Here is a 69,722-nt window from a genome sequence, read left to right as displayed (position 1 = left end):
CAATAAATCAACATAACACCACTGGTGAAAAGTAACAGTGACTTCAGCTAACTTTCTAAAACTACGTTGTCCAGCTACGAAGTTCTCTCCTTATCTTTCTTCAATTCCTCTCTTCTCTCGGTCTCCTTGGTAACAGCCTTGGAGAGAGCTCCTTATCAGCTTCTTGCTTCTCAGCTTCTCCTCGCTCCTTTAGCTGACAGGCCCGCCGTTAGCCCTTTCCGCAGTAATTCATCCATGAGGGGCAGAAAACAAGTAGAACAGAATAGGATTAAAAAGTCTGGTGATTAATTAGACTTGGTTTAAGTCTGACACACCTTGAGATGACACCAAAATTAATCATCCTAGAGTGCAGCCTACAGCCCACTACCCGCATTTCTGCATTCAGGAAACATAGTTTCTTCCTTTTACACTGTCTTTAATGAAAAGCTGAAAGATTCAAGAGGAATTACTAAATCCTCCAACGAGTCCATGAAGTTTCCTCTCAATGATCTCTTTAGTACTACTGCAGTCTACTATTCAAGTATACAGGGACAACTACCACAATACTCTCATTAAAAATGCGTGCTTTGTTAAAATAACCATCACCAAAACCCCAATCAGTCATAGTAAGGCAGATAAGACAGAATCAGTACTGATACTGAAAATCTATTAGAGAAGCCGAGAAAGGCAGAATCCAAAAACTTCAGGTGTGCGTATAATATACTCATGTAGTTGGAAAAAACTAATTCACGTTTATTAGAACAAGTTTTGTTTTAAAATCTCATTTTTTCTACTTTGCATAGCTTTACCTCAGCAGTCCACAAATTATTTTTGCTGTATTAAACTAGTGAAACAAGGATATTTAATCTAGATTTTAAGTTCCAGAAGGAAGTATTATGCAGCTGTTATAAATGGAAAGTTAAGTTAGGTTCCTAATTTATCAGTAAAATACCTAATTGCAGAATGAGATCAGCAAGAAATTCTATTACTTTGGAAGAGCAGGGTGATATGTTAGAGAACTCTACCTTTCCAGACACTGGAGAAGGAGGACTAGCACAGGGGCTGGAATAGCTACTGCTCTCTGCAGGCTTCACTGAGGACTGAGCTGGTTTGTCAGCTGAGGATCGTCTGGAGAGCAAAATGTCTTTTTCTTTGTACTTCTTTGGCTGGCGGAGTGCAGGAGAAGCAGATTTCACTGAAACCCTAAAAAGGACATACCTTGAGTTTCACAAGCAGTCACTGAACATTTTACATCGACCTGTCAGCTACTGCATGACCACACGTATTACAGCAACTACAAAATCTATTAAACCCTAACTAAAAATCTCATACTGATCATGCATTGCTTTTTAATGCTACTGTTAAACCTCTTCTGCTACTTCTCAAGCATCACAATTCACGGACAATATTCCTGACAGCTCTCTCAAACAGCAGGCCCAGGTATGAAACACTTCTTTATGGGATTACAAAGCAGCACACAACAGTATAACACCTTTCAACTGTATTTCCATGGTTTCCACCTCCTATGACTAGCAGAAATTTAAGTGAAGCTTGTATACATCAATTGCAACCTACAGTGAGAGGAAGACCTCAACATCTTACTTTTCAGCATGAGAGGAGGCAGACAATTCAGTTTCTGTTGAGCTTTTTCTGCTGTTGGTTGACTTCCATGTAGATGTCAAAGGAAGCTCTTCACAAGTCACAGGTCTTGGTCTCTGGCCAATTCCTGAAGGCTGCTGCAGACCTGCAGACTGTTCTTCAGCACTCAGAACAGCTGTAATTGCTCTTACAGTTGTTTCATCAGCCTGAGACCACGGCTTAGAAGGAGCTCGCATACGACGCAGGAACAAGCTGTGCCACTTCTGCCTGAGTTGCAGCAGCATACCAGCAGCCTGCAGTGAATTCCAGTTCTGTTAAATACTGATGAAAATTAGATCACACAGGTAAGAGGACCCTGTCTTTTTCACAGCAGGCAGCACCTGGCATTCTAATATAAACAGGGCCCACAATGAAAGGCAAGACTAAGGTCTTGGGGAAGGGGAATAATCCATATTTAAACTAAGATGCTGACTTACTTTCTTTTCCTTGGGTGCAAGGTAATTTTTGAAACATTTCATTTAGCTCTGTACTAAACTTAGCTTTGTACTGTAAACCCACAGACTTTTTTTTTCCTTTTTATCTTCTGAGAAAACCCAATCCTTTCATGCTTTATGCCCTTCCTCTCAAATCAGTCTCTACTCATGCACTCTTCAGTCATACTTGAGGGAAAAGAGCTCTAAGTGACATTTTTCTTACAGAGACACCTGCTCAAGTGTGATGACTAAGTTCAGAAGACTGTAGTCTAATTCCCATGTTATCAGAAGTGCTTCCATTGAAATCAGTTTTTAAAAATTACTCTTTTGGACACATCTAGGAGAGACAGTGTTATTATTAGAGCTGGTAAAGCTGTATGTTTCATGACCCATAAACTACCTCCTACCATCACCACAGCTCCTCAATGACATAAAGACTTCTATTTCAAAGAGGTTTTGAAATTTCTCCTTCCAAAATCTGACAGCAACTTTCTTTCAGCAACTCCAGCTTCAAGTGCTCCTTTTTTGATCTGATTTTGGTTATTCTCTCAGAGAAAGAAGAGCACAATATGCCAATGTGGCTGTTCTCTCAGCTCTTGTTCAGATTTTGGCTATCCCAGCTCATGCTATGGCCTGATGGAGCACCATGCAGGCAGGACAGGAGGCCAGAAGGAGCAGAAGGGCCCTTACGCAGCCACTGTCACCTGCAGCTTGCTGTCCCTTGCAGCCATTATCTTTTGTCTGGCAGAATCTCTTCAGAATCTGCTGACCTGTGGAAAGGGACAAATCTGCCAAGCTCAGACATTTAAAACAGCGCACTGCCCAGAAAGTTTGTGAAGCAGATCCAACAGCACCTGGACTGCAGAGGCTTTCCTGCTCCCTTGTGTGAGAGACAGGACACCCACACCAAGAGGGAGGAAGAGGGGTGAGCACTCTCACTGTTGACTTAGGTGACTAATTGTTTTCTTTCTTTTTGCTCACAGGTAAAAGAACAGAAAGGTATGGGTGGTAGGTGATGAAGCATTGCAGCCCGGATGTTGAATACACGAATTCACGTGACAGACAACTCTGTGCCAAAGGGGATTGAAGCCCTTCAATTCCTGACGAGCTCGTCAAGTAAAGGTTAAATCACAGAGTACATGGTTTGAGAGACCCAAATGGACCATGACGTTCTTGGAGAAAATTCTGGGCTACTCAAATGTTACAAACACCTTTTCACATCTTTTTACAATTCTTCTACATGAAGCAAGCCCAGGAGTAATTTCTTTCTTACTTCAGGGTCCAGTTTGAGATGGAGCCATTCATCCAGCTTCAGCAGTGGCAGATCAGCAGCTGTTTTGTCCTCCATCTCACTGTCACTGCTATCATTAGATACCCATCCCCCTGAATTAAAGACAAAAGGTGCATTAGCATCTCTATATTATTTCTGCTTACACACAAAAACCTGCATACTACTGTGTTACCAGCAATAATATTTTTCCTTCTAAAATTGACTTTTAAATGTAACCATTTGTAAAACTACCTCTTCTTTTCTGCAAATACACTGGAAAGTCTTTGCTCCAGATAGCAGCAATCAAGTAGCCAGACCTGCTGAAAGTCCTGCTATGTAAAAACCTGTACTGATATGATGTGACTCAACTCATGTACCTTCCCCAGTATTCACAGGCCACTATCCAACTTTTGCCTAAAGCTGTTTGCAAAACCTCACGTGGCTCTATTTCCTAGTAAAGCAGCAGATTTAAAGACCTAGTAAGGAAATATATATATACAGATATGGCTATTAATTAGGATTCCTGATTTTTCTAAAATGCAATTCAATCAGCATGAAACTAGTATGATCATTAGACATTGTGGCTGCATTCTTTCCTTATGAACTATACTGCAGTTTCTGATACCCTGGAACTGTGTCATTTATGCACTTGAATATGTAAGGAATCCCAAAACGGAGAGATTTCTTATAGGACCGACAAACTCTTCCTGAATAACTACAGGAATTATAACAGCGCTGTTTCCAGAATCAGCCAATATATGTATTAAATATTACTGAAAAGTAAGCTTTCCATGTCACACACTGATGGACACCAACGGAAACATTCCAAATCCAGACTCCGGTGTACCTCGAAAGGATGAAGATGCCTGCAAGGCATTACTTGGCAGTCTGGCTGGTCCACAGAAGAGGGACACGGTGACAGGTGTCACAACAGAGCAGCACCTGATGTTTGCTGTCCTGTGAGCTGCCGTCATTTCATCGTATATAAGCCAGTCTGTAGGGAGGGCCTGGATGGCTGCAGCTTGTCCATTTGCTGGGGCAATCTGTGCAAGAGCAGGTAAGACCAGGCTATTATACCCTCTACCTGTAATGAATGTAAATTTGAACGTATCTCTCATTTTATCCACAGACATTGTGCATGCCTCAACCTGGCAGTGTTCACGGCCAGGCTGGGGGGGCTCTGAGCAACCTGGACTAGTGGAAGGTGTCCCTGCCCGTGGCAGGGGTTGGAATGAGATGAGCTTTATGGTCCCTTCCAACCCAAACAATTCTATGATTCTGTATTTTGAGAAATAAATACATGTATAATTAGATACATATAAAAATATACATGCAATTAAAAAAGCGTGAGAGAATTCAACCAGATTCACAAATTATCCTATCATGAAAAAACAAAATATTTTGCTTTAAAAAGAAATGTTAAAAAAAAAGTTTCAGAGAAAAACTTGCTTTTAAGAGTAGGGATCATTATATCTTTAAAACAATTTTATAACTGGGGCGGTTTGTTTACCATTTTGCCTTGTTCCATCTAGAGAAAGGACTAATTGAAACAATGGAAAAATGAAACAACTCCAATTCTCTCAGCTGAGTAGAACAGTATTTTCTAAAGCTGTAGTGTTAAATGCCCATAGTGCTTTTAACGTACTGACAACTAGGAAAAGACATTTCTAAAACATGGGAGAGATTTTAGTGCCGTGTTTTTTGAACTATGAATTCCAAGTGATTTTACCTTTTTACACTGAGACTGGCCAAGAACAGAGGTAGGATGAAATCGCACTTTCTTCTCCTTTGGTTCAGTCAACAGCAGGCTTTCTCTGTCTACATGCACCAGATTGGGATACATCCCAGCCACTAAGGCAGCTTTAATCACAGCCCAGTTCTCAGAGTTAGCATTAACATCTCTAATATCAGCTCCTCCTCTGGCTCTCACAAAACCTGACAAATGAAAAAGACAAAACAGCACCACGTTAGCTTCTCTTTGGTTTTCAAAAGGAGTTAGAAACTAAAGGTGAAATAAACAACTTATTTGTTTCATTTTTCACCACTGCCAACCTTAACAGCAGCAAGAAGAAACCATTACACTGAAATCCTTCCTGATAAGGGGTTTCATACTAACACAGAATATCGCTATTTTCTACAATTTAAAGACATTTCCTCTGGGAATAATTTATTAAAACACGAAATGCAGTGGCATGTGGAGATGAGGGTGCTTTCAGTTAGATCAGCCACACTTCCTCATCTACACCATACCCTGCATGAATGTGTACATGGAGGTGTATTTCAAATTAAGTAAGGAAAATTACACCAGTGAACATGACTTTTGTTACAATTTCTAAATGCTTGACTTTAAAACAAGGTTAAAATTGTTTCCAACTTCTTTACCTGAGGCTCTAAGCTGGCCAAGCAACTGTGTTCTCATTCCTGCAATGATTTCCATTGTGGCTTGGGATACGAAGTTCTTTTCACAGAAGGCTCTCTCCCAGCCGTCACTGCGGGCCTTCTGCCATGCCTGACAACGTTTTTACATTTGCCTATTAATTTGAAGGGCTTAAACTAAAACTGCATTTTTTAAAAAAGATTACATTTATGTCAATAAAATGCAAAACCCACTCCAAAAGTTAATGTATCAAACCAGATACTTTTTTCTGTTCAAGAATTAGATTCTCTTTACGTGTTCACTAGAATGATGACTATGTCAAGTTAAAACAAGAAATAAAGATCATTACATTAAGATCGTGATTTGAAGCTCAGTGTAGTAGGATATAAAGAGGCACATGGTTAGAACATTTAGAATTTTATAAGGTTTGAAAATATCAACAAAACATACTACAAAAAGGGTTCCCTCACAAATTTATGAGTCCAATACCCAGGAAAGCCACTAGGCAAAAAGAAAGTCTTCTCCGAGGACTTAAGCACAGTCCACCACTCTACATCCAAGTGGCTTGGTACATTTGCATTGCTTGGCTGGTGTGCTGTGATCAGAACTCTCTGAAATGAAATTCTACCTGGAAAGCCCTGAGCAGGGCCATGTGGTCACTGAACGTCCCGGCAGCAAAACGCTTCCTGCACAGCACGGCTGCTCGCTTTTGGGAGGCCAGCGTGGGCAGCACAAAAGGGTCTTGGCAGGCAAGAGCACAGGCAATGGTCAGAACGGGGTCCAGGCACTTCAGAACTACAGCATACAACACCATTTTACCGAGGTGTGGCTCTACAGGCAATTCAGTGAGGTGATAACCAAGCTCAGTGAGATCTTCCCAAGGGTCCATGGCATCTATGGTCTGTTTATAAACAAACAAACAAACAAAGGAGAGGGGGACGGGTAGGGTGGACAAAATCACTTTACAGAGAAAGCAGAAAGGATGTGAATACTGGACATTAACTAGACTTGTTTCCAAACACTAAAAAAGCAAGTGAAACTATTAACAGAGACAAGACTTCAAAGCACTCTCTTCCCTTGACATGGAAAACCACATCCCCACACACAAAATGAAAACAGACAATAAACAAAAACTCAGAATATCCTTAGGTAATTAAAAATGGCTTCAGTACAAACTGAAGTCAGTAAGACAGACTGCTACACCACAAATTTGGGATCAAACACAATTACCATCTAAACCTATTCCTTCTCTGACCTTAAGCATATGCACAGCATTTCTCACAGTTACAGCAGGCGGCGGATCAGGAGCTTTCATAAGAAAGTCTACAACTGGACAATTAATTGGAGTCAGACGTTTTGTGAACAAACAAATCTCCTGCAAGGTAAAAGGCAGAACAAAAAAGATTACCAAGATTTGGAAACAACCCCAAACCCATGATTTGTTGCAATTAATAGTATGGTTTGAGGACATTGTATTTTTTAAAGTTACAGTTTCTAACTGAACATGCACCTGAAGCGGCATTCTTAGAAGTTCTGGAGACTGAAATTCCAACATATTCTGAAATCGCAGCCTGCTGAAGAGACGAAAGCAGACTCCAGGCTGACAGCGCCCAGCCCTTGAAAATAAAATATGGGAAGTGGTGAAAATGAGGATTTCTTTCTAAAAACAAAACCTAAAGCCAACAAACAGACACAGAAACTCAGAATGGAAAAGAAGAAGCAGTTCTATGAAGACAGTGTTGTCAGTCACATGCAAAGTGAGAGTTTTCCAATCGTGAGTTATCTTTGAGAGTGTGGCAATTTTTTATGGTAATTTTAACCCAACACTGAGAAATCTGGAGAAAGAAAAACAAGGCTTATCTAATGTAAAGTGCTGTGGGGTTTTTGCTAACTTAAGACCAGTCCAAATCTCAATCATCCTTTGTTGTAAGGAATCAGTTGCAAACTTTATTTCTTCCTCTCACATCCCCCAAACAGAAGTGATGCTTGGAGTAAAAGGCAGAATAAAGATTAAATAACTTGTGAGTGAATGAGAGACAGCCAGTTCTCTCATTCATATACATCTATGTGCAAATGTGCAGCTTAATGCCAGTATGACTGATTAAACAGGCATTTGTTGCTACATAAACTTCTGAGCCCTCACCCACAGTGTTGGGAAGAATATAATCATGGCCTGTTAAGTCATGGATAGCTTGGAGAAAGTGAAACAGGCAGTCCTCTGCCCACAGACAAGATGTGAAAACACCCCACTGGACACTGTGACTGCTGGTGCTACATGGAAGAAAGAGGAAGGAGAACAAATTAATGGGGGGAAAACAACCCAGACCTTTGGGAAATGCCTGAGCATCACTCTTCTACAACTTGGGAAATTATTCCAAGGAAATACATACTGACCCTACACACTGGACTAGGCTAGAAACAGTTACTACATTGTGTGCTTTATTCGAAACACAGATTGTGGATATCTGCAAAATGGAAACCAGTATGAGGCATTTATTACCTGCCTTTTCTCTGGACAGCACTGGCTTTTGAAATCCAGCCCATTTTTAGCACTGGAACACGACTCTGCACATCAAAAGACTTCTAGAAAAACAAAGAAAGGAATATAAACTGAAAAGTCAATAGGGTACATGAAATAAAAGTTACTAGTTATTTAGATTACCAACAGAAGTTTCCTAAAAAGAATGAAACACTAATAGAGATACAGTAGCTTCTGCAACAAAGGTACCTTCTCAGTTTCAAGTGAATTTATGATGGTATCTCCTTTGTAGTACCTTAATGCTCCACAGTTTGTGAAAGTCACCATTTTCTAGTCAATAGGTAATTGCAAGTCAGTAAAAGCTATGTCAAATCTGTGTTCTGAGATATCACAAAGCAGGTAAAAATACATTATTATACCAAATAAAGTTTTCCTTTTTATCTCACTTGGAAATTACCTACTTGTTTTCTTAAGACTGATGTACAATTACAAAAAAAACACTTTATGAGAACCTCAGAAATTTGGTGTGCATATCACCTATGAAATCCAATTTCATTTTCAAAGCTGTACACTAGGTCTTAAATTGCCTCATTGTGTGTTCTCACTTTTCTTGAACAAGTAATTAGGAATGGGCACTGAACACAGCAAAAAAAACTGCTTAAAAACTTCATGGATTATTTTTGGACTTGATACAATAGTAGGACAAAAGGAACTCCCAGTGCTCTCTAAGTCTCAGGAAGGTGGTGGTCTAAACTGAGGACTTGTTTTAAAAATCCAGCAGAAATACTAAATTGCAAAAGAGAAAGATCCATTAATACATCAACCTAGATTAGCTTTTACAAGGTTTTTTTAGACAGCTAGCTATTTACAGTATTTGTCTTCAAACAAATGGATGTTGAAACTTTTCAGCGAGGACTGTTGACTGACAGGCAGTAGCTCTCAGCTAGTAAAAGCTTTTTTTCATTTTCATGTAAAGTAAAAAGGAAAAAAAAACCAAGTTCCCCAAAGTTTACGCACTGTGTGTTTTAGAATTGCACTAGGAAAATTTAAAGCAATCCTACCTCTTTCACCTTGCCTGAGTCAATGACAAACACCACATCATTGACTGTTATGCTGGTTTCTGCAATATTAGTAGAAAGAATCTGCAAAGCAAAAAAACCAAAACCACCAAAACTAGAGTCACTGTAAAAGCAAAGGCAAAACAGATCATTGTAGCATCGGACAAAGTCCTCTAATACTTGCAATTTTGCGGATGCCAAAAGGTGGAGTTTCAAGCACTTTCTTCTGATCCAAAGTCTGCACACTTGAATGAAGCATGAAAACTTGGTATCTAATGCAAGACAAAAGGAACATTCTAAGGCTCCTTAAAAGAATCAATGAAAAGCCACAGCAACTAAAGGTTTTACCTGTGAGCATTAGCAGCAAATCTCTTGTCATCCAAAAGAATGCGGTCCCTGAGGCTCACTATCTCATCATACCCAGGAAGAAATATTAAAATTGCTCTTAAAAAAGGAAGTGGGTTTGCAAAGTTAAACAGAAAATTCAAATACATGTCGACTAGCACTCAGAAGGTTTTAACGTTTGGGGATTGCTGAAAGAAGAGCACGATTCATCAGAAGCCAAAGCCACAACAGCTGGTTGGGTATTTACCTACCTGCATCACAACTATGACAGATGCTGTGACGTAAGTGCATTATCAGATCCAGATCCACTTTTTCATCATCAAAACTGTGATGATAAGCTGCCAGTAGTTCTCTGTCCTCTGCACTAAGGTCACTACCACTATTTTGGACCAGGGAACTTTCATCCAGATTTCCAAATGCAAATGAAGCGCTGTAACAGAAAAATACACCAGAGTCAAGGCTGCCCCTTCGGGTTTGCATTGAGCCATCAGCTCAAACTTAGATCAGGACCAACACGACTATTGGTCTTGAATTCTAATGCTGAAGTGTAGCAGAAGGGAACCACCATACTATTGCTGTTCACTGATTTCAATGTTAACCCAACAAAGGATGCCCCTTCATTTATTAGTGCTAACTTTAGGTTTCTTCAACTTCATTGAAACAGAACCATAAGCAAATGAAAGTGTAAAGATACTTCTCGTTCATCTGTTCAAGGAAAAATATTTAAGAGATACGTATTCTCCAAAAATTTCTCCCTAGCAGAAACTGCACTAAGAGAAATTATAATAAATATAATCTTTACAAAACACTACCTCAACTATGATAACTGTCAGTTAATCAGAAAAGCATTCTTGAATGGCCTAGTGTACACATTACTTCTGTCAATTTTCTTTAACATGCCTATTGCGTATAAAAAATATACAGATAAAAACACATGACAGATTTGTTTGCAAAGTAAGCATGAGAAAAGAAAATGGCACATAGCATACAATTAGCAAGTTGTGCAAACATAAACAATACGATACTGAGTACAAACTTGTTTGGTTTTGAAATTCTTATTCTTAAAAAAATAGGTATTGCTATTCAGTCCAGATTTTACAGCATGAAAAGCTAAAACCTGTTCTGATTCAAAGAACACAAACCTCAAATTCCCCATCACTATCATATACAACTCCTTCTGCAAAATAGCTACAGCTTACCTGTAGGATTCCAACAGATCAACAACCTCTGTCTGTCCAAAGTGCCTAGCCCAGTCCACAGCCATCCTGAAAGAGTTGCACAAGTCGTTTCATTAGATTTTTCACTTCAAAAGATGAAGATGAAGAGCACATCAGGTGAGGCAATTGACACCAGACTTTTGTACCCATTTCTCTCAGTTATCTCTCAGTTATCTCTCAGTTATTGCTGGATCTTCGACTTCCCATTTGAAATAGGTGTTAACAGCTATCTGACTTTTAGGTAACTACAGTTCTTTACCACAGAAGAATGTCCTTGTACACAGGAGCACCGGCAAACATGCACAAGGAAATGAGGAGGAAGGAGGTGCCATTCCTTTAAAAAGCCCACAACAACGTGCAGAGATCAGACCTGCCTGTTTGCAGTACCCTTGAAGTCATCTCCAAAAGTCACACCCCAGGCTTAACATTTGGCTATTTCAGGTCTTTCAGAAGCTGTCCTCCTCACAATGCACTTCACTGTTTTACACCTTTAAACTGCATTTCTTCCCAAGTTTTTCAAATGTTAGTACCAGATATCAGACCCCTGGAATCCTAATTCTTATCATTCCATACTACAGTTACAAACTGTACTTCCCTGCTTAGATGAAGACATACTCCATGACCACAGAACTTGAGTTTCTACAGATTCACAAATATTTTTACATGCTACAACATATTTAGAAACGTAACAGAAAGATCTTCTGATATAGATAACTCCATGAAAATACGAACTGCCAAACATTTTGGTCCAATTCAGTAGATTACAGTTGTTCTGCTAAGCAGTGTCTTAAATAAGACCTACTGAAACAAAGTTTATAGCTCATAATCAAGACCATGTAATTAAGAATTCAATTTAGAATTTACAGAAAACAATGTGATTAACAGGAGTTAGAAACTGTTTAGGCTGTCAAAATCTACAGTTCTTACAGCAGTGTGATAAGTTAGTAAATTAATTTAGATGTTAAAGAATTTTCTTTCTTTCTCCTGTATTGACAAATAAATCTATCTTTTGGTTTCTCTGTTTTTACCAGCCATTAGATGATTTGCAGTGGATACTTGCTCCCATGCTGATCAACTGTTCTACTTGACTCAAAAAGCCTCTCCCTGAAGAAATCATCAGAGCAGTCGCACCAGTTTCACTGTGCCTATAATCAACTGAGAAGTAAAACAAAAAAATCCAGCAAACCCCATAGAAATCTTATTTCTTCATCTAAATATAGTACAAATATTGCTTTCAAATTCCAGCCCAAAGAGAATTTGTTTCCTCACTTTATCTCTGCAGTCACTTCATGTCAATTCCACACTCTTTTAGAAACACACTTCTGTCAATACTTGAAAACAACATCATCAACTAACTAAACAACTCATTAATTCTGCTAGCCCTATCCATTTTTTCAGTAGGCATCAGAATGTAAAGGTAACAACATTTGAAACTGGAGATAAAAGCAGCCATAAAAATCAAAGTAAATTTGAGGTTGCTTTTTTCTCATGTAATAGCACATGAAACTTACCACTGACATTTTCAGTTAAAATAAGATTTAACACCTGAGCAAACGAATCAGTATCTTTATGCAACCAGATGTCAGAAAGACAGGAATCCATTTCTTTTACTATCCACGGTTCAAGGCAATTCACATCTTTTTCAGTCTGAAGATAAAAAACAATACTGAAAGATTAATCTCTTCCAAGAGTTGTCTTCATTCTCATACATTACCCACAAAGAATTTGAATGGTAATTTTTCCCAGCAGCAACCAGAAATCCAGCACTCAGGTATCAATGCATTGATTTTGTCAGATGCAAGTACTAACACAATGGCAGTCGAGCCATTTGATCTGAGGAAAAGCTGTGTACAACCACCCTAACTGAAGAGCACGCTTCAGCTACAGCAGTTCACCCCAATCAAGTAATCTTTAAAATAGGTTAATATCCCCAAAGACTCTACAGAACTACCTGTAGAAAACAGATTTTAAATGGCTAGTAATACAACACAAATATAAATGTCTCTTCCAACTAAAGAAAAAACTTACCACTTGATTAAATACTGTGTCACCACCATCATCCAACCATTTGTACTCCTCATTTGCCCTTGGAACCGATTTTTGTCTCCGAGATGTCCTTTTGTTACTGTTGCCTTGAGCTGAACACCACTCAGCAAGAGTGTACTTCTGTTTCTCTTCTAGAATGCAAAATATTCCCCAAGAAAGTTTGAGTCATCTTTATTATCCATTGTTTTCTACTAAAAAAGACAGTTCCAGCAGGTCCAAGTTTTACCTATTCAACCTCTCTTATTTAATCTAGAATGCTACTACCAGTCCAACATAAATGACATGTTTAAGGGTACCCAAAGTGCACACTGCAAACAAGGGCTATAAGAACGAGGTAAAACCCACCACTTTGGTGTTTCACCCCCCAAGCCTCCATTATTTCAAACTACTGCATTCAAAGGGTCTTCCTTAAGTAATCACCTTCCACACAATCTCAGCCCAGATCTTTTTCCAGAAATGGAATGCTGAAGACAAGCGAGACAGTCCCTGCACGTAACAACTTATTTTTCTACACAAGTGGAAGAAACATTCGAAAACACCAGTGTCTTAACTGAACTTTTCTGCCCCCAGTGATCAGAGATGAGCACTGTGATAAATATCCAGTTAGGACTGTATGTTATAGCTTTGGGGTTTGCATTTTTTTTTTTTTTAATTTCTTTAAATAATCACTGGGATCATTACTTTCAGGTGCCAGGAAAACTTCTGAAGCAGTATCTACTTAATCAACTGAAAACCAATGATGTTTAGCTCAAGAGTGTTAACACAAAAAATACATCCATGCCTGAAGAAAGCAGTGAAAAATGTTACTGAAGGGAACAACTTGTCCATTTAGTGCAAGACTGTACAAAATCCTGCCTGCTTTAATAGCTGCACTTTAATTTGCACCCAAAGGTACAGAGCATCCTATGCTTCTTTAGTATTCATGTGGGCACAGCCCCCAGTTCTCTATAACTCTACAGCGTAATAATTAGAAAACAGATGACATTTATCAACTGAAAGAAAAAAGAATGCAACCACCAAAGGATTAATGATCTGGATGACATAATAAGGGGGAAACTTTCTTAAATCTGAGATGACATCAAGCTAGGGAAAATTGGAGGCTTGCTGTGGGATAAGAGTCACAATTGGTGCTGACAGATGAAGCTGTTGCTTGAAAAAAATCAAGTGACATAAAGTAGGGATAAGCACATTTGGTGGTAGACATACAGGATGTGAGCTGGATGAAAAACTTTATGAGATTTATCGTGGTTCTCAAGTTAAACTTGAATTAACAGAATTGTGCTGTTGCAGAGCGGGACTTCTGCTTTTGCCTTCCAGTCTCTTTTCAGTGACGCTTTAAGCTGGTGTCTAGTTCTGTGTGCTGTCATCCATTCAGTTGGTGGATCATTTAGAGAAAGACAAGAGCAGCTTATGATGATTGGAGATACAAAACATGGGGTTCTTTACTCAAAAGAAGGTGGAACATCTCATTCTGGGCTTTAAATATGTAAAGACTGTTTTTCTTACCCACTCTAATGGCAGAAATCAGTGTGTTAACTTCCTTTTTGAAGTAGCAATTCAAATTGTATCTGGGAAAATTGAAATTAGGAAACTTGCAGAAGAGAACAGTGAAGTGCTAGGACAGAGCCCACGTGGAGGTTGTGGCATTCTTAAAAAGTAGCTTAGACACCTATGCATGAGGGATGACACTTTTTTGAGTCTGGTATGTTTTCTACACTGGTAGGACTTCCTTGCCTGTCTTCCTCTGTTTAAGAGTTTGTCTGCTGAGTTACACAATTTGTCTCTTGTGCTGATAATCAGGCAAACGTGCAAGATCCCATATAGTGCCGTAGAGACTTCCATTATACAGAGCTCAGTGGTCACAGAGTAAATATCTGTGAAAAATGCGTATTTTATAATTGGCTCTTGGCAAATATTGAATTGAATGCTATATGTATTATGGAGGGTTATTTTGTAATACTGTATTAATCTTTTCTAAGTAGTGTGTTAAATATAGTCTTAGGTTACAACATAATGGTAAAATAGAAACTCTGCGATGTAAGATATTTTTTACTAGCTCAAGAAAGGGATAAGATAATCAAGAAGCTCTTCGCACAGAGATAACAGCAACAGGACACCTAACGAGTTACTGCCTCCTTATGGGAAAAGATAAACATTCTTCCACCTTCTTTCCATCTTTATGGAGCCACCAGGATTAAGGGGAAGGAGTTGACAAAACCCAGAAAAATTCCTAATCTGCAAGGAATTTCTGCATCATGTATGAGATATATGAATATGCAACAGGCTGTTGCTTTTAAGGGCTATTCCTTTGTTCACAAGGCATGTTTTTGGCAGTTTAGTGTCCAAAAAGATCTGGACATCCGTAGTTCTTTGCTTTTTATTTTTTATTTTTTATTTTTTATTTTTTATTTTTATTTTTTAATTTTAATTTAATTTAATTAATTTAATTTAATTTAATTTTTAATATTTTATTTTATTGTCTCGTAGTGTCCTAATCCTCATTGTCCAAATTTTTATTACTCTAATTTTATTACTATTTATTTATAACTATTTTATTGCTAATAAACTTTTAAGATTTTAAAAAACAAGTGATTGGTGTTTTTCACAATATCCCCTTGTAGGACTGCAGTCTGGTCTAGAGAACCTTTTTCCCCCACTTCTTTCAACGTTATTGTTATAAATAAAATTGGCTTTCGTAGGTGGGGTTATAAATTGTTAATGATGTCATGTTGTTATGAATTGTTAATGAATGTAATGAATTGTTAGGCCTAATTAATGCAGTAAGTTCTGAAGTTAAATGTACTGTAGCATGAGCATGTGCCCGCTAGAGGAGGGTGGTAAGAACTTTCCAGAAGGTTACCTCACGGCCTGATGACAGCAGCCCGGACTGTAATCGGACAACGAGCCAGCCAGCGACATCGAAGCATCCCAGAATGACTGGCCAGGAACGCACCGCAAATTGGACCAACCGGTGACCGGAAAAAGGCCAATCTATGAAAGGATCAAGAGCGCACCAATCCGGCAGCTTTAAGAGACTTTAAAACCCCCGGGTGCTGAGCGCCTGGGTCTTTCTGCGGAGCCAGTGTCCAAGGAAGCAGCCTGTGCTGCCTACAGGCTGACACTTGTATCTCTGACTTGCTGCGTAGGCCACAGGCTTACCCTGGGCTCCCGTCTTCACTTGCTTTGATTTTTAATAAACAGGCCGGAGCTTTTTAAAAGATCCTAGCCTCATTTTGCCTGTTTTTAACATTTATGTTTACGCTTTGGTTTAATCCCTTCATAAATGGGGACAAACATAGAAAAAGTCCCATAAAACAATCAAAAACTGGCCTGGCCAGGGCGGAGCCGATGAGGCGACCGGCGGGTGGCCGGGGAGGGGGAAAGGGGCCTGGCTCGCGGCAGGACCGCCCGGCCCGGCCTGGCCGAGACGGGGGCCAGGGCCCTCCACCTCCTCACCCATCGCAAGAGACAGTTCCCGGGTTTTTTTGTCTTTAACATGCGTGTTTCACAGAGCCGTGTCCAGCTTCTCAGTGGTTCAACAGACTGTCACTTACAAAAAAGCTTTGCATCACTTCCCTGAATTTCCTCCCATTCCCAACCAGGACGCCCGTCCAAGTCCACTGCCTTCACAGTCCCATATTCAGAAAACATTTGTTAACTGATTGTTATGAATAATTGATGTAGTTATTGACTTTCACTATTATTGGCTTTAGTAAATTCTTCTGATATAGTACAGTTAAAAATGGGACCACACTCCCGGTACTAAAAGTGATTTCAGCATTTATTATAATAAAAAGGCCTAAAGCAAGGGGGCCCGCAGGCCGAGCAGGAGGGTTCCCGTTGAGGATGCCGCGGTGCTGGCACTGGGTCTTCTTGAACAGCCACGTCCTCAATGTTCCAGGTGGAGCGAATTCAGTGGGTCAGATGCCCCTTTTTATCCTGTTTCTTGTCCCTTTGGATTTGTTTCTTTTTGGATCCTTCATTTGCATGAAAGTTTAAGGGGCTTCATTGGCCCATTACAGTTCTGTCCAGGCTGGCTGGTTTCACTTGGGGGGTGGTGCACTTTACTCAGGTGTGTGAAAAATGCATATTATGTGATTGTCTTTTCACAAATATCAAAATGAATACTATACATGTTATGTTGGAAAGTTATGTTAATTAACTTATTAATTTTGTATTAATTTTTGTAGTGCTGTATTAATCCTTTTAAGTAGTGTGGTAAATATAGTTTTAGGCTCTAAGATAATATTAAAATAGAAACGATGCGATGTAAGATACTTTTTTTAACTAGCTCAAGGAATGGATAAGATCATCAAGAAATTCTTTGCACAGAAATAACAGCAACAAGACACCAAAATTTCAAAAGAAGAATTATTGCCTCCTTATCAGGAAGAACCAGACTTCTTCCAGACTTCTTGGAGCCAAAACACTGATTTACAAGATGAGGGGGGAAGTTGACAATAACCAGAAAATACCCTTTGTTTGGAAAGAATTTGTGAATAATGTATGAGATAGATAAATATGCAACAGGCATATTGGGTTTGAAGGGTTAATCCTTTGTTAGCGAGGTATGCTTTTGTGGCTTAGTGCCCAAGAGCATACGGATGTCTGTTATTCTTTGCTTTTTATTGTCTTTTGTTGTCCTAACTTTGATTCTCCAAATTCTTACTGTCCTGTTTTTATTACTATTCTTTACTATTAAACTTCTAAAATTTTAACACAAGTGACTGGCGTTTTTCACAGGTGTAATACAGTATGCTGAGTACCGAGTTTCTTATAAATACCCTTTTAACCCCTTTTACCATAACCAAACTAACAGCACCTGCTTAACAATTATCAACTATTTTACAACCCTTTCTAACCTATTGTTAACAATTCCCCCCTCTAACTATTTGATCAGGCTTCTAGCCTGCATCAACCTTTTAAAGTTCCACTTCGACTTTTCTCAGTTGCTTGTGGAAAATGAGATGTTCAAGCATATCTCTGGCATTCTGATCACTCTGTTCTTTTATTACGGTTACTTTTTCACCATTTTTCCCTTCCACGTTACCTTGCAGCATGATGCTGCTTTGGACAATGCTGGTTACTATCTGGACTAGACATGGAATTACACATGGTAGAAATATTACACTTGCTAGTGCACACACCACAAAGAAGACCAATTTCTTCCACAATTTGCCATTCCAGGTGAACGAGTTGTCCCACTAATCAGATTCTCCAAACAAGCGTTCCAACACAGGTTAGTTTTCTAATATTTTGAGTAACATTTTTAATTACATGACTGTGGTCATCGATCTCTAGGCAGCATTCTGAAGTATTAAATTTTCCACAGATCCCTCCTTCCTCTGCGAGGAGGTAGTCTACTGCCAATCCAATCTGGTAAATTACTGATCGTGTTTGCTGTTGCTGCTGTTTAAGAGATCCATGGTCAGAGTTTGATTTGACATTATTTCAAGCACTGCTTGTAAATGGATTCGACTGAGCACTCACACTGGGCTGTTCCACTCGCTGATCACCACATGTCGCTGTCGAGGTGGTCGCGACACAAAGCAGAGACCACACGCAGTCTCAGATGGCAACTCTTTATTATCGACAGTGGCTGACCTTTTATATACTTTCTAATTGTTTATACTTCTTCTGCCCCAACTATTGGCATCAATAAATCAACATAACACCACTGGTGAAAAGTAACAGTGACTTCAGCTAACTTTCTAAAACTACGTTGTCCAGCTACGAAGTTCTCTCCTTATCTTTCCTCAATTCCTCTCTTCTCTCGGTCTCCTTGGTAACAGCCTTGGAGAGAGCTCCTTATCAGCTTCTTGCTTCTCAGCTTCTCCTCGCTCCTTTAGCTGACAGGCCCGCCGTTAGCCCCTTCCGCAGTAATTCATCCATGAGGGGCAGAAAACAAGTAGAACAGAATAGGATTAAAAAGTCTGGTGATTAATTAGACTTGGTTTAAGTCTGACACACCTTGAGATGACACCAAAATTAATCATCCTAGAGTGCAGCCTACAGCCCACTACCCGCATTTCTGCATTCAGGAAACATAGTTTCTTTCTTTTACACTGTCTTAATTGAAAATCTGAAAGATTCAAGAGGAATTACTAAATCCTCCAACGAGTCCATGAAGTTTCCTCTCAATGATCTCTTTAGTGCTACTGCAGTCTACTATTCAAGTATACAGGGACAACTACCACAATACTCTCATTAAAAATGTGTGCTTTGTTAAAATAACCATTACAAAAACCCTAATCAGTCATAGTAAGGCAGAATCCAAAAACTTCAAAGTGTGCGTATAATATACTCATGTAGTTGGAAAAAACGAATACACGTTTATTAGAACAAGTTTTGTTTTAAAATCTCATTTTTTCTACTTTGCATAGCTTTACCTCAGCAGTCCACAAATTATTTTTGCTGTATTAAACTAGTGAAACAAGGATATTTCGTCTAGATTTTAAGTTCCAGAAGGAAGTATTATGCAGCTGTTATAAATGGAAAGTTAAGTTAGGTTCCTAATTTATCAGTAAAATACCTAATTGCAGAATGAGATCAGCAAGAAATTCTATTACTTTGGAAGAGCAGGGTGATATGTTAGAGAACTCTACCTTTCCAGACACTGGAGAAGGAGGACTAGCACAGGGGCTGGAACAGCTACTGCTCTCTGCAGGCTTCACTGAGGACTGAGCTGGTTTGTCAGCTGAGGATCGTCTGGAGAGCAAAATGTCTTTTTCTTTGTACTTCTTTGGCTGGCGGGGTGCAGGAGAAGCAGATTTCACTGAAACCCTAAAAAGGACATACCTTGAGTTCAGCAACGACTCCAGGACGAAGGCTGGGAAGAGCGTGATTCCCAACAGGATCAGATATGCCCCAGGTCTTCCCACAGCTTTCTCCACTACTCCTCACTCCTAAATTGAGAAACTCTAGTTTCCAGGGTGAGCAAATGACAGAGGACAGGAGGGAGAGTTGAATGATCCTGTGCTAGCAGATCTTTCTGTGTCTACAACATGTTATCAAGGCAGCATGAAAACTGCAGGGATCCCATGTCTTGTGAGCTTAGGAGAAGACTGAAGGCAGAAGGATTTCATCCCCGTCATTCATGTGCTTGTGTCTTTGCTGAAACGGGAACTGATGTGCTCCCTAGGGAGATTAATTTATCCAGAATGTAATTTCCTACTAGAATACTGTTTCACTGAAATATTTTGATGAAAACAAAACCTATGTTGCAGAAATTTTCTGGAGCACAGAACACATGTACCTATCGCAGTCATAAGTAGCTTGCAGCAAAAGGTTTTGAGGTTACCTCCTAGTCACAGTCTACAAAAAGACCATTTATCTTGACATGTGCCCCCACTTTTTTTGACCAAAGTGGTATTTTGTTAACAGAAATACAGCTTCAAATAACATACTTTGGCAAAAAAATAGTGGGACTATTCAATATCTTTGTTTACATGTATATACAAGAAATGAGGAAATGAACTTCTAACTTTCTGTATCCAAAATGTGGATCCTTATGTAAGATCCAGGAATAGGAACCTGTCTGATTAGGAGAGCAGTTTAGGATATTTTTGGAAAAAGGGGCAAATCTGTTCTCATTTCTACTAATCATCATCATCACAAAAAAGTACACTTTTCAGAACAGTTTTACAAGGTGGTTGAGCATTTATAAAGGTGAAAAATTATTAGGAAGCTTCTCAAAAGAGGCATTAATATTCTATCTAAACATTAATATTCTCTCTAAAGTATTTTAATCCTAGATTGAAAAAAAAATATTTTGAATATACTGTTGTAAGAGTTTTCAAACAGCTCTACTTGCTAAGAATTCCACAGCAAAGGCTGCACAAGACTTATATTTCTAGATGGAGCTTTAAATCATAGATCTGTGATGAGAAGTGGATCTAAACAAACTAATGTGAAGAAGGTAATACACTGACTTCAGACACAAGATTTTGATGAGAATTTAACTAGCAATTTCCTAGCTAAACCATTACTCTGTTGGCAGCAGATGCAGTTTGCTGTACACAGTGATGTTTTCTATAACATTAATTTGAACTCACATTATATGTCTGTTACTTAAAATCTTTTTACAGTGAAGGTCAGCTTTATCTGAAGCAGCAGTGGCAGCAATTAGAATACCTAACTCTCCCATCTATCTTACAGCAACATCAACAATATGTGTTTTGTAAGTTGCATTATAGACAATAAATTATGTTTTTAATTTCAATTCCCTAAAAAAAAAATAAAAAAAAAAAAAAAGAAAGGAAAAGTAGGTTTACATAGGAAATTACTTCTATTTAGCCCTTATATTACCTGGGCATGCTTTATATAGGCTAGGCACAGATTCAGATCTGAGCATACCTGCATCTTAGTAGCTTGGTATACGTGTGCAGAGTCACGTTATGTGAGTGCCTGGTGGCCAAGCCAGCTCCACCCTGGTCCCGTGTCCCAGCCTGCCCTTTGTTGTCCCAGGGAAGTGTCTGATACCCTGGGCTGATCTGGCTGCCATGGCTGGGTGGTCCTGGCTGCCAGGCCCTGCTCTGACTTCCCAGGCAGCCCCTGCAACTTCTGGCTCCCCAGCCCCTCGAGATTGTCATTGTAATACTGATACAACAAACCATGGATTGGGATCTGACCTGAGCTGCAGAGATTCAGGTGATGAGAAATTATAAGTTAAATTGTATTATAAATTCCCTACCGTGCTAGTTACAGATTGTACTATGTTGACTCTGCTTGTAGAAATCCTGTGCCATTCTAATAATAAATTCTCTTCTGTATCAATCATAACATCCTGTTAAGAAAACAAAGTTTGAATTGTACCTATGGTTTAGTGCTATCCTCACTCTGCCAATATCCCCAAGAGAACCCATCTGTGCTGGGTGACAGTGTCACTCGGATAACCCTGACATGTCTATTAACCAGAACCTCATGGAGCAACAGGGAACTTTTTAGCAAGTGTGTGAAAAGGGCTGGATGTAGTATTTAGGACATTGAAAGAGATGGTATTCTGGACAGTTGGGCTCTGGATGCTGAGAAAGTCCTGCATTGCACACCCTGGCTACCTTGCTCAAAGGAATGTTACTAAATTAAAACTTCTGTTTGCAAATTAACTTACTGTTTTGTTAGTGGGTTTTGAAAGAGATTAATTGAAAATGCTAGGGCTGAATGTTATCTAGAAGGAAGTTCTTCCATTTTTTTGGTCAGTTGATTTTGGTCATTTGGCATCTTTTTATGCAGTGACTTCAGCTGTTTTCTACTGCAAAACCACTTCTAGGTAAATTTGGAGAGGTTTACAGTGCTTTTCTTTTTCTATTGTTCAACATCTGATTTGAGGTAGACTTGACTTTCAGAGATCAGAAGAACTTAGGTGTGCTGTTGATTTGGTGAAAACTCCGGAAAGTCCAGCATCTCTGGAAATCAGGTGTCTCTTGCTCATCTTTCAGAGATGTCTGATTTTGGGTATATCAATGTTGGAGATTAAGTGCAGCTAGTAGTGCTACAGCATTGTTATTAACGTTGGCATTGACTGTCTTGTATATGCTTATTTGAATTTAGAAATCAGGGCATTATGGAAAATTTATATTGTGCATTATAAATTATATTGAAAAACGAAAGATTTATTTAACTTGCATAAGAAGAGAAATACCCAACGGCTTGACAGTTAAAACCCCCAGTCTTAAACAGAAAACATACAAACTTTTAAATATTTATTTTGAGAAATATCAAATCTATTTTGCTACTCACAGCAGTACAGAACTCTCACTCCTTGCCCTCCTTCCTTGTTCTCTTCACAACTTTCTAGGCACCACATACCCCTCCCACCAGGGATGCTTCAAGTGGAATTGTACTTTCTGCTGCACAGCATAGTTTGTCTTTTAAATGTGGGGGTTTTGCCATCTGAAATTCACATTTTTTGCTTTGTTATCAGGGAAAGTCAGAAACCATTGCACCAGGTTTTCTTGGGACTGGTACAAATGCAAAAAAAAGTTAACTACAGCTGATGCCCAGAAGGAAAAGATAGCAGGAAAAAAATGAATTCAACCAAACCAAAAATTGTTCACAATGAGCAGGGAGAAGATAAGGAATGGGTGAATTTCTGATCCAGAAAGAAAGCTAGTGTGTGAAGCATGCATCTAAGATGAGAACAAAAGATAAAGTGTTATCTAGATTAGACGAGAAGTGGGAGATTAGTTTAAAAATTGTGAGAACTGGCCAACTGTGAGGCTTAGCAGATAGCATCTGAAAGGATAGGTGCAATATTTTCTGCTTTAAATGCCTTGGAAGAGTATGGAAGTGTGTTGGCTCCATACTACAGTGCCCTGGTCATCCAGCAAGAACTAATGTGAGCGATGTAATTTGGAAATCTGCAGAGCCTGAGACCATATGAGACCAGTGAGTGTATGCATGCTTAACTTGCAAGCAGTTTCAGTTAATAAAATGCCAGAGGAACTCTTTACCTTGTAATGACTTACGTAATCAAGGTACAATAAATATTAACAATTAGAACTGTGGCCATCAGTTAATGTACTTTAAAGGCACTGTGCAATAAGTGTAATAACTTTGCTGGATTTATATATTCATTAATCCCTGACAGCAACAAGAAAGATCAAGATGTTTTGTGGCATGAACTGGATATCTTCAAAGACTTCATTAATAGGAAAGGAGTAATACCTGATGCTATGAGGGAAACTCATATGTCCTTAATATCAAGGTCTTTTTTTTTCAAACACAGAAATAGGTTAGGAAAAAACTTAGTTCACCCAAATTAATCGTGTGACATGATGGAGTAAGAAACATAATGTGTTATGTAAACTGAAATGCTGTTGTAGACTGTTTCAGAATAGCTGTTTCCAGTTAGAGAGAAAACAGATTGGTGCTGGTGCTGTCACTTCTTTTCACAGGGGACATGAGGCCATAATGAGCCAAGCAAGATCCTGCACAGCATGGCAGCAAAGACATTTCCTCACCGTGGCCTTGGCACTCCAGGACACCCCAAAAAGGGCCGAGGAGTCCTGTGTGTAACCAGGAGGGATGGCTGACATCACTGTGGGTCCCAGCATTCCCCAGTCCCTTGCTGGCCATTCAGTGCACACTGGGGACGCTGGGCATGGGTGGAACATGGGGATGGGGTGCACACAATTAAAGGGGGGCCCCAAAGTGGAAGGAATGGAAGCCAAAGTCGCTGGGTGGAGACCCCCAAAACGGAGGTGCGATATCCCAAAATGGAGGGAGGAACCCACAAAATTGGAGCAACGCCCCAAAAAACCACATGAAGCTGTTCTCTCCCTCCATTGTTTACCAACAAGAACTATCTACCAACTCTAATTTCAGCAAATAATTTCAAGTGTTTTAGCTGAAAGTCATTCTGAGCAAACTTTGTAGAAGTGATCACAGAATCACAGAGCGTTCTGTGTTGGAAGGGATCCACCGAGTCCAATTCTGAAGGGAATGGCTTGCTGGCAGGGTCAGCACCAAAGACACCCACACCAACTTAAGGAAGAAGTGCCATTTCCTGTAGGGCAAAGCAGCAAAGAAGTACAGAAGGATAAGCTAAGCAATGCACCCGATTATTGCTACAAAAGATTGCCTGTAGGGATGAAGAAAGACACATCACCAGTTACCCTAATACTTGACCATTGTCCTGACACACACGTCAGCTGGGGATGCCCTGTCACACCAAAGGATTGGAGAAGCACTCCCAGTAACGGGGAATTCCTATGTGGTTCGCCCACCCTCAGGCCAGGCTGCCAACTTTGCTGTGAGAGGGCCCAGATTTTATACTGTTGAATAAACAAGCTACCATAACTTCTAGTGCAGGCACATCTGGTTTCATCCTCCTCTTGGGCAGGGCTCAGGGAGGAACCAAGGGAGTTTGCTTTGACCCTCTACCTTCAAACACAGCCAGATGGAGATGTGATAAATGAAGATGATTTGTGCTAATAATTGTAACTATATTGATATTTTAGAAAATATTTGTTAAAAAGTAATAGGGGAAAGTGATATGTCATTAGCATCACAAAACAGATGTTCGCAGATGTTCATAAGATCCAGGATGGAGTATTGAGATATTTTAGCACAAACAGCCTTGGGAAGGACAAAGTTGGGAAAACCTCCAAGAGTGGAATCGACATTGAGACAAATAATAGTCCAGGCAACTTCTTCTTAGGCAAGAACAGCCTTGAAGACAAAGAAGCTGATATAATTCCAGATAGAGAACCCAAAACAGGAACATAATGCTTACTTATGTAACACCAAGCTCCATGTGCATGCGCAACCTGCCAGGTTATTCAGAGGACAGCCAGGAAGACCATCGGCCTTCATCCAAGAAGACCCCTGAAGAGTCCAGAAGACCCCCCAGCAACAACGGGAACATGCGCTGTGTAATATGGTGACGTAGACTTCAAGAATCAAAACTGGGAGGAGATTTACAGGAACTATTGATGAATATGTATTAGCATACAGTATAAAAGTTGTGCTTGGATTCTTTTGCCTTTTGTACGTGCGGCAGGGTGAGAGGTCCTCCCCCGTCCCCCGGTTGGTTTTGTTTATGCTTTATCAGAACCACTGCCAAATTTCTCTTAGTAACTACTTCATTATATTTGACGTTATTATTATTTTATATTTTTTTATACCTCCATTAAAATTGCTGCTAAAGTTTAAATCTTGCAGTTTATTGAACTTGACATATGGCACCTCATTCATGACACCAGGAAGAGGCACGCAGGGCCGGGCTGCTGCCTCCTGCAGCTACAAGGGCCTCCTGGCAGCCTGCCTCTGCCGAGGCTCAGGCTGCTCCGGGCTCTGCCGGGGCTCTGCTGCGCCTCCAGCCCGGGCAAGGCCGGGCCCACTCTCACCTCACAGTCGCTGACAGCTCTGCACCGCAGGAGACCTTTCAGAGCACCCCCTCTGATCTTGCTGCTTTCTCAGCTGAGCAAGGCTCTCCTCCAGCCAGAGACATTGCACTTAGGGATACAAATCCAAGTGGCAGGTGCCCAAATGCTCTCGAGTCACAGCTGAAGGCCTGCATCAGCACAGGATGGTTTGGCTTCCCCTCTTCCCCTTTGGTTTTTCCTGCTAATGCCATTGCCATTTCTGCCTCAACTAGAAGTGCCCCAGATGTGCCAAAAGGGACCAGTGGGCCGTATTCCAAAGGCAGTGTGGTCTGGAGAGGATGAATGAAGAAGAGCCTTCTCCACTTAAACCATACCAAAGAAGCCATAAGCGTGTCTTAGCACCAATCAAAAACACCTGGCAATTCAGAAGGAAATGTTGCGTTTTCTGAAGGGGTCAGAAGGAGGGGAATCTTCCAAATGAGTTGATGCTTCAGAAACTTTATTTAATTCCAATCCTACTCTATAAACCTATACTACAAAACTACTCAACAATCCTACTCTAGAGTCCTACTCTACAATCCTACTCTAACTTGGTTATGGAGATAATATCTTGACTCTTCTTGTCTTCTTCTTCTCCTTCTTCACTGAGTTGATGAGTGGTACCAGGGTGGACGCTGGCTTGGCTGATGTTACAAATGGATGCTGTCCACAGGATAAAAAAAAAAAACAAAGAGCAGTGAACCATGACTTTCCAAGCTCAGTGCTTCAGGATTCCTTTGGTACTTAGAAAGACCCAGAAAGAGGAGTGACGGGGACATCTGCTCCCCTGTCATCCTTTGCTGGACCTTGCCATCACAGGCAAACCTGGCCCAGAATCCCATTCATCTCTGTATTGTGTTGTCTTCATCTAGCTGGGATTTTTGCCCTGCCAGTGCTCTAGAAATGGTGCTTTCTGTCCCTGGGGTTTCTTCCTTTCAGGAAACTCCAATGACCCACATAGGTCCCTGTCTTTGAGAGACAGGCACCGTGCTAATTTCCACAGGGAGACAGAGCAGTGTCTACCTTTCCATGCCCTGCCCCTCCTGTGCTGGATGGCACCTTCCTTCCCAGCAGGGCCAGCCGAGTGGCGCTGGCTGCTGCAGTTCCATGGCACTGTACCCTGCATTGCTCTACTTCAGTTCTTTTGCCATTAGATGAAACGGAACACCCCACCAAATTACAAAACAGGGTGACAGAAACAGCCAGAAAACAGTGCACCTGTCCTCTCAGGAAATGCGGAGAGAGGTGGAGTTATTCAGCTTCGTGAAGAACAGGCCCCAGGGAGACTTTATTGCCACTTTCCAAGACTTCAGAGTGGCTTTGAAGAAAATGGGGGACATCTTTTTTATCAGGGCCAGTTAACAATTGAATGCAGGCAAATATTTTTAATAACAAAATGGGGATCAAGTTAGAGTAAGTCTGAGGAAGAACTTGTTTACTCGGAGCATGGTGCAACACCGGCACAGGTTGTCCCAAGAGCTTGTAGGTGCCCCATGCCTGCAGGTATTCCAGGTCAGGTGGGAAAGGGCTCTGAGCAACCTGATCTCTTTGAAGATGTCCCTGCTCATTGCAGGACACTTGGACCAGATGACCTTCACAGGGCCCTGCCAGCCCAGCCCAGTCTAGGATTCTTCACCGTTTTCATTTGAACAGCACCAAGAGTGGAGGTGAGGAGGAACGGGGGCTCATCTGATGCCTTGGACCTCACTGGAGGAGGAGCCCATCCCTCAGACACTCTTTCACCTGCAGCCCCTTTGCATTTTACCTGCAGGAGCTCCTTGGCAGACCAGCGCCGTGCCTCGTCTGTCTGCAGGCAGCAGCTCAAGAAGTCACGCAGGCAAGACGAGCATCGGTTGGGCTGCCGCAGCTTTGGTCTCCCTCCTCTGGCTATCAGGAGTTGAGGCTGGGGAAAAAGGAAACATAAGGCTCCAGCTGCTTCTTTCCCATCTGTAAGTGCTCTCTCAGATCCCATTGTTTAAGCTCCACTCTGCAGGGCAGTTTCTGCCCTGGCAGAGACTCAGAGATGACTTTCCTTAACCAACCAAAAACCCAAACCCCAGTGCAGCCACAGCTTTTCCAGCATTCAGCAGATCTTGCCTTGGCAGCTGATTTCATTGACTGACCTAGTTAGTGGGAACTACATCAGCAAAGCATGTTTCCTTTTCAGAGGATTTGCACCAGCTTGACAGGCTTTTGAGAAGACAGACTCTGCTACACTAACTAACTCTACTATTTCCAAGGATTAGTACATGAAAGGCATCTCTGCAGTGCTTGTTGGTCCCTTAAGCACAGTGGTCATAAACCAAAACTCATCGAGCTTCTTGTCCTCTTCTAGAAAACAGCGGTACGTGGAAGGCAAAAAAGGAAATCCGCCAGGTAAGGAAACAAACATTTGGAATCTCATATTCAACACAGACAGTTTAAGATGCCTGCACAAATGTATTGGGATGAAAATGCCTGCTTGGGCACACAGGAGCCACCTGCAGCTCTGTCTCTCAGCTGCAAGTTTCAGCTTCTTTAAGTGGCAAAAGGAAAACTTTTCAAGGTCAAATCAGAAGAAGTGCCATCCCTATGGTCACCCTCTGCTCATTTGGATACTCAATCAATGCATTAATGGTGTCCCCATCGCAGAAAGTGTTGGGTAAGAAATGGGAGGTTTTGGCTAGCTCTCCATGGCACCAGGCTGTGGCCTGGTCTCCATAAAAATGCCCATCACAATACTAACAGCTCTGTGCTGGTGGCACTGAAATAGATGGTGACCAAAAAGACTTTGTTATTATCCTCTTCAAGCCAGAGGAAAATTTCCAAGCCTAAAACAGCAAACACACTCCCCTTGAGTATAAATAATTATGGCAGCTTTCTTTCCTTTTCCCACAGCCCCAGATGTCACAAAGAGGGTTTTATCCTGTCTCTCTGCAACTGGGCTCAGCCACTGGACATGGTGGGGAGCTGGAGTCCTCACTGTCCTTAGAGCTGTGCAAGCCAGGGATGGCCCTGCTCCTGTGGTAAAGGAACACAGCACCGGCGTCAACCGCCCACGTTGGATCCCAGCCCCAGGCACCTGGCTGCAAGCTCATCAACTTGTTAAAGTACCCAGAAACAGCCAAGAGTTTAGTGTACAATTCTAACTGCAGTCGGAGAAAAACACATCCTAAACTTATCCAGGCCACCCACACGCAAGACTGAACAATGTACAGATGATTTGAAAGCCTGAAAGTTTTGAAGGCCAACAGGGTTGGGAAAAGATGCTACAGTTTGGAGGAAAATTGATGTGCTGTGGTTAAAAAAAGAACAAGAAAGCAAAAGTGTTGGGGAAGATGAAACAGGGAAACCTTCTAAATATGATTGCCTGTCAAAAGATTTTTAGAATATGGAAACTATAAGCGAGATTGAAATGAAAGTAAGCTTTGAGATAGTTACTAGCCTTAGTTACTGAGCAACTGGAAAACAATGGTATGGCTGGCTGAAGGTAATCCCCTTTTGATTAAACAATACCCTCTGGTTGCAGACAGGTCCAAGGGTCAGAGCAGACCCTACTAGCTTGGCAGAAGGGGTGCAAAGAGTAGTTTTTAGGGTTTAAAATGTAACACAGTATGGTAATGTAATGATTCCTATAGGCTGTAGCTAAATGCTATAGGATCTGTATCTTGTACTAGATTGGTTAGTGACAATTAGAATATTCAGCACAGAAGAAGATTTAGTGGGCTGTAACCAGAACTTCCTCGCTCTTTCAGGTCTCTCTTTTGGGCTCCTCTTTTGGGCCTGCTCCGAGCTGTGGCTGGCAGCTCCAAACAGGGCCCCTGCAGCCATGCCCTTTGCAATAAACCGAAAGTTCCAAGACCTGGCTTCAAAGTGCTCTCGTCTCTGTCCACCCTGACTGTCCTACCCACCATCGCTCCTACACAAAACTACTTGGGCATAGCTTTGGTGGTTGTTTCGTTTTTTCTTTTTCTTTTTCTTTTTCTTTTTCTTTTTCTTTTTCTTTTTCTTTTTCTTTTTCTTTTTCTTTTTCTTTTTCTTTTTTTCTTTTTCTTTTTCTATTTCTTTTTTGCTTTTTGTTTTTCTATAAAATTGAAACTGGGAAGGTCTAACCTCCATTTCTCAGGCTATTTACCACATGTCTAATCTCTCCACTGAAAAAATTCTTGTCCTTCAGAGACCGAGCTCCAGCAGGGTTCAAAAAGCAAATGAGAAATTTCAGGCATGGCTGGAGGCCAAAATGGCAGGTTTCTGAACTGGTTAGGTTTCTGAACTGGTTACCTTCCTCTTCCCTTCTGATGCAACCAAATCGACAGCAGATGCTGATGTGCTGCAGGGACATTTTCAGAAGGGGACCTTGGTGGAAGTGGTGCCAGCAGATGGCAATGGGATTTTGTCCAATGGCACACTGACCATGGGACAGGTGAGAAAGACAAGCAGGATCAGTGAGTATTTGCACCTTACCGAAACAGGAGTTTCATACTGGTAAGGAACTTCTCGTTCCACCATTTCGATGCCCACGATTCCAAGAGACCATATGTCCACTTTGGGGCCACATGGTTGACCTGTCACCACTTCAGGCGCCATCCACCCAGAAGTGCTGGCCACTGAGCTCCGTCGACTCTGCTCAGGGGTGAGCTGAGCAAAGAGGCCAGAGTCAGCTGTGGAGAAAAAAACATACCATGAAAGCCAGCTCAAGTTAGGAAATCAAGCAAAAGAATTCCCCACTCTCAGTCTAAGAATGTGCTGTTGAGTCTCCTGGAGAACTGTCCACGCTTGGTTTCCTTGGGGCTTTAGCCAAGGAAGTATGGTATTGACCACTTCCAAAAAACCCCAGGTGTTTTAAGGCTGCTCACAGCAGTGGCCTTCATTCCCCTGAAGCTTTACATTGTAGCTCCCTCCCTCTGGAAGAGACACACACAGAGCAACGCCACTCTTGAATTCTCGTGGTTCCTTATATCTCTGTGCACATTGCAACTGTGTCATCAGCTCCCAGTGGGGGGCCCTGCACTGCCACCAGCACCATTTTTGGGGAGCTGGCAGTCACTCAAAGCAGCCCCACAGCCCACGTCCCTGGAATGCTGCACCTGACCAAGAATACACTGACCCAGCTTGACAGAGCCGTTGGTTCTGAGAAGGATGTTGCTGCTCTTCACATATCGGTGGATCACATGGTTCGAGTGAAGAAAATCCAGGCCTTGCAGGCACTGAGAGAGAAAACAGAAACAGGAGGGCAAAAATTAGTGATGTCATTTCATTACACAAGAAAGGAAACAGCTCTAAAAGATTCCCTCTGCAGGGGAATGGTGAGTAATGGCAGAACAGAGTGCCATTGCGAGGAAGAGCTTGCTGCTCCACCACTTGCAGAGCAGGATCTTTCTGAGGAAAGGCATGTCAGCTTTTGAAAGAGCAACAGCAGCTGCTGTTGTTGTAGACTGTCCCCTGCAAACCAGCCAGGATGACTGCTGCTGCTGTGGATGTGCTTTCTCCATGCAGAGGACAAGTGAGGGGTTTTGCCAAGAAAGAAAAAGTCCCTCCCTTTGGTGTGAAGTGGATCACTTTGGGTGGGAGGCTGCATGACAAAGGTTTTGTTGCTGGCCTCAGCACAGACTTGGAAGTATCACAACAGTCACCTTCCTGAAGCAAAGAGCATTTTGGCTGCACTAGTGTCCTTTTCAGTTGAGGACTGTGAGAAATGAGTCTTTTTTCTTTGCTGATCATTTCAAATGCTGCCACCAGCACCTTTGCTTTTACAGGCAAGGAATGCAGTGCAGACAGGCTGGAGATAAAAGTTTAGGGAGGGAAGGTGGAGAGCAGCAAATACAGATACAAGGGACAGTGAGAATACAACAGTAGGAGATATGAGTACAAGAACTGAGTACTGTGAGTGCAGGGGCACTGGCAGGCATTTCACTTGAGAGGCTTTTACTTGCCCATAGCATACCAGCAACACAGAAACAAAGCTTGGCACATGAAATCACTCCAGGTCGGAGCCCTGTTTCCCAGACAATCCTGCCCAAGCCCTGGGCAGCACAGGTGGGATTGCTGACCTCCCGACTGATGGCTGCCATCTCGTCTTCAGACAGGTGGGTCTCGCTGATGACATTGCTCAGAGTGCCTCCGTCCATGTACTCCATGACCAGCCAGAGCTGCCCATCCACAAGGTAGCTGAAAGAAGGAAACAAGAGCATGGAGATAAACATGCATGGCTAGGTTGTTTTCTTGATTGATTCTTGTTTCCAAGTCCCTTTGTGACAAGGACAGAATGAAAGGAATAGACATTCCCTCTAGGCTGTGCATTGTTTACAATCTGTCTCAAGAAGAAAGGCACAGCTGTGAAAAAAGGAGATGTCTTCAATTGCCAGCAAGTAAAAACTGCAGGTTAGGAACAGATCAAAAACCTGTCAAACTGCGTGTTTCTGGAAATAAGCAACTAGTCTTCCTGGCATGCAAAGTAATGGAAAAGAGGGGACACAATCCAAGGGAAATCCATGTCAGTTTATCTGGATGTAAGAGGACCCTTGAAAAAAAATCAATCCCCAAAACAATGTGGTGGCTGTGAACTTACAGGCTATTGATTTAGTAAGATATGAGTGATGCAGGTTTTTGAATAATTTTCAAACTCTGTGTACCAGGGAAGACTCATGCAGACAAGATGCACTCTCTTCCCATCCACTGGAGATGAGCAGAGCAATAATAATTAACCAATAATTACAGCTCTATTTTCTGCCAGTGAACAAAGTGGAATTTTACCATGCATGTTTGCAATATGTAAACAAACATTCACAACAACTCACCTGTCTAAATAGTTGACCAAGTTGGGATTCTTATTTGTCTTCATGAGCATGAATTCATTGACTTTTAGTTCCTTCTTCCTCGGTCCTTGGAGATTTATTTTCTTTATGGCCACCTAAAATGACATTGAAAATCAGTAACTTGAGAAGTTGGCGGCACAAGACCACAAGGCACATGGAGCGAGTGATTTTGCAATGCCACAGCCCAGCTGTGCCAAACTGCCTTGTGATTGGGCATTGCAGTAATTAGGAACTGACATTGCAACAGCCCATTTCTCTGCTCCCTTGGAGGCCACTTACAGGACACGTGGCCACTGAGGTTTTGCCTTGTCCACTTGGTAACTGTGGTGTCTCAACTATCACCCACAAAGCTCTGAGCACACTCCCTGCTGCTTTGTATGGGATTCAGAAGAAGTAATCCCTGCCTTAATACTCTGTGGATACATCTCGGGCTATGGGCAGGGCTTAGGGCTTTTAGGGACACCGTGCAGATCTCTCCCTACGTGCAGTTCCCCAGTGCAGCACTGCAGGTGGCTAAGGAACTACCAGTAACTTTCAGATGCATTTCCTGGCAGCCAGAAGTGAGAATTCAGGACTCTGAAGCCGTAGCCCCAAAGAGCAGTGAGATGCTCAAAGGCACCACCTTTGTTTTAGCAATGGAGAGCGAATGAGCACATCCTTCTCTGAAAGGAACTGCTGCCCTCCTTGCCTTCCTTCTGGCAGCTGAGAAGGACAAAGACTGTCCCAAATGTATTTTGCAGGCTGGTAGCAGTCTGTGCTTCTTGTGCCTTTTCAGCACAGCTCTACTCAAAGCTCCAGCCACAGCTGCTCACACCAGAGGACCTGCGGGAGATGTTGACATTTACCTGCCCTCCTGTGGCATTGTCAAGTGCTCTGCAAACATCTCCAAAAGTCCTAGAAACAAAAAAGCAGCAAAGAAAGGAGAAGACATTCAGATCTTGCAGTGAAAGCCAGCCCACAGAGGAGATCTCTGCTGCAAATGCCTAAAACCTGCCGGATGCAGGCGGCTCTGCCCGAAGGCAGATGATGCATTTTCCTCTCAAGTGCATGGGCACTGGGCCTGTCCCTGAAGCGTTGCTGTTTACTGCCTCAGCTCCTAAGGAGAGCTCCTTCTTTCATCTTGGGTTTCAGGTTCTAAACTGTGCAGTTTTTATCCTGACCATGGAGTATTTCCTTCTGCAATCTTTTGGAAAGAAATGTTCCTGAGAACTGTTATCTGACAGCTATCAGGGAGTAGGTTGCTCTTTCAGGCAAGCACGTTTCTTCCCCTTTTATTAGTGTGGCTGTATGATTTGGAGATATACAAAAATGCTCAGGAAATTAACACAGAACTGTCCCACACTTGTGAGACAAGGAGATCTTCCAGGTCCTGTTCCTTGCTGCAGGCAAGAACTTGGCAGCATGGAGGTGTCTCTGCCAATGCCTTCTGGGCACACTCACGAATTCGGAGCAGCACTGAGAGATGGGACAATCTATCCCCAGTGTCTGAACATGGGGAGAGATGTCTGTTTGCAGCTGTTCTGACTTCACACTGCATAGATATTCCACCAGAAAAACACCTGGCCCGTGGTTATGTAGAAGTAACTGTGGTTGGACTCACCCTCTGCCAATATATTCCAGTTCCGTGTATTTCATCACAGGATTTTCCATGTTCACTATTTTCCCTGAGGGAAACAAAATGCAAGATGCTCACTTTAAAGCAGAGATCCCAGCTTCCAGGACATTCAAAAGGCAGACCCAGAGCCTGGAGTTTTGAAGCCTTTGTGGTTGGCTGGGTAACAACAACAACCAGGCAGACAGCTCTGCGGCACAGGTGGCCAGCACAGAGACTGCTTTTCTACAGCAGTTCCTGTGGGGAAATGTCTCTAAATGTCCCTGGGACACCAAACTCAGGAAAAACATTTGGTACAGCTATGCTGGCACCTGCACACAATAGACTGTCCCTCAGACAAGAAATACAGCAGACGTACTCAGTAGCTCCAGGGAGTCATCCTTGATCTCCTGTTGCTGAGCAGCAGCTGGGTCAGCACTGGAGATGAACAAACCGCCCCGGCTCCGCTTCTCAGGTTGGAGAGCAAAGGCTGCAGCAGGTTTGGTGACAAAGCCCTTGTAGATCTGAGACAAGAAATGAGTTTATGTCAGAAAGGTGGCTGGCAGAGATTAGCCTGAGATTCCATTTCAAATGCAAGCCCTTAGGAAGGTGCTGTCAGCAACATGCAGGGCTCTTAAGTGGGTTTTTTCTGATGTCCACTTCTCAGACTGGATGGGTCAAAACCAAAGGGTAGTTCTACTTGAGTGGATGGCCAGATTCATGGTCCATTTTCATGGATTTTCTGAAGGATCACTGCCACAATGACCATTCTACTTCCTCTCAAGGATTCCTTTCCCCCTCCAAGGGCTTCAGATACACTTGCAGCTCCTTGTTCAAGTGTTTGGCCTCCCCCCAATGTGTCCTCTTTTCCTGCACCATCTTCAGGTCATGCCCAACCTGTAGCACCTTTGGTGGGGACACTTCCTGTGCCTCACGCCCGCCTCGGGGCTCTTCAGTGCCACTCATTTGCCGGAAGTCTTTGCCGGCTGCCCGGTGAGATGTCAACACTTGCACCTCGAGTCAAACAGAACAAAGCAGTCAGAGACTACAGCTTGTCCCTGTCAGTCAAGAGTCACTGACTGTGAGGAAAGAACAGATTTACAAGGGATACAGACAGCTTGTTTCAATCCTCCATCTGGGTCACCATATTCCCCTGTAAAAACACCTCAAGAAACAAGGAGAGCAGGAACAGGCCAGCAGGAATCAATTTGGATGACTGCTGGCCAAAAGGCCAAAGGACAAGTCCCACTGTCCAGGGCAGCAGCTGAGATTCAGCACACCAGGAAATGTCCTTCTGAGTGACTGTGATACACACTAGAGCAGGATGGCACTCAGAGGCATCACCCCGCTCCCTGCTGCTCTGCACTGGGAAGGCCAGAAGGGCAGAAACCACCAGTTTGGTGACTGCCGTGGCTATCCCTCTTTCACTCACTTGCTTTTGTAGAGCCTGAGGGAGGGGATTAAGTTTTTCTCTGATGATTTTCATTTCTTCCTCCTGCCTCTTCTCCCTTGCCTTGATCTTAGCGTGAGCTTTCTGAAAGTCTGTGTCCAGTTGTTCCTTCAAGTTCTGTAAAATACGAGAGAGAGGATCTTTCATGAGTGGAGTGGCTGCCACTCTTTCACTCACCTGGTTTTGTTGATCGCCCCTCTGCTGATGGAGATTCATCTCCTCTTGAATTCTTCTTGTCTCTTCCTGGTTTCTCTTCTTTACTTCCATGATGGCACTCTGAGCTTCGGGCAGCTCTGCTTTTGGCTCTGCCTTGATGCTCTGTACACACAAATGCAGAGCAAGTGACTGGGAGCTGCCATAAGGCTCAGCTTTTTCCTCTTGCAGCCTCAAAATCACATTTATTCAGCCACTTCTTTCTGCTTCCCTACCCACACCTGCTTCCAATGGAACCCTCTTGTCCCAGTGCTGATCTCTGCAGATTCCAAGGCTCTGTGCTTTCAGTGCCTCTGGGACTCCTGGCCTCCTCACTCCCAAGAGCTCTGTTTTATGCCCTTCTTCCTGCCCTTTCCCTGACACCTGGCGAGTCAGGCTTACCTGGCCATTCTCCTGTGGCTCTTCCACCTGCTGCCTGAGCTGCTCTTCCTGCTCTCGGGCTCTCAGCTCTCCCTGAGTCTGGCATGGCATCTCTGAGAATGCAATCTGCTCCTGCTCTTTCTCTGGAAGGATCTGCACAGAAAGCAAGAGAAGATGGGTTTCAACTTTCCATACGACATTTGTGGGCCAAGACTCAAGGACTGATGGGCTCACACGTTCCCAGAGCACTGTGCTGCTGCTCTCCTGGGTCATTCTCTGCCCGTGGGGAGGCACAGATTCCAAAGTGACCCTGGCACTACAATCAGGGGCCATCTGGGGCTGAAGCTCCAACAGCCTCTCAGGCAGCTGACAGGGAAGGTGTGGCATTTCTCAGGGATCTGGTGAGGGCCTCCCTCTGCTCCTGCCATGTCCTGTTTGTCTTTCAGTAGTGACTGACACCCAGCCCAGTCCCACAGCTCCATCCTGCCTCTGCAGGTGGCTTCCTGGGTGAGCTCACCCTTTATGAGAGACACTTCTGGAGTTCATGTTCTCTTCACCACCTAAAACATGGAATTCTTCCACCTCTCTGGGACAGGCAGAAAATTAAAGAATTAACTGGGGGCCTCAGGACGAAGAGGCTGGAGGAGGAAAACAGCTCTGAGGGGAAAAAAACCACCATATCTGGAGGGGGAAACAGCTCTGCCTGCTCAGAATCAGTCAACAGAACGTGTCTCTAATCCTCTCCTGAAAGGGATGCTTTAGGTGAACTTTGCACCTCCAACTGCTTTGGACCAGAGACAAGAAGATTCAATTATGCAAATGACAGATAGATAGATAGATAGATAGATAGATAGATAGATAGATAGATAGATAGATAGAAATATAGTACTCACTCTTATAATCTCTCTTTCCTATCGTTTCTGTTGCTACACACACTTGGTAGCCATTGCCCTGATCAGCAGCAATCCTGAGATTGCTCTCCTGTTGCTTCAATAAACCACACTCCCAGGGAATCTGGAGCACTTAGGTCCTTATGGAATGCAATCAGATGCAGAGCATTGCACTGGGAATGGCATTCTTGCAGCATCTGTGCTCGGCCAAGTGCTTCTCTTGGACTTGACTACACTGAGAGTGCTAAAGGGGCTGTAATCAGAAATAAAGCCCAGCCCCTTCCAGCTCCTCTGATCTCTGAGGACAAGCTGGAATGCAAGACCACTGATTTCCTGCTCAATTCCCAAACACCACATTTACTGATTCCCTGGGCTGCAAAAAGACAGAGGTACTGTCAATATGAATGTGAAGTGCAAGGCCCTGTTGACTGGCCTGGCACCAGAACAGCTCCTTCTGCACCAAGCTCGCTGCCCCAAAAAATGTGTTCCCATGCAAAAATACTGCATCCTCCAAAAACATCACCTTACAAAAGAAAATGCAAGCAGAATCTCAACAAGTGCTGGAAAAGGGCAGAAAAGTTTGAGGAAAATAGCCCTGCCTTGCTGAGAAATGAGAAACTGAACAGGAATTCTCCTCCTAACAAACGAAGAAAGCAAAAGATGAAAGAGTCACCAAATGAAGTGTGAAAAACACCTGGATGCAGTGAGATGGTATTTGTAGAAGAAATAGCATTTGTAGTGAGCACTATCTTGCAGGGATTTATGGAACTCTGCCTGGAGGTCACTGACGAGCCTCCCGTTGTCCAGGCTAAAGCTCCCTCAGCACCTCCTCCTTGGCCTTGCACTCCACAGCCTTCCCCAGCTCCCGTGTCCTCCTCTGCACACGCTCCAGCCCCTCAAGGACTTTCTGCTTCACAGGGGCCCACAACTGGGCACAGCACTCCCAGCTGTGGCCGCAGCGCTGCCCAGCCCAGGGGGACGCTCCCTGCCCTGCTCCTGCTGCCCCACTCTTGCTGACACAGGCCAGGACACCCTTGGCCTTCTTGGCTCCCTGGCCATGCGCTGGCCCACCTTCAGCTGCTCTTGACCGGCACCCCTGGGTCCTTTGGGCCCACGCAGCTCCCCCACCACAAACTTGCCCCTTTGACGTCAAATACAGCAGCCACAATTCCAAGATGTCCTTCCTCTTCTCAGCAACACAAGACAGCAGTCAAGGACTTGCAGCTTCACCCCCACCCGAGCCACTAATGCCATTTCCAAAGCTGCAGGCTTCATCCCAAAACGCATCCACAGAAACTCGCCCCTTCTGCTTTTTGCCTGGCAAGAAGCCTTCCCTACAAGGCACTTGCTTCCTTTGGCCTCACCCCACAAGAATGGCCTGCCCCAGCTTCATGGACAACGCAATCATCTCCTTGCAGCTTATCAAAAGCCAAAAGAGACTGTACAAGTGAAGAACTGCTGCAGAAAACTGCAGAACACTTCCACAAGCCAAACACACCTTTGCACAAAGGGAAAACAACTAAAGAAAGCCCTGTGACCTCCAGCACGAGCACCTGTGCCCTTGGCCACGGCCCTGCAGAAGCCCAGAGACAGAGCTTCACTGAGCCAAGCAGGCAGAAGCTGAGCCGCAGCCCCCAGCTCTTGGGTGCCTCAAGGTGACAGGCCAAAGGCCAATTTCTAGCTGTCCCTGCCTGCAGGAAATGGCCGCGTCCTGCGGGATTCCAGCACTCAGCATCCTCAGCCAGCAACAGCAAGTGCTGGCTGCTCAGAAACTTGCAGCTCTGCCTTGCACTAAAGACAGCACCACCCACAACTGGCACTTACTCTCTTGGAAGCATCAGGCTCTGCTGTGACCACAGCTGCAGGCTCGTGGTCGTCTTGCTCCTTTTCCTCCTCTTTGGCTTCTTCTCCAGGAGTAGAGGGAGCCGGGGCAGAGACTGCTGCTGCTTCTGTCATCTGTGGCAAGAGAGAAACATGAGGGACAGGCCGTTACCTATCGTTTAGCACCTCCTTTCTCCTGGCATCTACAACCACCTCTTTGAAGGAGAAATCATCAGCATTCTTAGCAACGGCATTCTAAGTCACTCCGGCCAGATTAAAATGGGCTAATTCAAGAGAACTCTGTTTGCCTAGGAATTTGATAGTCCTCCATGGCTGCTATCTGCAAGGCACAGTGCCTCTGCACAAGGGAGCTTTTAGCTCTTGAAAGCTGTGAAATGGAAAAGTAGGAAATAGCCAGCAAGGCCTTTGCTATTGCTGCGGCAGACATGGAAAAGTAAAAGTGGATCAGAATCCCATTCGGTGCAGGAAAAGGGCAGGAAAGCTTGTGCAGAAGCATCTTTGCTTGCTGGGAAGAGAGAAAATCAGCAGGGCTTCTCCTCCTAGCAAGCCAAGAAACCACAAATTGGAAGTGTCACCTGCTCAGGTGGCTAAAGCACATGGATGCAGAGCGGGGATGTTTGGCAGGGAAGCAGGCCTTGGGGTGAGCGCTGTCCTCTATGGATCTATGGAAGTGTGCCTGAAGGGCCCTGACGAGCCTCCCGTTGTCCAGGCTAAAGCTCCCTCAGCACCTCCTCCTTGGCCTTGCACTCCACAGCCTTCCCCAGCTCCCGTGTCCTCCTCTGCACACGCTCCAGCCCCTCAAGGACTTTCTGCTTCACAGGGGCCCACAACTGGGCACAGCACTCCCAGCTGTGGCCGCAGCGCTGCCCAGCCCAGGGGGACGCTCCCTGCCCTGCTCCTGCTGCCCCACTCTTGCTGACACAGGCCAGGATGCCCTTGGCCTTCTTGGCTCCCTGGCCACGCGCTGGCCCACCTTCAGCTGCTCTTGACCGGCACCCCTGGGTCCTTTGGGCCCACGCAGCTCCCCCACCACAAACTTGCCCCTTTGACGTCAAATACAGCAGCCACAATTCCAAGATGTCCTTCCTCTTCTCAGCAACACAAGACAGCAGTCAAGGACTTGCAGCTTCACCCCCACCCGAGCCACTAATGCCATTTCCAAAGCTGCAGGCTTCATCCCAAAACGCACCCACAGCAACTTGCCCCTTCTGCTTTTTGCCTGACAAGAAGCCTTCCCTACAAGGCACTTGCTTCCTTTGGCCTCACCCCACAAGAATGGCCTGCCCCAGCTTCATGGACAACGCAATCATCTCCTTGCAGCTTATCAAAAGCCAAAAGAGACTGTACAAGTGAAGAACTGCTGCAGAAAACTGCAGAACACTTCCACAAGCCAAACACACCTTTGCAGAAAGGGAAAACAACTAAAGAAAGCCCCGTGACCTCCAGCACGAGCACCTGTGCCCTTGGCCACGGCCCTGCAGAAGCCCAGAGACAGAGCTTCACTGAGCCAAGCAGGCAGAAGCTGAGCCGCAGCCCCCAGCTCTTGGGTGCCTCAAGGTGACAGGCCAAAGGCCAATTTCTAGCTGTCCCTGCCTGCAGGAAATGGCCGCGTCCTGCGGGATTCCAGCACTCAGCATCCTCAGCCAGCAACAGCAAGTGCTGGCTGCTCAGAAACTTGCAGCTCTGCCTTGCACTAAAGACAGCACCACCCACAACTGGCACTTACTCTCTTGGAAGCATCAGGCTCTGCTGTGACCACAGCTGCAGGCTTGTGGTCGTCTTGCTCCTTTTGCTCCTCCTTGGCTTCTTCTCCAGGAGCAGAGGGAGCCAGGGCAGAGACTGCTGCTGCTTCTGTCATCTATGGCAAGAGAGAAACATGAGGGACAGGCCGTTACCTATCGTTTAGCACCTCCTTTCTCCTGGCATCTACAACCACCTCTTTGAAGGAGAAATCATCAGCATTCTTAGCAATGGCATTCTAAGTCACTCCGGCCAGATTAAAATGGGCTAATTCAAGAGAACTCTGTTTGCCTAGGAATTTGATAGTCCTCCATGGCTGCTATCTGCAAGGCACAGTGCCTCTGCACAAGGGAGCTTTTAGCTCTTGAAAGCTGTGAAATGGAAAAGTAGGAAATAGCCAGCAAGGCCTTTGCTATTGCTGCGGCAGACATGGAAAAGTAAAAGTGGATCAGAATCCCATTTGGTGCAGGAAAAGGGCAGGAAAGCTTGTGCAGAAGCATCTTTGCTTGCTGGGAAGAGAGAAAATCAGCAGGGCTTCTCCTCCTAGCAAGCCAAGAAACCACAAATTGGAAGTGTCACCTGCTCAGGTGGCTAAAGCACATGGATGCAGAGCGGGGATGTTTGGCAGGGAAGCAGGCCTTGGGGTGAGCGCTGTCCTCTATGGATCTATGGAAGTGTGCCTGAAGGGCCCTGACGAGCCTCCCGTTGTCCAGGCTAAAGCTCCCTCAGCACCTCCTCCTTGGCCTTGCGCTCCACAGCCTTCCCCAGCTCCTGTGTCCTCCTCTGCACATGCTCCAGCCCCTCAAGGACTTTCTGCTTCACAGGGGCCCACAACTGGGCACAGCACTCCCAGCTGTGGCCGCAGCGCTGCCCAGCCCAGGGGGACGCTCACTGCCCTGCTCCTGCTGCCCCACTCTTGCTGACACAGGCCAGGACGCCCTTGGCCTTCTTGGCTCCCTGGCCACGCGCTGGCCCACCTTCAGCTGCTCTTGACCGGCACCCCTGGGTCCTTTGGGCCCACGCAGCTCCCCCACCACAAACTTGCCCCTTTGACGTCAAATACAGCAGCCACAATTCCAAGATGTCCTTCCTCTTCTCAGCAACACAAGACAGCAGTCAAGGACTTGCAGCTTCACCCCCACCCGAGGCACTAATGCCATTTCCAAAGCTGCAGGCTTCATCCCAAAACGCATCCACAGCAACTTGCCCCTTCTGCTTTTTGCCAGGCAAGAAGCCTTCCCTACAAGGCACTTGCTTCCTTTGGCCTCACCCCACAAGAATGGCCTGCCCCAGCTTCATGGACAACGCAATCATCTCCTTGCAGCTTATCAAAAGCCAAAAGAGACTGTACAAGCGAAGAACTGCTGCAGAAAACTGCAGAACACTTCCACAAGCCAAACACACCTTTGCACAAAGGGAAAACAACTAAAGAAAGCCCCGTGACCTCCAGCACGAGCACCTGTGCCCTTGGCCACGGCCCTGCAGAAGCCCAGAGACAGAGCTTCACTGAGCCAAGCAGGCAGAAGCTGAGCCACAGGCGCCAGCTCTTGGGTGCCTCAAGGTGACAGGCCAAAGGCCAATTTCTAGCTGTCCCTGCCTGCAGGAAATGGCCGCGTCCTGCGGGATTCCAGCACTCAGCATCCTCAGCCAGCAACAGCAAGTGCTGGCTGCTCAGAAACTTGCAGCTCTGCCTTGCACTAAAGACAGCACCACCCACAACTGGCACTTACTCTCTTGGAAGCATCAGGCTCTGCTGTGACCACAGCTGCAGGCTCGTGGTCGTCTTGCTCCTTTTGCTCCTCCTCGGCTTCTTCTCCAGGAGCAGAGGGAGCCAGGGCAGAGACTGCTGCTGCTTCTGTCATCTGTGGCAAGAGAGAAACATGAGGGACAGGCCGTTACCTATGGTTTAGAACCTCCTTTCTCCTCGCATCTACAACCACCTCTTTGAAGGAGAAATCATCAGCATTCTTAGCAATGGCATTCTAAGTCACTCTGGCCACATTAAAATGGGCTAATTCAAGAGAACTCTGTTTGCCTAGGAATTTGATAGTCCTCCCTGGCTGCTATCTGCAAGGCACAGTGCCTCTGCACAAGGGAGCTTTTAGCTCTTGAAAGCTGTGAAATGGAAAAGTAGGAAATAGCCAGCAAGGCCTTTGCTATTGCTGCGGCAGACATGGAAAACTAAAAGTGGATCAGAATCCCATTCGGTGCAGGAAAAGGGCAGGAAAGCTTGTGCAGAAGCATCTTTGCTTGCTGGGAAAAGAGAAAATGAGCAGGGCTTCTCCTCCAAGCAAGCCAAGAAACCACAAATTGGAAGTGTCACCTCCTCAGGTGGCTAAAGCACATGGATGTAGAGCGGGGATGTTTGGCAGGGAAACAGACCTTGGGGTGAGCGCTGTCCTCTATGGATCTATGGAAGTGTGCCTGAAGGGCCCTGACGAGCCTCCCGTTGTCCAGGCTAAAGCTCCCTCAACACCTCCTCCTTGGCCTTGCGCTCCACAGCCTTCCCCAGCTCCCGTGTCCTCCTCGGCACACGCTCCAGCCCCTCAAGGACTTTCTGCTTCACAGGGGCCCACAACTGGGCACAGCACTCCCAGCTGTGGCCGCAGCGCTGCCCAGCCCAGGGGGACGCTCCCTGCCCTGCTCCTGCTGCCCCACTCTTGCTGACACAGGCCAGGATGCCCTTGGCCTTCTTGGCTCCCTGGCCACGCGCTGGCCCACCTTCAGCTGCTCTTGACCGGCACCCCTGGGTCCTTTGGGCCCACGCAGCTCCCCCACCACAAACTTGCCCCTTTGACGTCAAATACAGCACCCACAATTCCAAGATGTCCTTCCTCTTCTCAGCAACACAAGACAGCAGTCAAGGACTTGCAGCTTCACCCCCACCCGAGCCACTAATGCCATTTCCAAAGCTGCAGGCTTCATCCCAAAACGCAACCAAAGAAACTTGCCCCTTCTGCTTTTTGCCTAGCAAGGAGCCTTCCCTACGAGGCACTTGCTTCCTTTGGCCTCACCCCACAAGAATGGCCTGCCCCAGCTTCATGGACAACGCAATCATCTCCTTGCAGCTTATCAAAAGCCAAAAGAGACTGTACAAGCGAAGAACTGCTGCAGAAAACTGCAGAACACTTCCACAAGCCAAACACACCTTTGCAGAAAGGGAAAACAACTAAAGAAAGCCCCGTGACCTCCAGCACGAGCACCTGTGCCCTTGGCCACGGCCCTGCAGAAGCCCAGAGACAGAGCTTCACTGAGCCAAGCAGGCAGAAGCTGAGCCACAGGCGCCAGCTCTTGGGTGCCTCAAGGTGACAGGCCAAAGGCCAATTTCTAGCTGTCCCTGCCTGCAGGAAATGGCCGCGTCCTGCGGGATTCCAGCACTCAGCATCCTCAGCCAGCAACAGCAAGTGCTGGCTGCTCAGAAACTTGCAGCTCTGCCTTGCACTAAAGACAGCACCACCCACAACTGGCACTTACTCTCTTGGAAGCATCAGGCTCTGCTGTGACCACAGCTGCAGGCTCGTGGTCGTCTTGCTCCTTTTGCTCCTCTTTGGCTTCTTCTCCAGGAGCAGAGGGAGCCGGGGCAGAGACTGCTGCTGCTTCTGTCATCTGTGGCAAGAGAGAAACATGAGGGACAGGCCGTTACCTATGGTTTAGCACCTCCTTTCTCCTGGCATCTACAACCACCTCTTTGAAGGAGAAATCATCAGCATTCTTAGCAACGGCATTCTAAGTCACTCCGGCCAGATTAAAATGGGCTAATTCAAGAGAACTCTGTTTGCCTAGGAATTTGATAGTCCTCCATGGCTGCTATCTGCAAGGCACAGTGCCTCTGCACAAGGGAGCTTTTAGCTCTTGAAAGCTGTGAAATGGAAAAGTAGGAAATAGCCAGCAAGGCCTTTGCTATTGCTGCGGCAGACATGGAAAAGTAAAAGTGGATCAGAATCCCATTCGGTGCAGGAAAAGGGCAGGAAAGCTTGTGCAGAAGCATCTTTGCTTGCTGGGAAGAGAGAAAATCAGCAGGGCTTCTCCTCCTAGCAAGCCAAGAAACCACAAATTGGAAGTGTCACCTGCTCAGGTGGCTAAAGCACATGGATGCAGAGCGGGGATGTTTGGCAGGGAAGCAGGCCTTGGGGTGAGCGCTGTCCTCTATGGATCTATGGAAGTGTGCCTGAAGGGCCCTGACGAGCCTCCCGTTGTCCAGGCTAAAGCTCCCTCAGCACCTCCTCCTTGGCCTTGCGCTCCACAGCCTTCCCCAGCTCCCGTGTCCTCCTCTGCACATGCTCCAGCCCCTCAAGGACTTTCTGCTTCACAGGGGCCCACAACTGGGCACAGCACTCCCAGCTGTGGCCGCAGCGCTGCCCAGCCCAGGGGGACGCTCCCTGCCCTGCTCCTGCTGCCCCACTCTTGCTGACACAGGCCAGGACGCCCTTGGCCTTCTTGGCTCCCTGGCCACGCGCTGGCCCACCTTCAGCTGCTCTTGACCGGCACCCCTGGGTCCTTTGGGCCCACGCAGCTCCCCCACCACAAACTTGCCCCTTTGACTTCAAAGACAGCAGCCACAATTCCAAGATGTCCTTCCTCTGCTCAGCAACACAAGACAGCAGTCAAGGACTTGCAGCTTCACCCCCACCCGAGGCACTAATGCCATTTCCAAAGCTGCAGGCTTCATCCCAAAACGCAACCAAAGAAACTTGCCCCTTCTGCTTTTTGCGTAGCAAGAAGCCTTCCCTACAAGGCACTTGCTTCCTTTGGCCTCACCCCACAAGAATGGCCTACCCCAGCTTCATGGACAACGCAATCATCTCCTTGCCGCTTATCAAAAGCCAAAAGAGAGTGTACAAGTGAAGAACTGCTGCAGAAAACTGCAGAACACTTCCACAAGCCAAACACACCTTTGCAGAAAGGGAAAACAACTAAAGAAAGCCCTGTGACCTCCAGCAAGAGCACCTGTGCCCTTGGCCACGGCCCTGCAGAAGCCCAGAGACAGAGCTTCACTGAGCCAAGCAGGCAGAAGCTGAGCCGCAGCCCCCAGCTCTTGGGTGCCTCAAGGTGACAGGCCAAAGGCCAATTTCTAGCTGTCCCTGCCTGCAGGAAATGGCCGCGTCCTGCGGGATTCCAGCACTCAGCATCCTCAGCCAGCAACAGCAAGTGCTGGCTGCTCAGAAACTTGCAGCTCTGCCTTGCACTAAAGACAGCACCACCCACAACTGGCACTTACTCTCTTGGAAGCATCAGGCTCTGCTGTGACCACAGCTGCAGGCTTGTGGTCGTCTTGCTCCTTTTGCTCCTCTTTGGCTTCTTCTCCAGGAGCAGAGGGAGCTGGGGCAGAGACTGCTGCTGCTTCTGTCATCTGTGGCAAGAGAGAAACATGAGGGACAGGCCGTTACCTATCGTTTAGCACCTCCTTTCTCCTCGCATCTACAACCACCTCTTTGAAGGAGAAATCATCAGCATTCTTAGCAATGGCATTCTAAGTCACTCTGGCCACATTAAAATGGGCTAATTCAAGAGAACTCTGTTTGCCTAGGAATTTGATAGTCCTCCCTGGCTGCTATCTGCAAGGCACAGTGCCTCTGCACAAGGGAGCTTTTAGCTCTTGAAAGCTGTGAAATGGAAAAGTAGGAAATAGCCAGCAAGGCCTTTGCTATTGCTGCGGCAGACATGGAAAACTAAAAGTGGATCAGAATCCCATTTGGTGCAGGAAAAGGGCAGGAAAGCTTGTGCAGAAGCATCTTTGCTTGCTGGGAAGAGAGAAAATCAACAGGGCTTCTCCTCCTAGCAAGCCAAGAAACCACAAATTGGAAGTGTCACTTCCTCAGGTGGCTAAAGCACATGGATGTAGAGCGGGGATGTTTGGCAGGGAAACAGACCCTGGGGTGAGCGCTGTCCTCTATGGATCTATGGAAGTGTGCCTGAAGGGCCCTGACGAGCCTCCCGTTGTCCAGGCTAAAGCTCCCTCAACACCTCCTCCTTGGCCTTGCGCTCCACAGCCTTCCCCAGCTCCCGTGTCCTCCTCTGCACACGCTCCAGCCCCTCAAGGACTTTCTGCTTCACAGGGGCCCACAACTGGGCACAGCACTCCCAGCTGTGGCCGCAGCGCTGCCCAGCCCAGGGGGACGCTCCCTGCCCTGCTCCTGCTGCCCCACTCTTGCTGACACAGGCCAGGATGCCCTTGGCCTTCTTGGCTCCCTGGCCACGCGCTGGCCCACCTTCAGCTGCTCTTGACCGGCACCCCTGGGTCCTTTGGGCCCACGCAGCTCCCCCACCACAAACTTGCCCCTTTGACGTCAAATACAGCAGCCACAATTCCAAGATGTCCTTCCTCTTCTCAGCAACACAAGACAGCAGTCAAGGACTTGCAGCTTCACCCCCACCCGAGCCACTAATGCCATTTCCAAAGCTGCAGGCTTCATCCCAAAACGCAACCAAAGAAACTTGCCCCTTCTGCTTTTTGCCTAGCAAGGAGCCTTCCCTACGAGGCACTTGCTTCCTTTGGCCTCACCCCACAAGAATGGCCTACCCCAGCTTCATGGACAACGCAATCATCTCCTTGCAGCTTATCAAAAGCCAAAAGAGAGTGTACAAGTGAAGAACTGCTGCAGAAAACTGCAGAACACTTCCACAAGCCAAACACACCTTTGCACAAAGGGAAAACAACTAAAGAAAGCCCCGTGACCTCCAGCACGAGCACCTGTGCCCTTGCAGAAGCCCAGAGACAGAACTTCACTGAGCCAAGCAGGCAGAAGCTGAGCCGCAGCCCCCAGCTCTTGGGTGCCTCAAGGTGACAGGCCAAAGGCCAATTTCTAGCTGTCCCTGCCTGCAGGAAATGGCCGCGTCCTGCGGGAGTCCAGCACTCAGCATCCTCAGCCAGCAACAGCAAGTGCTGGCTGCTCAGAAACTTGCAGCTCTGCCTTGCACTAAAGACAGCACCACCCACAACTGGCACTTACTCTCTTGGAAGCATCAGGCTCTGCTGTGACCACAGCTGCAGGCTCGTGGTCGTCTTGCTCCTTTTCCTCCTCTTTGGCTTCTTCTCCAGGAGTAGAGGGAGCCGGGGCAGAGACTGCTGCTGCTTCTGTCATCTGTGGCAAGAGAGAAACATGAGGGACAGGCCGTTACCTATCGTTTAGCACCTCCTTTCTCCTGGCATCTACAACCACCTCTTTGAAGGAGAAATCATCAGCATTCTTAGCAACGGCATTCTAAGTCACTCCGGCCAGATTAAAATGGGCTAATTCAAGAGAACTCTGTTTGCCTAGGAATTTGATAGTCCTCCATGGCTGCTATCTGCAAGGCACAGTGCCTCTGCACAAGGGAGCTTTTAGCTCTTGAAAGCTGTGAAATGGAAAAGTAGGAAATAGCCAGCAAGGCCTTTGCTATTGCTGCGGCAGACATGGAAAAGTAAAAGTGGATCAGAATCCCATTCGGTGCAGGAAAAGGGCAGGAAAGCTTGTGCAGAAGCATCTTTGCTTGCTGGGAAGAGAGAAAATCAGCAGGGCTTCTCCTCCTAGCAAGCCAAGAAACCACAAATTGGAAGTGTCACCTGCTCAGGTGGCTAAAGCACATGGATGCAGAGCGGGGATGTTTGGCAGGGAAGCAGGCCTTGGGGTGAGCGCTGTCCTCTATGGATCTATGGAAGTGTGCCTGAAGGGCCCTGACGAGCCTCCCGTTGTCCAGGCTAAAGCTCCCTCAGCACCTCCTCCTTGGCCTTGCACTCCACAGCCTTCCCCAGCTCCCGTGTCCTCCTCTGCACACGCTCCAGCCCCTCAAGGACTTTCTGCTTCACAGGGGCCCACAACTGGGCACAGCACTCCCAGCTGTGGCCGCAGCGCTGCCCAGCCCAGGGGGACGCTCCCTGCCCTGCTCCTGCTGCCCCACTCTTGCTGACACAGGCCAGGATGCCCTTGGCCTTCTTGGCTCCCTGGCCACGCGCTGGCCCACCTTCAGCTGCTCTTGACCGGCACCCCTGGGTCCTTTGGGCCCACGCAGCTCCCCCACCACAAACTTGCCCCTTTGACTTCAAAGGCAGCAGCCACAATTCCAAGATGTCCTTCCTCTGCTCAGCAACACAAGACAGCAGTCAAGGACTTGCAGCTTCACCCCCACCCGAGGCACTAATGCCATTTCCAAAGCTGCAGGCTTCATCCCAAAACGCAACCAAAGAAACTTGCCCCTTCTGCTTTTTGCGTAGCAAGAAGCCTTCCCTACAAGGCACTTGCTTCCTTTGGCCTCACCCCACAAGAATGGCCTGCCCCAGCTTCATGGACAACGCAATCATCTCCTTGCCGCTTATCAAAAGCCAAAAGAGACTGTACAAGTGAAGAACTGCTGCAGAAAACTGCAGAACACTTCCACAAGCCAAACACACCTTTGCACAAAGGGAAAACAACTAAAGAAAGCCCCGTGACCTCCAGCAAGAGCACCTGTGCCCTTGGCCACGGCCCTGCAGAAGCCCAGAGACAGAGCTTCACTGAGCCAAGCAGGCAGAAGCTGAGCCGCAGCCCCCAGCTCTTGGGTGCCTCAAGGTGACAGGCCAAAGGCCAATTTCTAGCTGTCCCTGCCTGCAGGAAATGGCCGCGTCCTGCGGGATTCCAGCACTCAGCATCCTCAGCCAGCAACAGCAAGTGCTGGCTGCTCAGAAACTTGCAGCTCTGCCTTGCACTAAAGACAGCACCACCCACAACTGGCACTTACTCTCTTGGAAGCATCAGGCTCTGCTGTGACCACAGCTGCAGGCTTGTGGTCGTCTTGCTCCTTTTGCTCCTCTTTGGCTTCTTCTCCAGGAGCAGAGGGAGCCGGGGCAGAGACTGCTGCTGCTTCTGTCATCTGTGGCAAGAGAGAAACATGAGGGACAGGCCGTTACCTATCGTTTAGCACCTCCTTTCTCCTGGCATCTACAACCACCTCTTTGAAGGAGAAATCATCAGCATTCTTAGCAATGGCATTCTAAGTCACTCTGGCCACATTAAAATGGGCTAATTCAAGAGAACTCTGTTTGCCTAGGAATTTGATAGTCCTCCCTGGCTGCTATCTGCAAGGCACAGTGCCTCTGCACAAGGGAGCTTTTAGCTCTTGAAAGCTGTGAAATGGAAAAGTAGGAAATAGCCAGCAAGGCCTTTGCTATTGCTGCGGCAGACATGGAAAACTAAAAGTGGATCAGAATCCCATTTGGTGCAGGAAAAGGGCAGGAAAGCTTGTGCAGAAGCATCTTTGCTTGCTGGGAAGAGAGAAAATCAACAGGGCTTCTCCTCCTAGCAAGCCAAGAAACCACAAATTGGAAGTGTCACTTCCTCAGGTGGCTAAAGCACATGGATGTAGAGCGGGGATGTTTGGCAGGGAAACAGACCCTGGGGTGAGCGCTGTCCTCTATGGATCTATGGAAGTGTGCCTGAAGGGCCCTGACGAGCCTCCCGTTGTCCAGGCTAAAGCTCCCTCAACACCTCCTCCTTGGCCTTGCGCTCCACAGCCTTCCCCAGCTCCCGTGTCCTCCTCTGCACACGCTCCAGCCCCTCAAGGACTTTCTGCTTCACAGGGGCCCACAACTGGGCACAGCACTCCCAGCTGTGGCCGCAGCGCTGCCCAGCCCAGGGGGACGCTCCCTGCCCTGCTCCTGCTGCCCCACTCTTGCTGACACAGGCCAGGATGCCCTTGGCCTTCTTGGCTCCCTGGCCACGCGCTGGCCCACCTTCAGCTGCTCTTGACCGGCACCCCTGGGTCCTTTGGGCCCACGCAGCTCCCCCACCACAAACTTGCCCCTTTGACGTCAAATACAGCAGCCACAATTCCAAGATGTCCTTCCTCTTCTCAGCAACACAAGACAGCAGTCAAGGACTTGCAGCTTCACCCCCACCCGAGCCACTAATGCCATTTCCAAAGCTGCAGGCTTCATCCCAAAACGCACCCACAGCAACTTGCCCCTTCTGCTTTTTGCCTGACAAGAAGCCTTCCCTACAAGGCACTTGCTTCCTTTGGCCTCACCCCACAAGAATGGCCTGCCCCAGCTTCATGGACAACGCAATCATCTCCTTGCAGCTTATCAAAAGCCAAAAGAGACTGTACAAGTGAAGAACTGCTGCAGAAAACTGCAGAACACTTCCACAAGCCAAACACACCTTTGCACAAAGGGAAAACAACTAAAGAAAGCCCCGTGACCTCCAGCACGAGCACCTGTGCCCTTGGCCACGGCCCTGCAGAAGCCCAGAGACAGAGCTTCACTGAGCCAAGCAGGCAGAAGCTGAGCCGCAGCCCCCAGCTCTTGGGTGCCTGAAGGTGACAGGCCAAAGGCCAATTTCTAGCTGTCCCTGCCTGCAGGAAATGGCCGCGTCCTGCGGGATTCCAGCACTCAGCATCCTCAGCCAGCAACAGCAAGTGCTGGCTGCTCAGAAACTTGCAGCTCTGCCTTGCACTAAAGACAGCACCACCCACAACTGGCACTTACTCTCTTGGAAGCATCAGGCTCTGCTGTGACCACAGCTGCAGGCTTGTGGTCGTCTTGCTCCTTTTGCTCCTCTTTGGCTTCTTCTCCAGGAGCAGAGGGAGCCAGGGCAGAGACTGCTGCTGCTTCTGTCATCTATGGCAAGAGAGAAACATGAGGGACAGGCCGTTACCTATGGTTTAGCACCTCCTTTCTCCTGGCATCTACAACCACCTCTTTGAAGGAGAAATCATCAGCATTCTTAGCAATGGCATTCTAAGTCACTCCGGCCAGATTAAAATGGGCTAATTCAAGAGAACTCTGTTTGCCTAGGAATTTGATAGTCCTCCATGGCTGCTATCTGCAAGGCACAGTGCCTCTGCACAAGGGAGCTTTTAGCTCTTGAAAGCTGTGAAATGGAAAAGTAGGAAATAGCCAGCAAGGCCTTTGCTATTGCTGCGGCAGACATGGAAAAGTAAAAGTGGATCAGAATCCCATTCGGTGCAGGAAAAGGGCAGGAAAGCTTGTGCAGAAGCATCTTTGCTTGCTGGGAAGAGAGAAAATCAGCAGGGCTTCTCCTCCTAGCAAGCCAAGAAACCACAAATTGGAAGTGTCACCTGCTCAGGTGGCTAAAGCACATGGATGCAGAGCGGGGATGTTTGGCAGGGAAGCAGGCCTTGGGGTGAGCGCTGTCCTCTATGGATCTATGGAAGTGTGCCTGAAGGGCCCTGACGAGCCTCCCGTTGTCCAGGCTAAAGCTCCCTCAGCACCTCCTCCTTGGCCTTGCACTCCACAGCCTTCCCCAGCTCCCGTGTCCTCCTCTGCACACGCTCCAGCCCCTCAAGGACTTTCTGCTTCACAGGGGCCCACAACTGGGCACAGCACTCCCAGCTGTGGCCGCAGCGCTGCCCAGCCCAGGGGGACGCTCCCTGCCCTGCTCCTGCTGCCCCACTCTTGCTGACACAGGCCAGGATGCCCTTGGCCTTCTTGGCTCCCTGGCCACGCGCTGGCCCACCTTCAGCTGCTCTTGACCGGCACCCCTGGGTCCTTTGGGCCCACGCAGCTCCCCCACCACAAACTTGCCCCTTTGACGTCAAATACAGCAGCCACAATTCCAAGATGTCCTTCCTCTTCTCAGCAACACAAGACAGCAGTCAAGGACTTGCAGCTTCACCCCCACCCGAGCCACTAATGCCATTTCCAAAGCTGCAGGCTTCATCCCAAAACGCATCCACAGCAACTTGCCCCTTCTGCTTTTTGCCAGGCAAGAAGCCTTCCCTACAAGGCACTTGCTTCCTTTGGCCTCACCCCACAAGAATGGCCTGCCCCAGCTTCATGGACAATGCAATCATCTCCTTGCAGCTTATCAAAAGCCAAAAGAGACTGTACAAGCGAAGAACTGCTGCAGAAAACTGCAGAACACTTCCACAAGCCAAACACACCTTTGCACAAAGGGAAAACAACTAAAGAAAGCCCTGTGACCTCCAGCAAGAGCACCTGTGCCCTTGGCCACGGCCCTGCAGAAGCCCAGAGACAGAGCTTCACTGAGCCAAGCAGGCAGAAGCTGAGCCGCAGCCCCCAGCTCTTGGGTGCCTCAAGGTGACAGGCCAAAGGCCAATTTCTAGCTGTCCCTGCCTGCAGGAAATGGCCGCGTCCTGCGGGATTCCAGCACTCAGCATCCTCAGCCAGCAACAGCAAGTGCTGGCTGCTCAGAAACTTGCAGCTCTGCCTTGCACTAAAGACAGCACCACCCACAACTGGCACTTACTCTCTTGGAAGCATCAGGCTCTGCTGTGACCACAGCTGCAGGCTTGTGGTCGTCTTGCTCCTTTTGCTCCTCTTTGGCTTCTTCTCCAGGAGCAGAGGGAGCTGGGGCAGAGACTGCTGCTGCTTCTGTCATCTGTGGCAAGAGAGAAACATGAGGGACAGGCCGTTACCTATCGTTTAGCACCTCCTTTCTCCTCGCATCTACAACCACCTCTTTGAAGGAGAAATCATCAGCATTCTTAGCAATGGCATTCTAAGTCACTCTGGCCACATTAAAATGGGCTAATTCAAGAGAACTCTGTTTGCCTAGGAATTTGATAGTCCTCCCTGGCTGCTATCTGCAAGGCACAGTGCCTCTGCACAAGGGAGCTTTTAGCTCTTGAAAGCTGTGAAATGGAAAAGTAGGAAATAGCCAGCAAGGCCTTTGCTATTGCTGCGGCAGACATGGAAAACTAAAAGTGGATCAGAATCCCATTTGGTGCAGGAAAAGGGCAGGAAAGCTTGTGCAGAAGCATCTTTGCTTGCTGGGAAGAGAGAAAATCAACAGGGCTTCTCCTCCTAGCAAGCCAAGAAACCACAAATTGGAAGTGTCACTTCCTCAGGTGGCTAAAGCACATGGATGTAGAGCGGGGATGTTTGGCAGGGAAACAGACCCTGGGGTGAGCGCTGTCCTCTATGGATCTATGGAAGTGTGCCTGAAGGGCCCTGACGAGCCTCCCGTTGTCCAGGCTAAAGCTCCCTCAACACCTCCTCCTTGGCCTTGCGCTCCACAGCCTTCCCCAGCTCCCGTGTCCTCCTCTGCACACGCTCCAGCCCCTCAAGGACTTTCTGCTTCACAGGGGCCCACAACTGGGCACAGCACTCCCAGCTGTGGCCGCAGCGCTGCCCAGCCCAGGGGGACGCTCCCTGCCCTGCTCCTGCTGCCCCACTCTTGCTGACACAGGCCAGGATGCCCTTGGCCTTCTTGGCTCCCTGGCCACGCGCTGGCCCACCTTCAGCTGCTCTTGACCGGCACCCCTGGGTCCTTTGGGCCCACGCAGCTCCCCCACCACAAACTTGCCCCTTTGACGTCAAATACAGCAGCCACAATTCCAAGATGTCCTTCCTCTTCTCAGCAACACAAGACAGCAGTCAAGGACTTGCAGCTTCACCCCCACCCGAGCCACTAATGCCATTTCCAAAGCTGCAGGCTTCATCCCAAAACGCAACCAAAGAAACTTGCCCCTTCTGCTTTTTGCCTAGCAAGGAGCCTTCCCTACGAGGCACTTGCTTCCTTTGGCCTCACCCCACAAGAATGGCCTACCCCAGCTTCATGGACAACGCAATCATCTCCTTGCAGCTTATCAAAAGCCAAAAGAGAGTGTACAAGTGAAGAACTGCTGCAGAAAACTGCAGAACACTTCCACAAGCCAAACACACCTTTGCACAAAGGGAAAACAACTAAAGAAAGCCCCGTGACCTCCAGCACGAGCACCTGTGCCCTTGCAGAAGCCCAGAGACAGAACTTCACTGAGCCAAGCAGGCAGAAGCTGAGCCGCAGCCCCCAGCTCTTGGGTGCCTCAAGGTGACAGGCCAAAGGCCAATTTCTAGCTGTCCCTGCCTGCAGGAAATGGCCGCGTCCTGCGGGAGTCCAGCACTCAGCATCCTCAGCCAGCAACAGCAAGTGCTGGCTGCTCAGAAACTTGCAGCTCTGCCTTGCACTAAAGACAGCACCACCCACAACTGGCACTTACTCTCTTGGAAGCATCAGGCTCTGCTGTGACCACAGCTGCAGGCTCGTGGTCGTCTTGCTCCTTTTCCTCCTCTTTGGCTTCTTCTCCAGGAGTAGAGGGAGCCGGGGCAGAGACTGCTGCTGCTTCTGTCATCTGTGGCAAGAGAGAAACATGAGGGACAGGCCGTTACCTATCGTTTAGCACCTCCTTTCTCCTGGCATCTACAACCACCTCTTGGAAGGAGAAATCATCAGCATTCTTAGCAACGGCATTCTAAGTCACTCCGGCCAGATTAAAATGGGCTAATTCAAGAGAACTCTGTTTGCCTAGGAATTTGATAGTCCTCCATGGCTGCTATCTGCAAGGCACAGTGCCTCTGCACAAGGGAGCTTTTAGCTCTTGAAAGCTGTGAAATGGAAAAGTAGGAAATAGCCAGCAAGGCCTTTGCTATTGCTGCGGCAGACATGGAAAAGTAAAAGTGGATCAGAATCCCATTCGGTGCAGGAAAAGGGCAGGAAAGCTTGTGCAGAAGCATCTTTGCTTGCTGGGAAGAGAGAAAATCAGCAGGGCTTCTCCTCCTAGCAAGCCAAGAAACCACAAATTGGAAGTGTCACCTGCTCAGGTGGCTAAAGCACATGGATGCAGAGCGGGGATGTTTGGCAGGGAAGCAGGCCTTGGGGTGAGCGCTGTCCTCTATGGATCTATGGAAGTGTGCCTGAAGGGCCCTGACGAGCCTCCCGTTGTCCAGGCTAAAGCTCCCTCAGCACCTCCTCCTTGGCCTTGCACTCCACAGCCTTCCCCAGCTCCCGTGTCCTCCTCTGCACACGCTCCAGCCCCTCAAGGACTTTCTGCTTCACAGGGGCCCACAACTGGGCACAGCACTCCCAGCTGTGGCCGCAGCGCTGCCCAGCCCAGGGGGACGCTCCCTGCCCTGCTCCTGCTGCCCCACTCTTGCTGACACAGGCCAGGATGCCCTTGGCCTTCTTGGCTCCCTGGCCACGCGCTGGCCCACCTTCAGCTGCTCTTGACCGGCACCCCTGGGTCCTTTGGGCCCACGCAGCTCCCCCACCACAAACTTGCCCCTTTGACTTCAAAGGCAGCAGCCACAATTCCAAGATGTCCTTCCTCTGCTCAGCAACACAAGACAGCAGTCAAGGACTTGCAGCTTCACCCCCACCCGAGGCACTAATGCCATTTCCAAAGCTGCAGGCTTCATCCCAAAACGCAACCAAAGAAACTTGCCCCTTCTGCTTTTTGCGTAGCAAGAAGCCTTCCCTACAAGGCACTTGCTTCCTTTGGCCTCACCCCACAAGAATGGCCTGCCCCAGCTTCATGGACAACGCAATCATCTCCTTGCCGCTTATCAAAAGCCAAAAGAGACTGTACAAGTGAAGAACTGCTGCAGAAAACTGCAGAACACTTCCACAAGCCAAACACACCTTTGCACAAAGGGAAAACAACTAAAGAAAGCCCCGTGACCTCCAGCAAGAGCACCTGTGCCCTCGGCCACGGCCCTGCAGAAGCCCAGAGACAGAGCTTCACTGAGCCAAGCAGGCAGAAGCTGAGCCGCAGCCCCCAGCTCTTGGGTGCCTCAAGGTGACAGGCCAAAGGCCAATTTCTAGCTGTCCCTGCCTGCAGGAAATGGCCGCGTCCTGCGGGATTCCAGCACTCAGCATCCTCAGCCAGCAACAGCAAGTGCTGGCTGCTCAGAAACTTGCAGCTCTGCCTTGCACTAAAGACAGCACCACCCACAACTGGCACTTACTCTCTTGGAAGCATCAGGCTCTGCTGTGACCACAGCTGCAGGCTTGTGGTCGTCTTGCTCCTTTTGCTCCTCTTTGGCTTCTTCTCCAGGAGCAGAGGGAGCCGGGGCAGAGACTGCTGCTGCTTCTGTCATCTGTGGCAAGAGAGAAACATGAGGGACAGGCCGTTACCTATCGTTTAGCACCTCCTTTCTCCTGGCATCTACAACCACCTCTTTGAAGGAGAAATCATCAGCATTCTTAGCAATGGCATTCTAAGTCACTCTGGCCACATTAAAATGGGCTAATTCAAGAGAACTCTGTTTGCCTAGGAATTTGATAGTCCTCCCTGGCTGCTATCTGCAAGGCACAGTGCCTCTGCACAAGGGAGCTTTTAGCTCTTGAAAGCTGTGAAATGGAAAAGTAGGAAATAGCCAGCAAGGCCTTTGCTATTGCTGCGGCAGACATGGAAAACTAAAAGTGGATCAGAATCCCATTTGGTGCAGGAAAAGGGCAGGAAAGCTTGTGCAGAAGCATCTTTGCTTGCTGGGAAGAGAGAAAATCAACAGGGCTTCTCCTCCTAGCAAGCCAAGAAACCACAAATTGGAAGTGTCACTTCCTCAGGTGGCTAAAGCACATGGATGTAGAGCGGGGATGTTTGGCAGGGAAACAGACCCTGGGGTGAGCGCTGTCCTCTATGGATCTATGGAAGTGTGCCTGAAGGGCCCTGACGAGCCTCCCGTTGTCCAGGCTAAAGCTCCCTCAACACCTCCTCCTTGGCCTTGCGCTCCACAGCCTTCCCCAGCTCCCGTGTCCTCCTCTGCACACGCTCCAGCCCCTCAAGGACTTTCTGCTTCACAGGGGCCCACAACTGGGCACAGCACTCCCAGCTGTGGCCGCAGCGCTGCCCAGCCCAGGGGGACGCTCCCTGCCCTGCTCCTGCTGCCCCACTCTTGCTGACACAGGCCAGGATGCCCTTGGCCTTCTTGGCTCCCTGGCCACGCGCTGGCCCACCTTCAGCTGCTCTTGACCGGCACCCCTGGGTCCTTTGGGCCCACGCAGCTCCCCCACCACAAACTTGCCCCTTTGACGTCAAATACAGCAGCCACAATTCCAAGATGTCCTTCCTCTTCTCAGCAACACAAGACAGCAGTCAAGGACTTGCAGCTTCACCCCCACCCGAGCCACTAATGCCATTTCCAAAGCTGCAGGCTTCATCCCAAAACGCACCCACAGCAACTTGCCCCTTCTGCTTTTTGCCTGACAAGAAGCCTTCCCTACAAGGCACTTGCTTCCTTTGGCCTCACCCCACAAGAATGGCCTGCCCCAGCTTCATGGACAACGCAATCATCTCCTTGCAGCTTATCAAAAGCCAAAAGAGACTGTACAAGTGAAGAACTGCTGCAGAAAACTGCAGAACACTTCCACAAGCCAAACACACCTTTGCACAAAGGGAAAACAACTAAAGAAAGCCCCGTGACCTCCAGCACGAGCACCTGTGCCCTTGGCCACGGCCCTGCAGAAGCCCAGAGACAGAGCTTCACTGAGCCAAGCAGGCAGAAGCTGAGCCGCAGCCCCCAGCTCTTGGGTGCCTGAAGGTGACAGGCCAAAGGCCAATTTCTAGCTGTCCCTGCCTGCAGGAAATGGCCGCGTCCTGCGGGATTCCAGCACTCAGCATCCTCAGCCAGCAACAGCAAGTGCTGGCTGCTCAGAAACTTGCAGCTCTGCCTTGCACTAAAGACAGCACCACCCACAACTGGCACTTACTCTCTTGGAAGCATCAGGCTCTGCTGTGACCACAGCTGCAGGCTTGTGGTCGTCTTGCTCCTTTTGCTCCTCTTTGGCTTCTTCTCCAGGAGCAGAGGGAGCCAGGGCAGAGACTGCTGCTGCTTCTGTCATCTATGGCAAGAGAGAAACATGAGGGACAGGCCGTTACCTATGGTTTAGCACCTCCTTTCTCCTGGCATCTACAACCACCTCTTTGAAGGAGAAATCATCAGCATTCTTAGCAATGGCATTCTAAGTCACTCCGGCCAGATTAAAATGGGCTAATTCAAGAGAACTCTGTTTGCCTAGGAATTTGATAGTCCTCCATGGCTGCTATCTGCAAGGCACAGTGCCTCTGCACAAGGGAGCTTTTAGCTCTTGAAAGCTGTGAAATGGAAAAGTAGGAAATAGCCAGCAAGGCCTTTGCTATTGCTGCGGCAGACATGGAAAAGTAAAAGTGGATCAGAATCCCATTCGGTGCAGGAAAAGGGCAGGAAAGCTTGTGCAGAAGCATCTTTGCTTGCTGGGAAGAGAGAAAATCAGCAGGGCTTCTCCTCCTAGCAAGCCAAGAAACCACAAATTGGAAGTGTCACCTGCTCAGGTGGCTAAAGCACATGGATGCAGAGCGGGGATGTTTGGCAGGGAAGCAGGCCTTGGGGTGAGCGCTGTCCTCTATGGATCTATGGAAGTGTGCCTGAAGGGCCCTGACGAGCCTCCCGTTGTCCAGGCTAAAGCTCCCTCAGCACCTCCTCCTTGGCCTTGCACTCCACAGCCTTCCCCAGCTCCCGTGTCCTCCTCTGCACACGCTCCAGCCCCTCAAGGACTTTCTGCTTCACAGGGGCCCACAACTGGGCACAGCACTCCCAGCTGTGGCCGCAGCGCTGCCCAGCCCAGGGGGACGCTCCCTGCCCTGCTCCTGCTGCCCCACTCTTGCTGACACAGGCCAGGATGCCCTTGGCCTTCTTGGCTCCCTGGCCACGCGCTGGCCCACCTTCAGCTGCTCTTGACCGGCACCCCTGGGTCCTTTGGGCCCACGCAGCTCCCCCACCACAAACTTGCCCCTTTGACGTCAAATACAGCAGCCACAATTCCAAGATGTCCTTCCTCTTCTCAGCAACACAAGACAGCAGTCAAGGACTTGCAGCTTCACCCCCACCCGAGCCACTAATGCCATTTCCAAAGCTGCAGGCTTCATCCCAAAACGCATCCACAGCAACTTGCCCCTTCTGCTTTTTGCCAGGCAAGAAGCCTTCCCTACAAGGCACTTGCTTCCTTTGGCCTCACCCCACAAGAATGGCCTGCCCCAGCTTCATGGACAATGCAATCATCTCCTTGCAGCTTATCAAAAGCCAAAAGAGACTGTACAAGCGAAGAACTGCTGCAGAAAACTGCAGAACACTTCCACAAGCCAAACACACCTTTGCACAAAGGGAAAACAACTAAAGAAAGCCCCGTGACCTCCAGCACGAGCACCTGTGCCCTTGGCCACGGCCCTGCAGAAGCCCAGAGACAGAGCTTCACTGAGCCAAGCAGGCAGAAGCTGAGCCACAGGCGCCAGCTCTTGGGTGCCTCAAGGTGACAGGCCAAAGGCCAATTTCTAGCTGTCCCTGCCTGCAGGAAATGGCCGCGTCCTGCGGGATTCCAGCACTCAGCATCCTCAGCCAGCAACAGCAAGTGCTGGCTGCTCAGAAACTTGCAGCTCTGCCTTGCACTAAAGACAGCACCACCCACAACTGGCACTTACTCTCTTGGAAGCATCAGGCTCTGCTGTGACCACAGCTGCAGGCTTGTGGTCGTCTTGCTCCTTTTGCTCCTCCTCGGCTTCTTCTCCAGGAGCAGAGGGAGCCAGGGCAGAGACTGCTGCTGCTTCTGTCATCTGTGGCAAGAGAGAAACATGAGGGTCAGGCCGTTACCTATCGTTTAGCACCTCCTTTCTCCTGGCATCTACAACCACCTCTTTGAAGGAGAAATCATCAGCATTCTTAGCAATGGCATTCTAAGTCACTCCGACCAGATTGAAATGGGCTAATTCAAGAGAACTCTGTTTGCCTAGGAATTTGATAGTCCTCCATGGCTGCTATCTGCAAGGCACAGTGCCTCTGCACAAGGGAGCTTTTAGCTCTTGAAAGCTGTGAAATGGAAAAGTAGGAAATAGCCAGCAAGGCCTTTGCTATTGCTGTGGCAGACATGGAAAAGTAAAAGTGGATCAGAATCCCATTCGGTGCAGGAAAAGGGCAGGAAAGCTTGTGCAGAAGCATCTTTGCTTGCTGGGAAGAGAGAAAATCAGCAGGGCTTCTCCTCCTAGCAAGCCAAGAAACCACAAATTGGAAGTGTCACCTGCTCAGGTGGCTAAAGCACATGGATGCAGAGCGGGGATGTTTGGCAGGGAAGCAGGCCTTGGGGTGAGCGCTGTCCTCTATGGATCTATGGAAGTGTGCCTGAAGGGCCCTGACGAGCCTCCCGTTGTCCAGGCTAAAGCTCCCTCAGCACCTCCTCCTTGGCCTTGCACTCCACAGCCTTCCCCAGCTCCCGTGTCCTCCTCTGCACACGCTCCAGCCCCTCAAGGACTTTCTGCTTCACAGGGGCCCACAACTGGGCACAGCACTCCCAGCTGTGGCCGCAGCGCTGCCCAGCCCAGGGGGACGCTCCCTGCCCTGCTCCTGCTGCCCCACTCTTGCTGACACAGGCCAGGACGCCCTTGGCCTTCTTGGCTCCCTGGCCACGCGCTGGCCCACCTTCAGCTGCTCTTGACCGGCACCCCTGGGTCCTTTGGGCCCACGCAGCTCCCCCACCACAAACTTGCCCCTTTGACTTTAAATACAATATCCACAATTTTAATTTGTCCTTCTTGTTGTACAACCACATCTTTTTAGGAAGTTTCCTGATATTTGATAGGAATAAAAGTCTAAGTCACTGTGGCTTTATGAAAATGGGCTAATTGAACTCTATAGGAAATTGCTGTTTATTAAGTATTCATCCGTGTTTGGTGTTAGCAAATAATATTCTCTCTGCAAATCTTAGTTTGTAAGACTTAAAGGCTCTGAGATGGAAATTAGGAAATATCCAGATTTGCCTTGTTGTTTGTTGTTGAAGGAATGAAAATGGTTTTTCTTTTGGCCTGCATGGCTGGCCCTGAACAGTCTACTTGTTCTGGCTAAGCTCACAGCGTACTCTACAATACCTAAACACCACCAAGATGAAATTTTCCTTGCTCACTTACCTTAGCATCAGCACCGCTGAATACATGCTTCAGGTGACCTGTAGTGGGCAAGGGAAAATGAAGCAGCTGCTGTCAGAAAACTGCCTGGTCTGGTGAATCCCACAGAACAAGAATCGCAAACAGAGAGTATTTTCCGCTTCACAATATCCCTCCTGGAGACACATTTCATTCACGCAACCAGCAAGAGATCAGGACCATATTCTTGGTCGTGCCTACACTTTGGCCTGTTTAGCTGGTAAATTAATATAAACGTGATCAAGAAAATGCAAATTGTTCTTTCACACTCAATGCTCCTGTTCTACCGAACAGATAACACATCTTTAAAAATTCTCTCCTTCCAGTGCCCTTTTTTTTTTTTATTAATCAGTTGTATGCACTAATTCTCATTAACTTGCTGGAAACAGTTGCCCAGAAAAGCTTCCCCAAAATTCCACTGAGCTGTGGCAGCTCTATTGTGACGCAGCACAGCAGCAGCTCCAGGGTTCAGGAGCAGATACTCACTGCTTTGGAGTTAGCATTTCATTGCAAAGGGAATCACTATTTTAGCACTTAGACAAGGGTCAAGTTAGGCACTCAAATCCTTTCATGACAAAATGTAGAAAGAAAGAAGCTTTCTCTGAATTCTGGGAACAACTGCAGAGTTTTTAGAAGGCCTTCCAAGGAGTTCTCCAGTTTATATTTTCAAAGCTGTCTTGCTTGTCCCAGCAATCTGAGGAAATGACAGACTCTGCTGCCTCAGATTCTCCTGTGGAGGGACCAGAACCCCTGCAGGTTCCCTTGCAAATGCTGCCCCTGTGCCTACAGACACCCCCTTTTTAGCTGAATCTCTTGACAGGAGCTTTCCCAAACCAGTGGCACCCTAATGCTCCTTCTGTTTCAAAATAACTCGGTCACTAAGAGCAGGAAGACATACAAAAGCCAGGTTCGGTTACACCCAGGGAAAACCTCTACTTACGTGCCAGGTTAGTCAGGTAATAGGCGGAATAAGAAACGCCGTAAACAGTGACAAATGCAGCAGCAAATTGCTCAATCATTGTAGCACTGCTGCGCAGATTCACTCCAACACGAGAAAAAACAAGGCTCTTGTCAGTGTGCAGCTGCCCACTGACACGTGCCTCAACCAGGAGGATGCACTGAGCATCCTGCACTGAGCAAGGCCTAGGGCTGCTCTGACGCTGAGGCCTTTTGTGCACCACAGCAACCTTCTGATGCCACCATGACCGCATGGCAACCATGCCCTGACATCACAATGCAAACCCTCTATATTGGCCTGTGAATTGATGCAAAGCAATAACCAACCATCTGTACAGCAAACGCTAAATAGCCTGGGAAGTTCTCCTCTGTCACAAAGTAGCACAAATTCCCTTTGTGGGCCAAACCCTGCTGTTCAAGGGATCCAAGAGTAACTCCAAGAGCGCACCAAGTACCTACAGCCTGTACCCCAACGAAGCACCGAGATGGGACCCAAGCAAAGGAAAGCTGACCAAGAGAATAGCCCAAAGCACTGCACATCTGAGAAATGACCCTCACTTTTAAAATGTTAAAGGTTTAATAAACCTTAACAAAGGACTGAATAAGGAAAAATTGCAGCACTGGGAGTCTCTATGACCATTACGAGCAGCTCATCTACAAAACAGATTCTCTGCCTTTTATACCCTTAGCCCCTCCAAAGTTTTATCAGTCAACTCTTTCTCTGCTGTCCACTGGTGGAGATTACTTTCTTACATCTTGATTGGAGGTCAGGTGTTGTTACACCGCGCCTCCTGGTCACAAGCCGGCCCTCCCCAAAAGCCCTGACTACCAAGGCTGTTACAAGGGGGGAGGGCAAATAAGGCTATGGGAGGATATATTACAATAACATCACTATACATTGTAACATCCACATACTATCTACCTTTTAATTGGGAGAGCCAACTGTTACATTACTCATCTAGAACACACAGAACCAGGAGAGAAGGCACTGTTGGCATAACAGCTGAAATAATTCCTCACAAATCTCCCACATATTTACACGTTTCCTGGATATGCCCAGGGCTCCTGAGCATGTACATCTCTGCCTTTCTTCCCCTTTGGAAGCAGTCAAACTGGCAGCATCTGCCTGCCCGCAGGAGCTGCTCCAAGCTGGAATGCGACTGGCAATGCTGATTTCCAGAGGCTTCTGTGTCCCAGGAGAAGCCAAGGCAGGAGTGGGTTGAAAGGCGCTGGAGCTGCTGCTGCTGCTCTGTGCCAGAGAGCCCTGGCTGGGCAGGGCACGGTGCCCACTGCGCTGCGGGCTCTTTCTGCTGGCAGAGCTGGGCACACCTGGGAACAAGGCATGGCAGCTTGTGGGGAAATCAAGGGGTTTGTGGGGGCTGCATTGCTCTGCACACAGCCAGGCCACCTGTGGCACAGAGTTCTGGCGCCTAAAAAGATGAAGCAGAGGGGAATAGCTGGAAAAGGTTTCATTTTGACCTTTCTTACCTGCTCACAGAAGTTGCCAAAATGAAAGTTACCAAGCAGGGCCTGATCCCTGCTGCCAGCTCAGGCTTAGAAAGGAGGCATTTGTTTATTTCAGTACTCGGTGCATAGGGAATCACTTCCCTAACACCTGCACACCCAGCAATCTCACTTACTAGTTTGTATCCATGCAACTAAGACAGAGTCAATACTTTGCTGAAACTCACAGGCTAAACATTACTCCAAATTCTTTGACGTATTTAAATCATTTCTCAGAATTGATTGACAGCAGAGTAGGAGTATCCTGTAGGTCCCTGGTGGTCATTGCCACCGGTTCAGGAGGAGACTCATGCACAAAATAATCTAAGACACAACTGGGCTTGCAAAGCAAATTTATTCCATTAGTTCCAGTGGCAAATAATACATACCAACCCCTGGATTCCCAAAAATCCACTGAGCAGGAGAGGGAGATGGAGCGTGGTGCTTGGTGTGGGGGGGGCAGGTAGGCAGTGCATTTCCAGGACCTCCCCTGGATCAAAAGGGTGTGCATCTTGTCCTTCTCACCCCTCCAGCCCAGAACCAGGCCTTATATCTCCTGCGCAGGAGCGGAATTTTCCCAGTTACAGCATCAGCTCACACATGGCCGGCGCGTGAGATGAAGCCGCGGTGGCTCACGATACCGACCCCATGCCAACAACAGCTCCCTTGTGCATTGTTCCCCTTTCAAACCTTAACTGCCCACCCATTGACCAATACATTGCTTCTCCTTCAAGGATCATGTTCCCACCTGTAATAAATAAAAAGGTCTTCATCAAAACGAGCATTGAAGGAGATAAGAATTTGAACTGAGTAGGGAATTTCAAGGTGTGGGAGGAGAAGGAGGGGGGGGCCCGAGGGAACAGCAAGTATCCTGCTTAAGAATTGTGCAGATGCAAGTAGCATAGAAGACTGTGTAACTAATTATATGCAAGTTAACTTTTAGGCCAAGGACAATCTGCAAGGAAGATGAGGAGCCTTCATCCCTACGACCACCAAGGGCAGAAAAAAAAGACCCCCTAGCAACCAATTGCACAGGCACAGAGTGCATTGAGAGAAAATACGTCAACTGGAAAGAAGAAAAAAAAAATGGACTATAAAAACAAAAAGGGCAAGGGGGGAGGGCACGCCGTGGTAGAGCAGAGACTCTCGGTCTACCCAGCACTGTCTTTTGCTCATTACCACTTGCTTAATAAATTCTTCTGTCGTGGTTTGACATGGAAGTGAATTTTTTCCAGGAAGTTGGGTCAAACCAATCAGTGGTCAGGTTTGGATATTGGCACCTGGAGTGACAACTGAAAGTATGGACACGCCTCTGAGAACACAGGGGGTTAAAAGCAAGAACTCCCAGGGGAACTGTCTCTTTTGGTTCCGGTCGTCAGAGAGTGCAGGCTCTCCCCTGCCCAGCCATGGGCTGGGTGGGGGAGGGGAAGCCACGCGGCCTTGTCCAGGTAGGCCGAGGGGCTGAGGGTCTGGAACCGAGCCAGCTCCTGTGGACGGAAGGGTGGAGAGAAGTGGAGATGCCTTTGCCCCCCCCCCCAAGAGGGAAAGTGACAGAGAGCCTGGCGGCACCTGGAAATTTGCCGGCAGAGGAGAAGGAGAAAGGGGGGCGATGATGCCCAGCGTGGGAGACGGAACGCTGGACCGAGATTTCAGCCGTCCAAGGAGTCTGAACGTTTAACCCTTTCCAGGAAATGAGGGCTTTTTAAAAGTATTACTCCTCCTTGATTTGTAGTGGAAGAGAGATAGTCCGGGACTTGAGATGTTAGAAGAAGAAATATTTAAGTGGGAGGAGATGATGAAGTAGCTTTTGGCTGGACTTTTCTTGTTAGCCATAGACTGAACCAAAATCTCCTGCAATAGAGACTGCATTTTAGGGGGATGCAGTGGTGACCCAGGGAGACCTGTTTCAGCTTCGAACAGCACAAGAATGGCGAGAAACGAAGAAAGCTGAAGAGGGAATGGTGATGCCCTCTGTCTTCGGGAAGAAGATGAGTCCTGTTTTTGGACCCCTCGGCCCCAGGGGAAAATGGGGGGGACTGTAGTCCCAAGATGAGAAGCTGAACTGTTGTATCTTTGGGTCTGTGGCAAAGCATCCTTAAAGGAGCCCTATGAGCAGTCTGTCCATGCACGGTGGGGAGAGCACTGTGACATGGAATGGAGAGTGTCACACTGGCAGATTTTTTTTTTCCGGGCGGTTGCCATGTGTGACAGGGAAACACAGGGGGGCAGCTGTGTTTCCTGGGGGGTCTGTGGTGCAAGAGAGACTTCTCTCTCCCTTGATAGTTTAAGTATAGATTACCTGAAGGGTGGTAATTTGATCAAGAATCCCGGGTGATGTTTCATGGCTGGGTGTTTTTGGAATTGGGAGGAGGAGGGGTGGTTTAAAAGGTCTTCATCCTGGATTTAGTTTATGTGTTTTCTGTATTAGTAGTAGTTTAATAAAGTTTTTTTCTTTGTTATTAAGCTTGGGCCTGCTCTGTTCCTGATAACATCTCACAGCATTTATTTAAGGAAGGTGCATTTTCATGGGGACGCTGGCATTGCGCCAGTGTCCAACCATGACATCTTCTTAATTGATTTATCTATAACTGGCCTCCCCAGTTGAATTTGTCCATAACACCATCCATTAAACAATACACTTTTCTTCATTGTCTTGTCAACCTGCTCAAAGATGGATCAAATATGGCAGGGCCTTGGACACGACTCCAGTTCCTGACTCAGGCGTTTGGGAAATATTCCATTCCTCAAATTCTCCATTGCTGGTCAAGAGCCTCCTAAAAACACTTCCTTCCCTTTGAATGCATTCCAGCTACCTTCTTAGCAGGACCGCTCTCTTTATTCTCAAGGCTAAAACAGCCACTTGCACACATTAAGCACGGCAATGGTGCAATACAGGGTTCAGTTCTGCCTGTTAAAGCTAAAGGAATTCACAAGACTAAGCCCTATTTGTTACACTTAGCGCCTCTCCTTCCCATTCTGGGAATCAAACACAAGCCTTTCATCAATACACCCTGCGACTGCTCTTGCTGAGTGAAGCCACATTGCTGTGTCAATCAAGTAGACGGGACTCAGTTTCTTCGTGCAGGGAAAGCCCACTCTTTATTCACATAACTCATTTTTATACCATTTTCACAGACCTGATGTTCAACTCCAATTGCCTGCTTGTTTTCTTGCCACACAATTCATTGCTGAGAAGGTGTTTTTGTGTGGAAGTGCTAAGACTCTCTCTTTTACTCAGGTGTTTACATTTTTTCCTTTGTGGACTCTCATAGGACAGATTTCTTGTTTATTCCAGATGCAAACTGTAATAACTGCAGTCATTTTTATGATTTTTCACATGGGAAGTTAGCTAGCTGTATGTAGAAGACATAACAGGCCAGCTGGTCATTTTTAGCAGAGCAAAGCCTGATTTTTTTATAAGGCTTTTCTTTGACAATACCCACAACACATTGTGACTTTCTTTCAGAAATTAATGAAGAAAACACAGATTGCCAACTGCAATTATTCTGCTCTCTTCCCAATCAGTTGACTACTCAAGCAAAACCCTCAGGCACGTCCCCAATTCCCTCTCTCCCAGCAGCTCAGAGCTGCGTTGCACAGCGCTTGCGGTGCGCCAGACAGCACAAAGCAGGCTGGCCTACTGGCCCTGAGTATTCCTGCAAAACACTTTGCATTTCCCACCTTTGCTCTGGCTCAGTGCAGAACTGGAGGAGTATAGGCGCTTCCTCCCAGAGCTGTGTGAGGCACCGGCTCCTGCAGACGGGAGCTGACAAGCTGTCACTGCCTCCCGCTGTTACGAACAGGCAAATTCAAAGCCAGAATATGTTAAAAAAATTTGGGCCTGTTTATTAAAATCACAGACAGCTGGGGACGAGGTCCCAGGATAAGCCCAGGACCTCAGCGGCAAGCCAGAAAGTAACAACGTGCAACAGTAACTGTGCACAGGCACAGGGTGTTTCCTTGGCAACAAAGTCTGCGGAAAGACCCGGGGTGGCCAGCACCCGGGGTTGTTAAAGTCTCTGGGGGCTGTCGATTGGTGCGTTCTTGATCCTCTCGTTGATTGGCTCCTTTTCTGGTCCTTGATTGGTTTATAAGATGGTGCATTTCTGGCCAATCATTCCTGAACTTCGAGGCACCATTGGTTGATCTGTTTCTCCAATAGCAGGTTGGACTGATGATGTCGTTCTCCGATGCACCTGGCCTCCCCCCCCCCCCCCCCCGATTGGCAACTGTGCACAAACACTTAACTAATGGTACATATTAAACTTCGTAACTAACAGTAACTCACAACCACTTACTACATTAACAATTTAACAATTCATTACATTGACAATTGGTTACATTAATTAACAATTACCTACAACCCACCCTACACAATTTACCCACCACCACTCCCACCTATTAAAACAAGTTTATTTGTAACAACTCCCCCCTCCAAATCTTTGATCGGGCTTTAGCCCGCATCAAACCTTTAATTTAAACAGGAGTATCATAAACTTGATAAATTTTTCTTAATTTCTGGTACTTTTCATAGGTCTTCTTGGCAGTTTCAGAGTTCTCTCCCAGTTTATTTTCTTGTATGATCATGATCTTCTCGATCTTCTCTCTGCTTAAGCTTTCTAGGGAATTCTGCACAATGTTAGTTATCAACCGAATTAAACAAGGTATTAAACAAGGAAGTAGAATAAGACTTATTAAGGCACCTCCTACAATCAATAAAACCTTCTTCCACCATTCTCTCCCTAAGAGGTTATCCCACCAATTTAATTTTGTTAGAGGGCTCCATCTCTGGACTGGGACATGTGCCAATTTCCTAATCCTGGTTGTAATGTTTTTGATAAGATCTCCATATTCATCAATTTCAATACAACACTCTGATGAATTAAATTTACCACAGACCCCACCTTCTTCTGCCAATAAATAATCTAATGCTAATCGATTTTGGTAGATAGCCGTTCTCATTTGGCGGTTTTGGGTAGAGATTAGATCTAAGACCATGGCCGTTTCATTGATTATGATTTCCAACACTGCCTGTAATCTAATAATTCTATTTAACATATAAATGGGAGTTCGGTACCCCCACGACCCATCTTGGGCCCAAGTGGCAGGGCCATATGTCTCAATTATTCTTTCTGGAGGCCACTCTTCTTCCCCCCACTTTTGAGAACCACCAATTAAGTCTCTTCTTTTACATTTTAATTCATCATATAAGGGAATTCCTAGATGTTGACTTCGTCTCTGGGCAGTAAAAAGAAAGAAGGTTTTATAATACCTAGTGTACAACTTCCTGTCCAATCTTTAGGCAACATTACATATGCCATTCTACCACAAAGCCAAAATAACTCATTTGGAGCTCTCCAGAATTTATGATGTTCTACAGAAGTGACCCCATTTTTACTCCAAAACTTGTACATTTGGGGATCATCATGGAAAGGGTTGGGATCTGTGGTAATACATTCATATAACTTTTCCTTTTGAATATAAGAACATCCCTGTTTTTGTTTTCTAGACCAATAGAGGTGAGGAGCCCCAGGAATCCACCATTGGTGGGTATCGTTGGTAACTAGATATCGTTTACAGGATAACTCACCCACATATGAAATGAACTTAGAAGATCCCTTCCTCCACAGACATTCTTCCCCGATTACCTCAGATTTTAAATTCCATACTTCTTCGTCATTCCTTTTATCTTGCACAGGTGATGACCTTTGGATTCTCATCTTATTCTTCATTAACCTTAAGATCTCTTTTGGACTCAGTGCAATTCCTTCCCACGGCCAGATTTCTGCTGTTCTAGTGTCTCTGCAAATCCAACAATTAGTTATATTAAATTCATGGCTGATCTTTTCAACTAGGTCTAAAAACAGATTTTTCCCACCTAGAATCTTGAGTCCTGCTCCTTTTCTTATTACCCCTTTCACTTCCTTTTCTTTTATAAAGTCAGGCTCGTGAACCTCTTTTGCTTTCTCCTTTTTCTCCGGCTTTTTCTCCAAACATATCCATTTTTCCCTTGTAGGGCATTCTCCCAACAGTTTT

General features: G+C 46.9%; 3 protein-coding genes and 2 long non-coding RNA genes across 6 annotated transcripts; all 5 read right to left on the bottom strand.

Moving 5' to 3' along the window:
- Positions 1 to 844: 844 nt before the first annotated feature.
- LOC128821798 (3'-5' RNA helicase YTHDC2-like) lies at positions 845 to 6,972 on the bottom strand. Of its 2 annotated transcripts, none has more exons than XM_054003120.1 (8): positions 6,954 to 6,972; positions 6,327 to 6,599; positions 5,704 to 5,830; positions 5,051 to 5,256; positions 4,169 to 4,364; positions 3,325 to 3,434; positions 1,582 to 1,889; positions 845 to 1,182 (listed from the first exon to the last, which is right to left on the bottom strand). In XM_054003120.1, the coding sequence occupies exons 1-8, from the start codon at positions 6,960 to 6,962 to the stop codon at positions 912 to 914; spliced, it is 1,500 nt and encodes a 499-aa protein (XP_053859095.1). In that variant the 5' UTR covers positions 6,963 to 6,972; the 3' UTR covers positions 845 to 911. The 2 variants fall into 2 exon arrangements, with proteins under 2 accessions (XP_053859095.1, XP_053859096.1); XM_054003121.1 differs by having other exon boundaries at positions 1,582 to 1,871.
- An 11,439-nt stretch (positions 6,973 to 18,411) lies between these two features.
- LOC128821805 (uncharacterized) lies at positions 18,412 to 19,620 on the bottom strand. The gene is made up of 2 exons (XR_008441238.1): positions 19,449 to 19,620; positions 18,412 to 18,714 (listed from the first exon to the last, which is right to left on the bottom strand). It is a non-coding gene; the product is annotated as an uncharacterized LOC128821805 (long non-coding RNA).
- A 6,532-nt stretch (positions 19,621 to 26,152) lies between these two features.
- Positions 26,153 to 30,807, bottom strand: LOC128822150 (serine/threonine-protein kinase PAK 3-like). Its single transcript, XM_054003754.1, has 4 exons — positions 30,796 to 30,807; positions 30,153 to 30,349; positions 27,475 to 27,612; positions 26,153 to 26,372 (listed from the first exon to the last, which is right to left on the bottom strand). The coding sequence occupies exons 2-4, from the start codon at positions 30,273 to 30,275 to the stop codon at positions 26,265 to 26,267; spliced, it is 369 nt and encodes a 122-aa protein (XP_053859729.1). The 5' UTR covers positions 30,276 to 30,349; positions 30,796 to 30,807; the 3' UTR covers positions 26,153 to 26,264.
- Positions 30,808 to 31,082: 275 nt separating this feature from the next.
- On the bottom strand, positions 31,083 to 34,580 carry LOC128822383 (serine/threonine-protein kinase PAK 3-like). The gene is made up of 6 exons (XM_054004079.1): positions 34,474 to 34,580; positions 34,104 to 34,167; positions 33,349 to 33,397; positions 32,486 to 32,598; positions 31,623 to 31,856; positions 31,083 to 31,086 (listed from the first exon to the last, which is right to left on the bottom strand). Exons 2-6 carry the CDS (start codon positions 34,151 to 34,153, stop codon positions 31,083 to 31,085), a joined length of 450 nt encoding a protein of 149 aa, XP_053860054.1. The 5' UTR covers positions 34,154 to 34,167; positions 34,474 to 34,580.
- Positions 34,581 to 35,815: 1,235 nt separating this feature from the next.
- LOC128822151 (uncharacterized) lies at positions 35,816 to 38,869 on the bottom strand. The gene is made up of 3 exons (XR_008441370.1): positions 38,832 to 38,869; positions 36,139 to 36,270; positions 35,816 to 35,862 (listed from the first exon to the last, which is right to left on the bottom strand). It is a non-coding gene; the product is annotated as an uncharacterized LOC128822151 (long non-coding RNA).
- Between the last annotated feature and the right edge of the window lie 30,853 nt (positions 38,870 to 69,722).

This window comes from Vidua macroura, chromosome Z (genome assembly GCF_024509145.1).
Source record: "Vidua macroura isolate BioBank_ID:100142 chromosome Z, ASM2450914v1, whole genome shotgun sequence".
Taxonomy (NCBI): domain Eukaryota; kingdom Metazoa; phylum Chordata; class Aves; order Passeriformes; family Viduidae; genus Vidua; species Vidua macroura.
The sequence above is the reverse complement of the archived record's forward strand: the minus strand, read 5'-3'. Positions and strand labels throughout refer to the sequence as shown.

Excerpts from the sequence above, each read along its gene's own strand:
- LOC128822150 (XM_054003754.1), bottom strand. The coding sequence starts at position 30,275 with ATGGCGCCTGAAGTGGTGACAGGTCAACCATGTGGCCCCAAAGTGGAC. Across the intron at positions 27,613-30,152 it reads AGTATGAAACTCCTGTTTCG|CCTCAACTCCTGATAGCCAG; the intron begins GTAAGGTGCAAA and ends CTTTTTCCCCAG. Across the intron at positions 26,373-27,474 it reads CTGCCAAGGAGCTCCTGCAG|CATCCATTTGTAACATCAGC; the intron begins GTAAAATGCAAA and ends TCCTGTGGACAG.
- LOC128822383 (XM_054004079.1), bottom strand. The coding sequence starts at position 34,153 with ATGGAAAATCCTGTGATGAAATACACGGAACTGGAATATATTGGCAGA. Across the intron at positions 33,398-34,103 it reads CTGGAATATATTGGCAGAGG|GACTTTTGGAGATGTTTGCA; the intron begins GTGAGTCCAACC and ends TTTTGTTTCTAG. Across the intron at positions 32,599-33,348 it reads ACAATGCCACAGGAGGGCAG|GTGGCCATAAAGAAAATAAA; the intron begins GTAAATGTCAAC and ends ATGTCATTTTAG.
- LOC128821798 (XM_054003120.1), bottom strand. Across the intron at positions 5,831-6,326 it reads CCCTGCTCAGGGCTTTCCAG|GCATGGCAGAAGGCCCGCAG; the intron begins GTAGAATTTCAT and ends AAACGTTGTCAG. Across the intron at positions 4,365-5,050 it reads GCCAGTCTCAGTGTAAAAAG|ATTGCCCCAGCAAATGGACA; the intron begins GTAAAATCACTT and ends GCTCTTGCACAG.